The 70,743-nt window shown below is 36.8% G+C and overlaps 7 protein-coding genes across 12 annotated transcripts in view; 2 read left to right on the forward strand and 5 right to left on the reverse strand.

Moving 5' to 3' along the window:
* The first annotated feature begins 8,789 nt into the window (after positions 1-8,789).
* On the forward strand, positions 8,790-20,107 carry LOC133870885 (hexose carrier protein HEX6). Of its 2 annotated transcripts, XM_062308143.1 has the most exons (4): positions 8,790-9,058; positions 17,331-17,653; positions 18,830-19,348; positions 19,461-20,107. In XM_062308143.1, the coding sequence occupies exons 1-4, from the start codon at positions 8,929-8,931 to the stop codon at positions 20,004-20,006; spliced, it is 1,518 nt and encodes a 505-aa protein (XP_062164127.1). In that variant the 5' UTR covers positions 8,790-8,928; the 3' UTR covers positions 20,007-20,107. The 2 variants fall into 2 exon arrangements, with proteins under 2 accessions (XP_062164127.1, XP_062164128.1); XM_062308144.1 differs by lacking the exon at positions 8,790-9,058 and having other exon boundaries at positions 17,439-17,653; positions 18,810-19,348.
* Positions 20,108-23,734: 3,627 nt separating this feature from the next.
* Positions 23,735-32,403, forward strand: LOC133870761 (uncharacterized Rho GTPase-activating protein At5g61530). 2 transcript variants are annotated; one of them, XM_062307966.1, is made up of 10 exons: positions 23,735-23,903; positions 24,038-24,172; positions 24,258-24,523; positions 28,839-28,901; positions 29,015-29,033; positions 29,481-29,579; positions 29,683-29,760; positions 29,848-30,092; positions 31,058-31,217; positions 31,858-32,403. In XM_062307966.1, the coding sequence occupies exons 2-10, from the start codon at positions 24,112-24,114 to the stop codon at positions 32,001-32,003; spliced, it is 1,137 nt and encodes a 378-aa protein (XP_062163950.1). In that variant the 5' UTR covers positions 23,735-23,903; positions 24,038-24,111; the 3' UTR covers positions 32,004-32,403. The 2 variants fall into 2 exon arrangements, with proteins under 2 accessions (XP_062163950.1, XP_062163951.1); XM_062307967.1 differs by having other exon boundaries at positions 23,740-23,903; positions 24,261-24,523.
* A 165-nt stretch (positions 32,404-32,568) lies between these two features.
* LOC133871619 (uncharacterized) lies at positions 32,569-33,072 on the reverse strand. The gene has a single exon (XM_062309044.1). The coding sequence runs from the start codon at positions 33,070-33,072 to the stop codon at positions 32,569-32,571; it is 504 nt and encodes a 167-aa protein (XP_062165028.1).
* Positions 33,073-33,194: 122 nt separating this feature from the next.
* LOC133871620 (transcription factor DUO1-like) lies at positions 33,195-34,203 on the reverse strand. The gene is made up of 2 exons (XM_062309045.1): positions 34,004-34,203; positions 33,195-33,591 (listed from the first exon to the last, which is right to left on the reverse strand). The coding sequence occupies exons 1-2, from the start codon at positions 34,201-34,203 to the stop codon at positions 33,282-33,284; spliced, it is 510 nt and encodes a 169-aa protein (XP_062165029.1). The 3' UTR covers positions 33,195-33,281.
* Positions 34,204-37,190: 2,987 nt separating this feature from the next.
* On the reverse strand, positions 37,191-44,592 carry LOC133870888 (uncharacterized RNA-binding protein C1827.05c-like). Of its 2 annotated transcripts, none has more exons than XM_062308155.1 (10): positions 44,416-44,592; positions 40,436-40,538; positions 40,214-40,328; positions 40,037-40,092; positions 39,262-39,309; positions 39,063-39,160; positions 37,948-38,017; positions 37,724-37,834; positions 37,516-37,566; positions 37,191-37,423 (listed from the first exon to the last, which is right to left on the reverse strand). In XM_062308155.1, the coding sequence occupies exons 2-9, from the start codon at positions 40,532-40,534 to the stop codon at positions 37,516-37,518; spliced, it is 648 nt and encodes a 215-aa protein (XP_062164139.1). In that variant the 5' UTR covers positions 40,535-40,538; positions 44,416-44,592; the 3' UTR covers positions 37,191-37,423. The 2 variants fall into 2 exon arrangements, with proteins under 2 accessions (XP_062164139.1, XP_062164138.1); XM_062308154.1 differs by having other exon boundaries at positions 37,191-37,411; positions 44,416-44,589.
* A 3,057-nt stretch (positions 44,593-47,649) lies between these two features.
* Positions 47,650-47,985, reverse strand: LOC133871621 (uncharacterized mitochondrial protein AtMg00810-like). The gene has a single exon (XM_062309046.1). The coding sequence runs from the start codon at positions 47,983-47,985 to the stop codon at positions 47,650-47,652; it is 336 nt and encodes a 111-aa protein (XP_062165030.1).
* Positions 47,986-68,677: 20,692 nt separating this feature from the next.
* The window catches only part of LOC133871401 (probable isoaspartyl peptidase/L-asparaginase 3), a 5,771-nt gene continuing 3,705 nt past the window's right edge, over positions 68,678-70,743 (reverse strand). For 2 of the 3 annotated variants that reach the window (XM_062308857.1, XM_062308855.1), the window contains exons 6-7: positions 70,284-70,388; positions 68,678-69,123 (exon numbers count right to left, since the gene is read on the reverse strand). In XM_062308857.1, the coding sequence (XP_062164841.1) occupies positions 68,904-69,123; positions 70,284-70,388 (325 nt within the window). In that variant the 3' untranslated portion in view covers positions 68,678-68,903. Of the gene's footprint in view, positions 69,124-69,158; positions 69,666-70,283; positions 70,389-70,743 lie in introns of those variants that run through there. The other variant, XM_062308856.1, reaches the window with a different exon arrangement.

Raw genomic sequence — 70,743 nt, forward strand, 5'->3', positions numbered from 1 at the left:
TATATATTATAAAATAAAATAAACGAATGGTCAAACCAAACCTTAATAGAGGAAGGAAAAAAAAAACTGAAGAATTAAACCAAGGTGTACCAATACGTTTGCACAATAAAGTTAAAGAAAACAGATAAGAGGCAAGCATATACCTCTGCAGAGAACCGAATATAAGACAGGGACGTGCGGCTACAACAATGGAAAAAAAATAAGGCGTATGCTAATTTATTTATATAAGTAGGGTTTGTTCTTTTTGAAAGGGAGAATGACGGCTAGGGTTTGATATTAGGGTTTGTTAAAAAAATATTAGCTGAAAAGATAAAATATAAATTGATATAAAATTTTATTAAATGTAAAGAAATCAGATATGAAAACAAAATAGTAATGGCTATTTAAATAAAGCACAAATTATTATTATTATTATTATTATTATTATTATTATTATTATTATTATTATTATTATTATTATTATTATTATTATTATTATTATTATCACTCTTTATTTTTAAAAAATAAAAATAAAAATTTTCAGTCATCCATTCTCATAAGTAGCAAAAGACTAATTTACCCTCAAGAGTGGGTCGGGATTATTACATAATACCCCGAAAATAAATATATTGAGTTTAAATAATGATAACGATTTATAAATCAAACACCCACATTGAAGACCACGTACATGTAAACAGTTTCTAAAAAAATGACAAAAAATGATTTTATTTTATTTTTTAAATCTTTGACACATTACATTTTCTTATAATAACCGAATGTTTGACATCCCATTGGAACATTCGAAACTTTTCCTAGCCGAATGTCTAACGTTCCACTTGAACATTTGACCCTGTCTAAGAACATTTTTATCTTTTTAGTTATCTCAATCTTTGAGTGTAGAAAGACCCATATAAAGCCATCCTTATCTCCAGCGTGCGAACCCTATTTTCGTCATTTCTTTTCACTTGCAACTCAAGAGAGAGAGAGAGAGAGAGATCCTAGAAAGAAAAAATGTAGTTTTTGAGATGCTTCATCCTCAATAAGAGGTAAACCAAAACCTTAATCCCATTTTAATATGTGTTAGTATGTTTTCCTTGGTTTTAATATACTACTTTTGTTGTTTTAAAGACATCCAAGCATGTTATATTAGGAATTTTTTTATGTGATAGTCACCGAATGTTCCATTGATTATGTTGAACATTCGCTCCTTGTTGACCGAACAATCGACCTCCAGGCCAAACGTTTGACCCTTGCTAGCCGAACAATCGACCTCGACACTGAACATTCTATGAAGGCTATAATATGTATGATTAGGTTTTAACGTGCAAAATTAGGAATCTTAGTGTGTCGGTGTTTAACTTTAGAGTGTGCATTGCAGTAACTTGGAGATTGAGATTCGAGATATCTGAGAGTGGGGAGAATCACCCATTGTAAGTAAATGTTTACGGAATTATTTTACCCTAATGTATATGTACGTATTGCATGATTTCTTATATTAAAATACAAGTAACTTGTTACAGGAATTATGTCATCTCTCTTCAAAATAATCCATACTTTTTAGATGACATAATAATAGAGCTAACACATACCATTTTATGAAAAATCCACATTTAATAATTTAACGTTATGGACTGTTAGAACATTGAAGCATCTCCTAAAAAGACTACTAATTGATACTACATATGGTTCTCTAATAGGATAATTAGATTTTAGATGATTGATTCTAATCAGATTGATGATATGATTTGATTATCATACTCATCTTTAACTTTAGGGTGATTAATTAGGCTTTACCAAATAAGATTACCCTATTTCCTCCTAATTAATTTATGGAAATTAGCTTGGCATATTAATCAAACTTGTTCTGCATGTTGCTCAGTAGTCTACAGTTGTGGCTTCTATTCTATTCCAAAGGGTTGGCAGGTGGTGGTATCTGTTGCCGCCCACCTGCTAACCCCTTTGGACGACCATAAAGTTTAATGACAGATGTCATCTCAAGGAATTGCCATGTGATCCCACTTTTAGCGGCATGAACCAATTGTCCAACTTCTTTTGTCGCACAAATTGATTTGACGGTTCAACAAACTTCCAGGCTGCGAATATGATAATATCCCATACATATATATGCTCCAGATTTTAAATAGTAGGGAGATATTTTTATTTTTATTTTTATTTAAAAAAAAAAAAAAAACTTATATTAACATAGAAAGAGAAAGATAAAAAAAAAAATAAATGAAAAAAGACAAGAAAACTTAAGATCAAAGGAATGTTGGGGTGGTCGGACACAAGATAAATTTAAGTGTTTTTTTTTTTTTTTTTTTTAATATTTAAATATTATTTGACTAAGCTACAAAAAAATTTTCAATTGAATAAGACGCGGCCCTTTTTAGAGTTTTCCATATTCTTTAGCATTTAATTTACTCCATCTTTCAACCGTTATTTGAGAGCATTCAATCGCTTTGTTAGCGACGTATTCAAATATATATGCAAGGGAGACATGCTAATTTAAAAGTTGATTTATAAGATTATTTTTTTTTTAACGAAAGATTTTAATATTTCATTGATAAAAGATCACGAGTATAAAATTATTGTATCACAAAGCAGAAAGTTCTGCAAAATCACAGCCACATGCTATGAGGTTACATAGTTATAGATACAAATAAAATTCTTACAATAAAGTGTTATTTATAACTTTCATCTTTCGATAATCTATGCATAAAATTAATTAAAGAGCAAATCTATTGCGAGCAGACTAGACCTAAGCCAAGAATAGCTAAATATCCTAAAAAATTATTTAAACGGTCCGTGAAAGATAACTCCTCACATCTAATTATTCAAGCCGTGAGAGATAATTTCTTACACCTGATTAACCTTCATCCCATAAATCGTCAATGAGGGTAGATCTAAAGAGAATAAAACTCTTCTTCAAAGCAAAAAGACAACTAGCAAATAGCAGCAGCAACCAAGGAGGAGATGAACGGCATAAAGGTAGATTGACAAATGCATAGCGAATAAGCTAAAATTGCTGATCTGATCGAAGAACACCTATAAACAAAAGAAAAAACCAGAACGGGAGGGAAAGGATATGAGTAGGAGTAGAAACGGAAAGTGAGAAGAGGAGAGAGCAGATCCCCTCCTCCTCTCAGATCTGTTTCCTGAGTAGTGAAGTTATGTCCTTCAATATACACAATGTACACTTAATGTTTTGAGACAGACCCTCTTTAAGACCTACTTTCCATTTCTTTCTCTCCCTTTCAAAGTCTTAATATCTTAAGACTAGCTTGGTAAAAAAATTTATCCATAATTAGAGCCTTAATTAGAATATATTAATTGGGTAAGATTTTATCATAATTAGAGCCTTAATTTTTTTTTTTTTCCTTTTTAATGAAATGAGTATTTAATTATACTATTACTATTAATTTGGGGGCGTTATGCGCAGGACCGACTCTTCCACTAGGCGACTTAGGCGGTCCCCTAAGGCCTCCAGTGGAAGAAGGCCCCATAAGTCAGGCTTCTAAAACATGAAAAAAGGCCCATGAGAAACGTTTGTAAAAGAATAATAATAAGGCCCAAATATATTCTACAACGATTTAAAAAAAAAAAAAAAAAAAAAAAAAAAAAAAAAAAAGAAGTGCATTATATCTTCTTTCCGGGACTCTTTTAGCTCCCACAGAAAAATCAATCATCAAAAGCCCAAGAATACAACAATTTCCAATACAAATAATGCATTAACAATTTCCTAGAAACTCCCACAGAAAAATCAACCGTCAGGTTAGAACACAAAAAATTTGGCACAAAAAAAGAAAAAAGAACTGCATTATCTCACTGTTCGAAAGACTCTAGAACTCTAACAGAAAAAATCAATTTTTGAAGCCCAAGAACACAAATCAAATTCTCTAAAGTCCAACAAATTACAAAAACCATTCCTTGAATGCTCTACAATTTCCTCCGGCAGCTAGGAGGTAGAGGCCCAAGACCACTACTAGGATCGAGCTCATCCGCTTGGCCACTAGCAACCTCTGGCCTCTCTGCCTCTCCCTCCGGAAAACTCCCGCACCCATTGACCCAAGGATCGACTCAAACACTAGTGAGATCCTTCTACTTCTTTTTTTTTTTTTTTTTTTCAACTGTGCTAGCTGCTGAGAGTTTGAAACTATAGGCCATGATTGTTCTTTTTTGATAGATAAGTACTTTCTTTCATCATTTCGAATGTCTTTTTGCTGTTAGACAAAATGTGAAGGCAGCAATATAAGACAAACGTGTAGTTGTGGAACAACCACACATCTTTTCTTTTTTTCTTTTTTTTTTTTCTTTATTTCTTTCTTTCTTTTTAGCCACATTTTCCTTCACCTTTTTTTTTTTTTGGCTATTTCTAATCGTGAATCCGTGATTTTGGGTTTACTTTTTTTTTTTTTTTCTTCATTCTCTCTTATATCACTTTATCATTTTTGTTAACAAAAGTTGAAGCGCCGTTAAAAAAAAAATAAGTAAAACAATTTTATTGTGCTTCCTATAGTCTGAATAATAATTTTTAAATAAAAGTATAATATAAAAATTAAAATAAATATTATTTATTAAATATTTAGATATAAAAAAAGTCGCATTTAAAATTATCGCTTTAAGCTCCAAAATAACTTGAGTCTGCTTGGTTACGCAATCACCTAATTGGCCTAATGGAAGATAACTTTAAAAAAAAAAAAAAAAAAAAAAAAATGGTCTAGTGGAAGAGCCGACCCTTCTCTCACCTTCATGGTCGGTTAACCCCTCCCCCTTTTTATTTTGGATGTCTTGATTTTTGTTTGGGAGGATATATATGTATGCCTGATTGGCCCTGATACCATTAAATGAATTAACCTTGTTGTTTTGTATTAAAATAATTGTTTTTTTTATTAGATTATGCTAAATGCCACATGCGCATGCTAAGCCTAACTTAGTAACTTCCTACGCGCACCTACTAGGCTACTAATTTGTGCGGCGGTAAAAACAAAAAGATGCCAAAAAAGAAAAGAAAAAAAAAGAAAGAAGAAAAATGTTATATGTACTTAAATTTTTATAAAAAGAATTTTAATTGATGTGGAGCTTGTTTATTGGAGATGATCAAAATAATTAATAAAAAGAAATGCTACGAGTACTACTAAATAAGTTTCACATCATCTTAGTAAGACTCTCTTTGTAAAAATTTAAGTAGATGTAACATTTCTTCTGGAATAATCCCCCTAGATGATGGGCTCTTCGCCTAAGGTAAGCCCAATAAGAGCCTACATGAACTTATACCATGGTAAACCAAACCCAGCCCAACAAAAACAAGTATGTATATATATATATATATTTCTCTCTTTTAAAACTACAAACTCGCTTATATAAATTGAACTGAGCATCAGAGTTTAACTAAACTCACAACTTATCTTGAAAATGGAGGCCCACCAAATAAATAGCTTCCCTCTCCCTTCTAAAGAGAGAAGATTGGAACCCTTTCTGGTTTTTCTCTGCCTCCTTGTGAGTGCCTCGTAGAGAGAAGGTATGGTCTCCATCCTCCTCCTCTCTCCTCTTTTCTTTTCTTTTTTTTTTTTTTTCAAATTTTTGCACTTTTTTCATCTTTGTGTCTATTGTTCCTCTCCACACACATTTGCTTGGTGTTCACCTCGCTCTCCGGTGCGTGGATCTCACCCACGTCGCATGAAGCACACGCACCTGTGCCCCACCCTCAACTGCCTCCACGCCGTCCTTTTTTTTTTTTTTGGTGGGTTATTGTCTCTCAAATATGTTTTTTTTACATTACTTCACCTACAACAACCAACTTCATGATGGTTGCAACCTTTTCCATTTGGGGCTTGGTGTTGCCCTTGGTTACCACTTTCTTCATGTAGCCCTTAGAAAGGCCCAACTCATTTTTGGGTCCATTGCTTATGCCTTTTTCGTTTGGGTTTTGTTGTTGGGGAACCCACCTCATTTCGGTTGTTCGATCCCTTGTAACCCTTTTTCTATTATTGATTAAAAAAAGAAGAAGAAAAAACTAAACTAAACTAAACTAAACTAAACTAATTATAAACTAAACGGACAACTTTATATATAATATCAAACTTATTTAGAGATTAAGCCTAACATTGTTGCCTATTACAAAAGTGACACTTGATGGCAACAAACATACTGGTTGATGCTCTTCAAACACCCAATCGACTCCAAAAGATGAAATCCCCTACAAATCTTGTAAAACATGTGTTATTTTATAGTGGGCTTATCTAGTGATGTCGGGTCCGAGGAGGGAAACTTTATTGCCGAAGGGTTTGAAGGATTTGACGAGACTGATATACTTGAAGAGCTAGGCCTAGCTTGGTCTGTCTGATTTCTTGATGACTGAAAGGATGTGAAAGGTGCATGATTTCATAGAGTTCATGTTGTTGGTGTCATTTGCAATGCAATCCTGCCATGTTGGAGTGTCCACCTGTTGATTATGAACTCGACTTTAACGTTATTCAGGATTGTGATATGACTTTTGATGACATTTACTGGCTACCGTATTGGGATAATTAGTTTAGACTCGTGCTAATTTGGAAGCTTTAAGACTTGGCATGCAATATTTTATATTTGACTTGATAACGGGTCTTAGGTCGAAACACTAGATGATTATGCTTTACGTTATGATATTTTTAAGTTATTACTTTGTCCGTTATAATTTATGAAATTGGCAATCTTATTAATTCTTCCGCTGTAAGCTCGTTGATAATTATTCTTAGATCTATCGGTCTTATTTCTCGATAGGTAACACGGGGAGGAGCACAGTATGTTAATTGTCCGTTAATTAATTTCTTCGGAGCATTACAATTATAAAAGTCAAATAGTATTATGTATTTGTTGGCCATATAAAGGGCATTACCCGATTCCTTGCGACGAATATAGGAGCAGTTAGGATGAGGTGACAAAGGGTGCTATGCTTCATTTTGCTTTGGGGATGGAGTGATATATATCATTACTCTAGCACTACTGGAACTACATTTGCCCATGCATTATTGGGAAGTCTTTTAGCTAGGTATGGCAATTCTTCGTTTGCTTGTCATTGAAACTCGTTTTCAGTAGCCAATACCATTGAAATCTTGCAATTTAGCTGCTTTTAAAATAAATAAAAATATGAAGAACCATTTAATTATATGATATATAAGAAGACGTAATTTTAATCATTTAATCAATACGTTAACACTTTTTCGGCTCTCTTTTAATAGGTGAGGCTCAACATGTGTAATATTTAATTAAAATAAGAGATAAATAAAGAAAATAGGATTTGAACTCAGGATATCTGTTATGGTATTATACTAAATCATCATTTATCTCTAAAACTTACGTTAATAAGAAGAGATAAACTTAATTATTTAATCAATACTTTAACCGTTAGTGATCATTTGTACTAACAAATTGCAGTAGTTGACATTTGCCCATGACAAATATTCCCCTATGGAGAAAACTTAATATGAAACTTCTTTTTTTTTTTTTTTTTTTTTTTTAGAACTTCACTTATAACTCTTGATTTTTCATTACTTTTGAAAAAATGTACCAAAACTATGGAAAGTAACAATTTAGGGTATTCATCTTTTAATTTATTTCAATTTCAACCATCCGTTAGAACTTTCCGTTAAATCCTATCAAAATTTTCAAAATACTCCTGTGTTTATCTTTTTTTAAAAATTATAAAAATTTTCAAAAATTCAGGCATTGGTATTTTTAAAATTTTCGTTAAATTCTAACCAATACCTAAATCCTAACAAATTTTTTTCCTTAAAAAAATGTATTTTTGGAATATTGACAGGATTTAATTTAACGGAAAGTTCTAACGGATGATTGAAATTGAAATAATTAAAAGATGAATATTCTAAATTGATACTTTTTAAAGTTTGTGTTCATTTTTCAAAAGTAATAAAAAATCCAAAATTATTAATAAAGTTCTCCCAATCTTTTTTCTTTTAACACACCGAAACCCGGTTTCTTAATTTGTCATCCTTTAATGCCTTAATGGCAATGGAAAGAATATACGAAGCAGCTGATCAAGAAAGCAAATCGTTATAGCTATACTTAGTTTTACCGTAAGCGCGCGCCGCTCACTACCGGGAGCCAGATTTTAGACTTTTTGGGTCAAGTTGAAAAAAAATAAAATTGAGGGGGTTAAAACTAAAAAAAATAAAATAAAAAAAATAGGAGTAAAATTTAATTTTTTTTTTTTTTTGAGGGGTGAAAAGCTTGGGGCTTGGGGGCCATGGACCCGGCCCTCAAGCCTTTACTTAGCTACACCCCTAGTTGCTAGTCAAGCATGTATACGACTTTTTGTTATTTGAATGATTTATCCAATAAATATCGGGATAGATTTTACGTTTTAAGAGAATTCAAATATTTTAGATTCTGTAGGAACTTAAACATTTTCAAACACAAAGTTTGAGATTAATTTCAGCTAATTTTTTATTAATCACTCACGCTTATAAATAAGAGAAAAGAGAATTACAATGACACAGAATAGGAGATGAAGTACTCATATCTCTACTTGAAGATAAATTTCTAATACAAATAAAATATGTGCTTATGAGTCATGCTAACGTAACGTCATCGGGACGCTGTAGAATTCTACTTTCATAACATTTTGTTTTTCCGATTTCTCTTCCTGTCGCTGTTTTCGTATATTTGAATTATTATTATTATAATTTGATAAGTGTATCAGTTTCTCTTATTATAATACAATGAAATCTGTTTTCGTGGAAAAATCAGAGATGGTCCAAAAGCTTATCCACCTCTGTTCGGACACCATGTGTAAGCAAGCCCATATACTCCAAACTTGCGTACTTTTTATATTCAACCCCACATTGTTTTGACAATCCAATTCGATCCATAATCTCTGCCAGTCAAGGAAGACGGTTTCTGATCGATCTCCGGCCATCTCTGGTGCGTGAGTGAGCTCGGAAAAAGGGCGCCATGGCTGTAGGCTTAGCAATAACAAGCGAAGGCGGGCACTACAATGGGAAGATCACCCCGTTTCTCGTCTTATCTTGTATGATGGCTGCCATGGGAGGTGTTATCTTCGGCTATGATATTGGAATTTCAGGTCCGTGACTCTTACCACAAGAGAGACTCTGCTTTCTTTTTCTTTTTCCTGAGCCAACCGATTCATGCTAAATGCTGTACGATTATATTGGATGATTGTTTATTTTCCACTTCACGAATATCCCATATATGTCATGCATTATATCTATCTTATCCTTTAGTAATGTAACCACAGCCTCTCAACCCTAAGTGGGCGTTTTAGTTTTTGTTTGAGCAAATACAGAATTACTAAGAGCGCTAGAAGCAACTTTTCTTTGATTTTCTTTAAGAGAAATGATTTTTGCACATTACTTTTCTAAATCAACTATAAGGAACAAAATTACTTTTTGTTTCCTTATTCAAATACACTTTACAGTAGAAAAAACTGTCGATTCGGACCATCTGTACGTATAACACTACTTTTACAGCCTACAATAAAAATTTAACACATCATTTAAAATACACTAAATCTACTAGACCCTAAAGCACCGGATTGCATGGGCGCATGGTTGGTTGTGGCGTTGGCACGATGGTGGTGTTGTTTGGGGATTTTTTGATTTTGTTTTTTGAACGGAAGCAGTCTTGGGTGTTGGGAAGTTAGTGGGTTTTATGGTTTGCTTTGGCTAGGTGTAGAAGATGATGGCAGTGGCTTTTGGCAGAATTCGGCAGCGGTGTTGGGCTGAGAGGAGGTGGTGTTTTTTTAGGGCTGGTTGGGCTCTTGAAAGGATTTTTTTTTTTTTTTTCTTCATAAGCTTCGATGCTCTCATGTCTATTGTATTTAGTCTTCTTAAATGATGTATGTGTTAACTCCTTATTGGAAGCTATAAATCATCACTTTTACAGCCCATACTTATAGAAGGGGCTCTCTTCACAACAACTTCCCTTATCTTTTCTTATATTATTAAAATTTTATTATTATTATTTTTACAAAATACAAGTTTTGTACCTACCCTCACATTTTTTACAAAATCTCAACACAATCCCTAATAAAAGGCAAAAATATGAGAGATGAGAGATATATTGTTACGGACCTATGTGAGATATAGGAAACGTGGGCCGGAAGCAAAAGAAAACCTAACTAAAGAAGACTTCTCTAGGGTTCAAGGAGAGGATACAAGTGGCGGCTGAGGTGGAGAAGGCTAGGAATGGAAAAGTCGGTGCTCTTCCAGCAAGCCTTTTCGGTAGGAAGGAAATCATCTTGTAAGGACAGTATTTCCTAGTAATAAGGGATACTGGTTTCCACTATAATAGGGTATTACTAAATAAGGGAATTCTTTTATAGAAAGAATTCCTAGGAATAAGGGATTTGATGTAATTCCATAATTTCTATTCTGCTCCGTAACCTCTATTTATAGAGGTCTTGATTCATAATAAAGGTAGACAACATATTTACCACAAAATTCCCAACTCTCGTACTTGAATTAGGAGGCAGAGGTACCTCGAATACCTCGTATCAGTTCATCACCCTTCACCATAGGTAAATCCAGGAAGTCCAATCTTACTGATTTGCCCATCCATAGGCCAATTACCCGATCACAAACCCAGGCACACAACAACTTGGTATCAGAGCCAAGTTTCGAAGAGATGGAACAGCGACTGGAGCGTGTGGAGAAGGAACTAGGAGCAAGGGACGAATGCATTCAGAAGGATATAGAGAAGATAATCGAGGGCCAGAGGCGATTAGAGGAGATGCTGGGTGCTTTACTCTCTAAAAATCCAAACCATTGGGAGGAAGAGCAAAGCAATGCGGCAAGTTCCTCCAAGGTCCGAACTGGAGGACCCAACCGGACCGAATCCAGCAACTCTTTCCCTAAGGTTGCCAAGTTAAACTTCCCCCCCCCCCCCCCCCCCCCCCCCAACAAGTTGGGTGTGTCGGGCGGAATAGTTCTTTGAGTTTCAGGGGACTGCCGAGGAGGAAAAGGTGGGGTTGGCAGCCTATCACCTGGAAGGAGAGGCACAGCTATGGTATCAACTGTTTAAGGAAAGTGAGGAGCAAGTTTCGTGGGAAACTCTGAAGGACGGGCTGAATGTGCGTTACGGTGCCACCCAATTTGATGATTGCTTTGGTGATCTAACCAAGTTACGCCAAACAGGAACGGTGCGGGAATACCAGGGGCAATACAAGCGTTTGCTAAGCAGGGCTGGTCGTCTCTCGGTAACACAGTAGGTTAGCAAGTTCATAAGTTAGCTAAAGGAGAGCATAAGGCCGGAAGTTCAAGCCTCTCGGCCCCCCAATCTTACGGCTGCAGTGGATCTAGCACGGTTGTATGAGGCAAATTTCTACGACTTCAGGAAAATCATGGGCCAGGTGAATACACCGCCCTTACCATCCGCAAGCCTTATGCGGAACCGATCCCCCCGGTGATCAAGAAGTTGAGCCCAACCGAATTGAAGGAACGGAGGGACAAAGGCCTCTATTTTAATTGCGACGACAAGTTCTCCCCGAGGCACAGGTGTAAGAAACTATTTCTGATCAAGGGAATTTATGAGGAAGATAATGAACTCCCGAACGAAAAAGGGGCACGAGAAACTTGGGAGGACGACGAGCTCGAGATTCCGGAAATTTCCCTCCACGCAATTTCAGGTGTGCAAACCCCGCAGACGATGCGCATCGCTAGAACCATCAAAAAGGCCTGGGTAATTCTGTTGGCGGACACGGGGAGCATACAATTTTTTGAACACTGAATTGGGGAGCGATTGGGCCTGGAACCAAACAAACACACGGCCTTTTTAGTTCTGGTGGCTAACGGGGAAAGGCTTGCCAACAAGGGGAAGTGCTCTGCGATACCGGTTTGGTTGGAAGGTACCTTATTTACGCTGGAATTTTTTCTTGTTGATTTACGGGGATATGACTCAGTTTTAGGGGCACAATGGTTGAAGATGCTAGGTCCCATCTTGTGGGATTCTTCCTCGCTCTGCATGAGTTTCCAATGGCAAGGGAAGAAAGTCATGTTGGTTGGCTTAGCGGCACCCAAGAACAAAATACTGGAAGGTCCAAAGATGCAGAAGGAATTGCGACGCAATAGTGAGGGTGTCCTCCTTCAACTTTTTGCAGTACAGTTGGGGGTCGAGCAGTACTGCCCGGGTGTAAATAGTCCGGACCTTCAACGTCTCCTAAAGAGTTCCAAGATATCTTTGACGAGCCTCAAGGTCTGCCCCCTATGCGACCTCATGGCCACAAGATTCTCCTGATTCAAGGCTCTTCCCCAGTAAACGTGAGGCCCTACAGGTACCCCCATTATCAAAAGAATGAGAGAAAAAATAGTGCTGGATTTACTTAACAATGGGATCATCCAAGCCAGTACTAGTCCATACTCCTCTCCGGTCTTATTGGTCGAGAAGCATGATGGTTCGTGGAGGTTATGTTTGGGTTATCGCGCCCTCAATCGGATCACTATCAAGGATAAATATCCGATTTCGATAATTGATGAACTGTTGGATGAATTGCATGGCGCGCAGTACTTTTCAAAGCTGGACCTCCGTTCCGAGTACCATCAAATTCGGATGCAAGAGCAGGATGTGGAAAAGACAGCCTTTTGGACGCATCATAGGCACTTTGAATTTTTGGTTATGCCCTTTGGCCTCACTAATGCTCCGTCCTCTTTTCAGTCCTTAATGAACGACATCTTTCGAGGTTATTTACGTAAGTTCGTTCTCGTTTTTTTTATGACATACTAATTTATAGTAAGTCTTGGGAGGACCATCTATATCACTTGACTTGTGTCTTTGACATTTTGAGAACTAATCACTTGTTTGTTAGAAGGGACAGGTGTAGTTTTGGCCAACAGTGGGTGAACTACCTAGGCCATTTTATTGAGCAGAATGGAGTCGCTGCGGATCTTGCCAAAATCCAAGCAATGCTGGCTTGGCCCAAACCCTCCAACATCAAGGCTTCTTGGACCACAAAGGGTGCAAACCCAAGTGTAGGTTTTCGCAAGTAATAAATCAAAGTAAGTCCGAGGTCGATCCACAAGGAATGATTAGACACGAGAGAATAATTCTTACTATTTTGCAGAAAAGAAAAATAAATAAAAAAATATGAATTTTTGCTTTTGGTTTCCACTCGAAAGTGGAGCAGAGGAATATAATTTAAATTAAAAAGTAAACTATAAAACTAAAATAAATAAATTTGATTTTGAAGATAATATTGGAAAAGACTAGGGTTTCAAGGATCCACCTAGTATCTTATTATATATTCATGAGACATAAAAAAAAATATAAAATAGATTAAACATGGGTTGATTGAGAATTTGATTTCAAAAACATGAAACAATAAATTAAGCATTCCATATATTTTCGAATCATATCAAATCAAACAAAGTAAGCATTTGATATAAACAAAAATCATAAGGAATCAAAATAAACTTGTCCCATTAAATTACTCTCAAATAAAAAATCATCCCCAAAATTTAATCATTCATCTATGAAGAACAAACAACATGGTCTCAAGAACACATAATAAAAATACTAGGCTTCACCTCTAACCCTAGCTAGAGGTTTAGCCACTCATGTTTATGAAAATAAATTCCATAATCAAAGTACTAAACATAAATTAAAAACAAAGAAAATAAAATTCCAACTTGGCGTCTCTATGCTCTTCTGTGCTCCTTCGCTCCTCTCCCCTCTTTCGGAAGAACAAAGCATGGTATTTAAAGAGCTTGCAAGGTCTTTTTGGTACTTTCTTGGTGGTCTAGCTAAGGAAAGAATCACATCTTACATTAATTGCACAGCAGCCCAAAGATGGAAATAAATCAGATCTTGAATCCATGTGTCTTGGTAAAAATTATGAAAAGAAATCATGACATGTCAATCTGATTTGTGCTCCACACGTCCATCACCAGGAGTATATGGAAAGAAAATTAACTTGTGCATGAAAGGCATTTGCTTTGGAAAGAAAATCTGCATGATATGGTCCCCTACTCATACACATCCTTTGAAGTTCCAATCCAAGTAGGAAAAAGACTCCACATCCGCACAGATTTGCACTCTTTTATTGAGGGGCAATTTGGGCATAGTAAAAGTCCAAAATAGGAAAAACATATTTCTGACTTATTTGTTGCATTTTTCATTAGCTTTCCAATGCCACTAAATTCAACGCAATCCAATTCTTGAGCCGAAAGTTATGATGAAAATAAAGTGACGTGCTCAATCTGGATTCTTTCCATAAATAAAGGATTTTGCCACTTCATTAAATTCTTGGAATTTGAAGGATTTTCTTCCAAAACCTTTTTGCCAATAACGTGTAGAGCTGCTGCCCATTATGGAGGGAGATATGTGCTTGATTTGGTCCCCACAAGTCTAGAGAAAAAGTTGATTTGGACCTTCCTTGCATCTTTATGTCAATTCACAAAAATAACAACATTATTTCTCAAAGACCTGCAAAACACTAAAATACCAAAACTAACAAAAAGTATTAGAAAATAACAAAACTAAGGGATTAACAAATATAAATTAAGGGGCCCAATTATACAATATTTTGCACTCACCAAGGCTCTTCGGGGCTTCGTTGGACTTACTGGCTACTATCGAAAGTTTATTTAGAATTATGGTACTATTGCCCGACCTCTCACTCAACTCTTGAAGAAGGATGCTTTCGGGTGGAATGAGGAAGCCAGTGATTCATTTGATCGTCTTAAAGAAGCCATGACAAAGGCACCGGTGTTTGCCCGATTTTTCTAAAACATTTGTCATTGAGTGCAATGCTTCTGGTAACGGCATAGGGGATGTTCTGATGCAAGACCGCCGCCCCATTGCTTACTTCAGCCAGGCCCTCCATGGTCGTAACCTCAGCCTCTCCACCTAAGAGAAGGAGATACTTGAACTCGTCACTGCCATTCAAAGGTGGTGTCCCTACCTCTTGGGCCAGCGGTTCGTGGTACGGACCGACCACCGCAGCCTCAAATATTTGTGGGATCAAACTATCACCACCGAGGCTCAACAAAAGTGGTTCGTTAAGCTCTTGGGGTATGACTTCACGATCGAATACAAACATGGGCACGATAATCGCGTTGCTGATGCTCTCTCTCGCCAAGTGGAAGGAACTCTCATGGCCCTCTCAGCACCTATCCCTCATTGGGTTGAACCTATCCAGCAGGAAGTTCAACACAATCCGGATCTCTAGGCCTTGGTAGCACGCATTCAACAGAATGAAGAGGTGGGACCATGGTACATGCAAGCAGGGCTTATCTACTTCAAAAACCGGGTCTACCTCAAGGTTGAATCCCCCACAGCAGCGGCCATAATCGCAGAATTCCATAACAGCACGCATGAAGGGTATCACAAGGGTTTACAACGTATTCGGTCTATTTTATACTGGCCTAACATGCAGCAGCAGCTCCGCACCTTCATCAGATATTGTGACATTTGTTAGTGTCACAAAGCTGAAGCCACCAAGCCAGTGGGTCTACTGCAACCCCTGCCCATTCCTGAACAGATTTGGACGGCTATCTCCATGGACTTCATTGACGGCCTTCCAAGGTTTTACGGTCGCACTACTATTTTTGTGGTTGTCGATTGTCTTTCCAAGTATGGCCATTTCACCCCCCTCAAGCATCCCTACACGGCACCACAGGTGGATCAAACCTTCTTTGATGTTATTTTTTGTTTACATGGAATTCTCACTTCCATCGTATGTGATCAAGACCCCGTGTTTACTGGACTTTTTTGGCGGGAGCTTTTCCACTTGCATGAAACAAGTTTAACTTTAGTTCCGCTTATCACCCGTAAATGGATGGGTAGACGGAGATTGTGAATCGCACTATTGAGATGTATTTGCGGTGCTTTACTAGCTCTTCCCCCCACCAATGGGCTAAGTGGCTACCATGGGTCGAGTATTGTTACAATATGAGTTTTCACTCTGTTACTAAGTGTACTCCATTTGAAATTGTCTATGGGCGACCTCCTCCTCCGCTCCTACCATTCATTCCTGGGACTACTCGTTCCACTGCTGTGGAAGAGGCACTGCTCAGCCGCGATCAGGTCTTGCTGGAGGTTCGCCAGCAGCTGCTGGATGCCCAGAATCGCATGAAACAGGTGTACGACAAGTCTCATGTTAAGCGTGTTTTTTCAGAAGGGAATAGGTGTACTTACGACTCCAAGGGTATAGGCAACAATCTGTTCACAAGTGGGGTAATCTGAAACTTTCTCCTAAGTTCTATGGTCCTTACCGGGTTGTCAAGCTGATTGGTCCAGTAGCATACCAGCTGGCTCTTCCCCCTCAGGCTAAGATTCATGATGTTTTCCATGTTTCGGTTTTGAAGAAATGGGTTGGGGATGGGGTACCGGTTCAAGACCATTTCCCACTCTCCACGAGGACAGCCAGCTCCTCCCTCAAGCTATCATCGGCCAACGTAGCCACCAGGGTGTTCCTGAAGTAATGGTGCATTGGCAGGGCCTTTCACCTGCAGAGGTCACATGGGTGCCTCTCTCCAACTTTGAGGTTTGTTTTCCTTCCTTTGCCCTTGAGGACAAGGGCATTTTGAAGGACGGGGGAGTGTTACGGACCTATATGAGACGTAGGAAACGTGGGCAGGAAGCAAATGAAAACCTAACTAAAGAAGACTTCACTAGGGTTCAAGGAGAGGATACAAGTGGCGGCTGAGGTGGAGAAGGCTAGGAATGGAAAAGTCGGTAAGGGATACTGGTTTCCACTCCTAGGAATAAGGGATTTGATATAATTCCATAATTTCTATTCTGCTCTGTACCCTCTATTTATAGAGGTCTTGATTCATAATAAAGGCAGACAACATATTTACCACAAAATTCCCAACTTTCATAGTTGAATTAGGAGGCAGAGGTAACTCGAATACCTCGTACCAGTTCATCACCCTTCACCATAGGTAAATCAGGAAGTCCAATCCTGCTGATTTGCCCATCCATAGGCCAATTACGCGATCACAAACCCAAGCACACAACATATATTTTATATTGAGTAACACTGTAGCATTCCTAATGTTTTGAAAAGTTGTTGTTAGTGCTCTAAGGACCAAACATAAACCTAATAGAAACAGGATCCAAGAAAATGTTCTTCTTTCCAACATTACTATATGTGTGGTGGTATTTAATTACAACTATTTTACAATTCTTTTACGACTCATGACACGTGTTAGCGTGTAATTGGCAAGAGACATATCAACTACTAAAGATAAATAGATTTTTAACATCCTCCAATCACATGCATGCCGACATCAATCTAGCATTCTCCTGTGGTTATTGATACTATTATTATTTGTTGTGTTTTAACCGGCCACCAGAAAATATGAAATCATTATATAGTTGAGCAATTAATTTTGAAGGTGGAGTTACCTCTATGGAGTCATTTCTCAAGAAGTTCTTCCCAGAAGTGTTCACTAGAATGAAAGAAGATACCAAAATCAGCAATTATTGCAAGTTTGATAGCCAATTGTTAACTTCCTTCACATCCTCACTCTACGTGGCTGGCCTTTTCGCATCCTTCTTCGCCTCCTCAGTTACCAGAACTTTTGGACGCATGCCGTCGATCCTTGTAGGAGGAGCCGCGTTCCTTGCCGGTGCTGCCCTCGGCGGTGCAGCTTCCAATGTCTACATGCTTATATTTGGTCGCGTCTTGCTTGGAGTTGGTGTTGGTTTCGCCAACCAGGTAGTATATTATATATAATTCAATTTTTCTTTCATTTATTTAATTGTTTTTGGTCAAATTTCTCCGGTTCTTCTATGAATCAGTCTAATAAATTGCCAAGTGTTCCTTAGCATGTGAGAAGTACATATTTTTTTAATGAAAAAAAATCATATTTAACCTCTAAGTTTTCATCTAATTTGAATCTAGTCATTGGGTTTTTAATTTTAAGAATAAGGTCTTTAAGTTTTACTCAAATTTTAAATTAGGTCATCTATCACTTTATCGTCAAAGTTAACAATTTTTCTATTTGTTACATGTGTCTCATTTGACACGACAAGGTCTATCTCAACGTCAAAGTCCATGATTTTTCCTCTAACGCTATAAATCTTGAAGATTAAGATGATAAAGAAGATGGTTGTTGTTTTGGGAGTTAGAGTTAGGGTCTTTTATTTTTTTGTTTTTTATTTTTATTTTTATTTATGAATGATTTGGTACTTAATGATATGACATTGATATTTGGTGTGGATATAAACGCCAACATGTCAATTGAGACACACTTGACATATAACAAATCATTCATTTTGATAAAAAAGTGATAGAGGGGCCTACTTAAAATCTGGGCAAAATCTAAGGACCATATTTTTGAAATTAGAAATTCAATGATTAAATTCAAATCAAATAAAAATATAGGGGCTAAAATGATTTTTCCATTTTTTAATAGCATCTGCTTCACACGTGTCTTTTTAATGACATTAATAAGAAAGCATGCGTTTCTCATATGCTTTAAGAACACATGTCACTTTATTAGACTAGCTTGTAAGAATTATATTAAGAAATAAGTTCTTTTTAATTGTAATTTCCTACCTTTTAGGTCATCAAATTTGATTGTATTCAAATTTGATTTAATATTATCTCCACCGACCATACAAGTATTATATTCCCTTACCCAAATTCTTTTATAAATAGAAGCCTCAAGAAATAAACGCATAATGTAGCTCATTCGGGCTATTCTCTAGTATAGAGTAGATTTGTAACACCAAATTCTCTGTTTTCTTTATTTTTTTTTTTTCATTTCATTATGAGCTTCTTCGCTCTTGACATTATTAGACTGGTATTTTCATACATCCATAGAAAATCTCTGAATTGGATAATTCGTAATGACTATCATTTTCTTCAGCAATATTCTTTTCTTTGCAGTCAGTCCCCCTGTATCTCTCTGAAATGGCACCACCTAAATACAGAGGAGCAATCAACAATGGCTTTCAGTTCAGTATTGGCATTGGTGCTCTATCAGCTAATCTCATCAACTTCGGCACCGAAAAGATCAAAGCTGGCTGGGGCTGGCGAATCTCTCTAGCAATGGCAGCCGTCCCAGCCTCAATTCTAACACTAGGTGCATTTTTCCTCCCGGAAACGCCCAACAGCCTAATCCAGCGCAGCAACGACCACCAAAAGGCCAAACTAATTCTACAACGCGTCCGAGGCACCGACGATGTCCAAGCAGAATTAGACGATCTCATCAAAGCCAGCTCCATATCAAAAACCATTGAAAACCCATTCAAGAAAATTTTACAAACAAGATACAGGCCTCAACTTGTAATGGCAATAGCCATACCTTTCTTCCAACAAGTGACAGGGATCAATGTCATCGCCTTCTATGCCCCGATACTCTTTCGGACGATTGGTTTAGGGGAAAGTGCGTCACTTTTGTCTGCGGTAATATTAAATCACGAAAGAGTTCGAATTCAGAACCTCTATCGTTTATCCCAAAAGTTTAAGCGAACGGGAGAAAATGATAAATTTAATCGTTTAATTTATATTCTACCAGGTAATGACGGGAATTGTTGGTGCTAGCTCAACCTTCGTATCCATGCTGGTAGTGGACAAACTAGGCCGAAGAGCTCTGTTCACAATAGGGGGTATTCAAATGTTCATCTCACAAGTTTTGGTTGGAGGAATAATGGCAGGTCAGCTAGGCGACCATGGCGGGATAGGCAAGGGGTCTGCATACTCTGTTCTGGTTTTGATATGCGTGTATGTTGCTGGGTTTGGGTGGTCATGGGGTCCGTTGGGATGGTTGGTTCCAAGTGAGATTTTTCCGTTGGAGATTCGATCAGCTGGGCAAAGCATTACGGTGGCAGTGAGCTTTGTCTTCACTTTCATAGTTGCTCAGACATTTCTTGCTATGCTCTGTCACTTCAGGGCCGGGATCTTCTTCTTTTTTGGTGGATGGGTGGTGGTGATGACCGTGTTTATGTACTTGCTATTGCCGGAGACTAAGAACGTGCCTATTGAACAGATGGACAGAGTGTGGAGGGAGCATTGGTTTTGGAAGAGATTGGTGGGGGAAGTGAGTGGGGATGAAGATGATTAGAAGGAAGATGAAAAAAAATAAATAAATACACGGGCGGCGCACGTGTGCTATTTTTCGTCAAAGAAGACGAAAATTGTGCTTACATTGAAAATTTCGAAGATTTTGTTAGGGTACATTACCGCTTTTTAAACATCGAAGGCAAAAGTGAAGAAATTGTCAAACTTTAGAGGGATAAAATGTATTTTTTTTTTTCCACTTTTTTTTCGCTTTTTTTTTTTTTTGGAACGATTAGCATACAAAACAATTATTATGCTAAATTAACGTAGCGGAAGGATTCATAATTTCCTCCATCCATACGCCTCCATCCATGCATGTTTACTCAAGCGAATCAAAGAATCTGTACAATAGAAACCTAATAATAATAATTTAATAGAGAAGTTTCTTCTAACCTATGACTACTAATTCCTTATTGATGGAATGCATATGCTTTATTTATAAGTAGGTCAGAGACCCTCGATCATTATTGTTACCTTATTTAGTCATCCCATCAAGGAATAAGAATAAGAATAAAATCAATTCTGGCTTATTTGATTCCACAAGTTATATTCTTTATTTGGAACAAATTACAGAACACATGCAATTGTGTTTAATTTAAATCACAATAAAATACATGTGGCATACGGCCATATGGGCCATACCTTAAAGAGAATTTATTACCGGAACCTTTTTTTTGTTTTAAAAAAAAAAAAAAAAACTACTTATTTGGAGAATCTTGAGTTAGGATTCTCAATCTAAAATCAAGACTATCATAAGTAAAAGGAAATGTTCCAACTGCAGAAGAACATCCCTTAATAGAATAGGATGATGTTAGAGAAAATTTCACTTCTAACTTCTAATATTTCATTATTTTTGTAATCATATTTTTAAATTTTAAAAAATGTCAATTTAGTGTATTCATCTTTCAATTTTCACCATCTGTTAAGGTATTCATTTAAATCCTAAAGAAATGATGTCAAAATTCTCATAATACTCATATTTTTTAAGGAAAAAAATAATAAAAAAATTGCGAAAATTGCGGCATTAGTCCGAATTTAACGACATTTGCAAAAATACCTATGTTTAAATTTTTGAAAAAAAAATTAATATTTTTTTTTTTAAAAAAAAAAACACCGGTATTTTAAATTTTTTTTACAAGATTTAATTGAAAATCCTAACACATGGCATCATTTTCTATGATATTTTTATGTGCATTTTGGAACGCCACACATCTTAGCTAGGTCTAATTTTTACTCACTTCCATCCTTTAATACATGTCATATCTTTTTTGGGACAAGGCTGAGACCAAATTGTGGTTGCAACAATTGGGTATGACCCAGCCCTCTATGCCACGGTCGTGGTTGGGTGTTACGTGCATACGTAATGTAGGATAAAAAATCATCGAAAGAGAAATTTGGTAGGATAATTGACAATTTGAGGAGTCATAGGCCTCCTATGAGTAATTAAATGAATTTTCAACTCTTACAATCATAAGGTTTGATAAATTATTTGACTGATTAATTTTATGGTGTATTTAAATAGACACTTAAATTAAGATAAAGATAGAAAATACCTAACTAATGATAAACATAATTTAAAAATATAACTAATCTTAATCCTAGTTGATTACTACTAATCCTTATTAAATAAATTAAAATTCTACTTTAAAACAAATTCTAAGCTAATATAATTTCTAATCATAATCCTAATTAACCGTAACATTGCAATGTCCCTCATCCACGCACAAATGACAAAAATACCCTAAGATAAAAAAAAAATTGAAAAAATGAAGACAAAAAAAAAAATTAATTTAAATAAGAAGGCAAAAAACATAGAGGAAAAAAAAAAGGCAGAATTTTTTTTTTCGCCTTTTTTTTTTCCACTTTCTGGATTTTTTTATTTTAGGATGTTTTATCATTTACCATTTTGGACGCGGAACATCCCAATAGTAGATTTGGGAGACATGGCAAAAATAAAAACATTGAGAAGACATTGTAAAATGATTGTAGTTAGAGTGGAGTAAATGATTGTGGTTAAATTTTAGATTTCAGCCAAATTAGGCTGGCCAGTTTTTGGCACCGGCCGGATTCCAATGACAATTCGGCTAGTGCTACCGGATTCTGACAATCGGATACCAAAATTTGAGGATTTTCGACGGTAGAGTCGGGCTACCAATAAACTCCAATGCGGTAGCGGATTCCCACAAACGTGCGTGCAAGAATTAATAGTTTAAATCTAGACAATGATTTACAATTTTAAAAACCGAAAATCGTTTTTCAAAAATTAAGGAGGCTTTTACGGTCAAACTGAAAACAATTTCCGTTGACCATTATTTTTGCCCACACCAAACATCGAAAAATGCCAAAAACATTTTTTAAAAAATATTTTACGTCGAAAGAAATAGAGCATAATTGAAAATTCCAAGTGATTCTGAACGATTTGCAATCGTGGTAAGTAAATCATATCAAGAGGAGAGAAGCAAACGAAGTGGCTCACGGACTATTGAAGGGGAGCTAGATCCTCTCCAGTTAAAAGGAACTGGAAATGAGCCAGTTAGTTATACAAGAGGGTATTTTTATAATTTTACACAATGTAAAATTATAAAAATACCCTCTTGTATAACTAACTGGCTTCTCTCTAATTGAAAGTTTCAACGGGAGAGGATCATGTTGCTATTGAAGGAGGCTATGTTGTCATGTTGATGAACAAGTTTGTATTGAAGATTATTTCAGTTGTATTTTAGGATATTATATCTTCTGATAAATTTGTTTCTTCTAATGGATAATAACGAAAGAAAGCCTTTTGATTGACAATCAAATCATATGCAGTCTTCCGGCAAATATATATATATATATATATATATATATATATATATATATAAACCTTCACTTATAACTCATAGTTTTTTCTTTCATTATTTTTATAATTAAGTATTAAAATTTTTTTAAAAAAATGTCAATATGAGGTATGCATCTTTCAATTTTTTCTTTTTAATTTCAATCATTTATTAGAATTTTTTCGTTAAATCCTGTCAAAATTATCAAAATACTCTTGTGTTTTTTTTAAAAAAGAAAATTAAAAAAAAAAAATCAAGCATTCAGGTATTGGTATTTTTACAAATTCCGTTAAATTCTAACCAACATCTAAATCTTTCCACTTTTTTTTCTTTTCTTTTTTTCCTAAAAAAAATGGGTATTTTGAAAAAAATTGCATGATTTAGCAGAAAATTCTAACAAATAGTTGAAATTGATAAAAAATAAAAAATGCATATCCTAAATTGATACTTTTTTAAATTTGAGTATTTAATTGTAAAAATAATAAAAAGTTCTCATAATTCAGTGAAGTTTTTCTTTTTAATTATTAAAAAGAAACTTTGTTTGGACAGATAATCACAAAATTATATTGTACTAATCCATGAATAAATAAATATTTGACCTGTCCCACACCCAGGATTAAAGTCAATTCAAACCATGTAGCTAATTATTATAATTGCACGTTCTGAGTCTCTTTTTTCTTTAATCATTATTTAGCAATACATAAAAAGCTGGACATAACTTTTTTTGTTTTTTTTTTTTTTTTTTCACTTATAAATTTTTTTTTTTTTTAAAAAAAAAAATGAAAAAGAAAGAAGAAGAAGCTGGACGCAGCTGAAACAACCCAGGTAAAGTTAGCGCACAGCCGTTTAGAACCCTCCTGGCAAGCGTTGGGCCCCGCACTCTCCGACGTGGCTTTAATTGGCCCACCTCAACGACTAAATCCCTGACGTGTCGAACAGAATCCCACATTCCCACGGTGGCGGACTTTCTCTCTCTACCCGCTAACGACTCTCTCTCTCTCTCTCTCTAACCTCGCCTGACTTTCGAAAGTTGAACTCTCTCATCCAAATTGATTTGCTTCTGCTTTTGCTTCGACAATCCTTGGGTTTCTCTCTTCTCTCTCTTCTGTCTGTTTCCATTTTTTTTTTCTTGGTGATCAAACAGAGCCTGAAGGATCTTTAAGGATTTGAAAAAGAAATAATTGAATCTCTGTTCATAATTCACATGTCTTATATGTAGGTCAACTCAGCCTTCAGAACAAGCTTCACTGGTATTGTTGTTCGGATTCGATTCTGGTCACTGCGACTGCTTCCATGCCTTCCGCCATCTCGCCTCCGTGGCATGAGAAGGCTACTGGTTTCTTCTCCTCCTCGGGTATCGTATTTGCGTGTTCAATTTTTGTCGCTTGGTCTCTTTGATTTGCTTGCTTGGTGATGTATTTGAAACTAAGGGTTTAAAGCAGGGGTGAAGCTTAAGGAAGCGGGGCAATCGGCCGGAACATTGGTCGAAGAGGTTGCCAAGGACGCGAAAGGTAACTTAGCCGATGTGGCGGAACGCTTTGGCTCCCTCGTGAAGAGCCGGTGGGCGCTTCTGCAGCAGCCTTCGACACGGCATGCCGTTCAGGAACGGCTTGTATCCGCTGCTGCCACCACTGGTACGTTGCTTCGGAAGGGAGTCTCGGAGACGAAGGACAAGGTTGCCGTTGGGAAGACTAAAGTTGAAGAGGTAAATTTGTCTGAAGAACTACTTCTTGAATCTTGTCTGTGTCAGGATACTAAATAAACGATTAAATTCACTTTTGCATGTCAGTGTAACTATTTGGGAGAAGCGATTATTTGCAGGCATCTTGATTTCGAATACTAACTCTAAAGTTATCTCCTATTTTAATTAAAGGTACTCTAAAAGTGTCTAATCCCACAAATAAGGAGGGCAATATTAGAATTTAGTTTTAAATGATTAAATTCAGCATGTCCCATTCGCTTAAGCTTTTGAGATAATTGTTTGATTTAACAATTGAGTACTTAGATTACCTTTTTCTTGTTTTCACAATTTTTGAATTAATTTTCTTGTTCAAGTAATATGAAACACTAGTTATTCCGAAATTATTTTTTCAATGTGAGATGTCTTTAATTAAGTGATATTCATAATACAATGTTCCCCAAGTTTCCGTTACTTATTTCAGCAATATGTAAGATTATCCTATCAGTAATTGACATTACTTATCAAAAAAAGTAAGATTATCGTACAGTAAATCTGAAAGACTAATCTAGTCTGTTCTAATAGGGATTTGGATTAAAGTAAATGAAGAAGCCTGGTCTGCACTATTAGGAATTTCCATTGGTTTTGATATGTGCTTGGTTTGAATAACAGAAGTAGGATTTTAAGGTTATGCCTAACAACTAACAAAAGCACAGACTGAACACTTCAACTCAATTTTGGAGGTGAAATATGACCCTAGATTGATTGTCAGTCGATCCCTTTTCATTTATTTTATAGCTTTGTGAAATCTTTTGATGGTCTACCTGAATCAATGGTCTCCAACACCTAGTGATTCTTGCTGTCGGAATTTGGACTATGACTGAATTGGTAGATTATAACTATTTAAGAGACCATGGATCAACTAATGAAGCTTCCCTTATGTAAAGGGACATGCAAAAGCAGTGTCCTATTCAATTAGTCTCCAATCACTGGATTGAACATAAATTTAAATAATTATATTATTCATACACAAAGTCCTTTTAGCTTAGGTCAACTCTTCTTCTTATAAATCACCTGGGATGGTTCTACTTTTCTTCTTCATTTTAAATTTTCAATATTTTTTTTTTAGCAGTTTATCCTGACCTCTGTTTAGGTATTTCTCTGTCTCTCCCCTCCATATTCAACAAATTTTTGTTTCCAATGAAAATGAAAAAATAAAAATAAGACTAACAGAAGTATTAGGTGATGTAAAGGTCCCATTTTGTTCAAATGGAAGTGATCACTTGATCTGTAAATTCATTCTCTGCTTATAAACGTTTTACCTTTATAGCACCATGATTGATATAAACTCGTATCAAATGTTATGATACAAAAATGAGGTGACAAATATGTTAGCTGAACAAAGACATGACAGGAATGTCGCTCACTTGAGCTGGAAAATCGCAAATCTTAAGGAACGTTTATTATCACTAGAATAAGAATAATTCTATTTAGTAGACTTCTGTACAACTGCTATACAAGTGGATGACGTGGCAGTAAAAATCAGCCCTTGGATCAACACTTAGTTTTTTTTTTTTTTTTTTACAAGTGCTGATCCAAAGGCTTTTTTTTACTGCCACGTCATCTAGTTATGTGTCAGTTGTACATAAGTCTAATAAAAAGCTTTACTTCTAAAATATTTTTTGCTTATAAAAATGTTTAGCAAGTCCGTCATGACTATTAAAGTGTTGGCCATAACTTAATCTTGATTCTGTATGCGGGACATACATCAAGTTTGGGAGATTTGGTGTGTGCTTTCCAATGAGTGCGTCTAGGATTCACTAGTTCATAGAACAGGTTTTCCTTCTACTTTTCCTATTAATGATAAAGTGTTCCTTTTACCATCTTCTCGACACTAGATGCATATATGAGAAAATTGGTCTGCAATCTAATTTTTTATAATCCCCATAGAAAATTGATGCCAAGACCAATTAGGCATTTCAGTTAATGTTAGGTTTACTAAGCCTTAATGCTGAACCTTATAGACCAGAAATGGTTCCAAATTCATCGATGCAGAGTTGAAATGAAGGTCTGTTGGGGATTATGGGTGCTTCAATTCAGCGTCCGTTGGGGTTTATCAATCCAGCAATGCGGGTTGGTGGAAAAATTTCTCCACGAAACCAACTGACCTGACCCATGCACACCATTATCCACACATTGGACCAGCTAAGCTCTGTTATATGCTGGTAGGATGCAGCTTATCAGGTCAGTTTTGTGAGGGCTATTTTTGGAATAGTACTCACATTTAATTGTTTCCACTAAGTACTGCTGCGTCGGTTGGAGATTTGACCTTTTTATTCTGTGTAAGGTGTAGGGGTATGCGCAGGTTGGGTTGGGGGGAAAATCTCACACCAAACCAAACTAGTTGGGTTGAGAAATCTTCCAATTGAAATCGACCGACGACTGATGTCCCGTTAAAATGAAAGTAATGGGTTGCATTCAGTTTGAAGAAATGTTGGATTGGATTGTTGTTTGAAAGTTCAAAACTATCGTGTATGACTTGATCTTTCAAGTCTTACCATGGGGCCATTGTTGTTTTTCATAGCCACACTTTTTTGCCTATTCTTGTTTTACTTCTTGGTGAAGTTTGCTTCTTAGTTAAGTTTTGAGATTTTACTTCACCGTGAGGCACTTGACCGACTACCTTTTGTATTTAAAGGAAGCAGCTCATTCAGTCATGCAAAGAGTAGAAGAGCAATACAGTGACTTAGTTAGAAAGAAAAAAAGAAAAGGCAGCAACTTCATTCTATTCTCTTTTTTATGTGTGAATTGAGATTTGGGTGTATTGGGGCTTTTGGGTTTGAGTGGTTTTCCTTGTACCCCACATTTTGATAGTGAATTTCCTCCGGGTCGTCTCCACTAGCGGATGTAGGCTTATTAAGCCAAACCACTTATATCTTGTTGTCTTGTATGATAGTGTTATTTTATATTCTACTAATTTCTGCTTCATTGGGAATCCCTAAAATTATTATTGTCACAACAAAAACTTCACATTTTTATTTCATTTTCCTCAAATTTTCTCAGCAACCAAACAGAAACCTAACTACCAAGAATTGAGAGAAATTGAGAGATGGAGAGAGCACGCATTGCCCACAACATGGACTTGTCTTATGCAACTTGGTGATGGCAGCAAAGACTTGCTCACTCTAATAAGGTGTTAGACCGTCATTAGTGAAACTGATTACACTGCAGATGCTGAATAACCCTTCGGGTTGGTTCGAGTGATTTAGGTGGGGTGGTCAGCTTAAATCTGTAGCCTGAGTAAGGTTTTAGACCACCATTAGCCACGTTACTGAATCAACCTATTCGAGGTGTTGAATCCTTTTTTCTACTACATTTGTGGACATCACACTAATATGACCGATATTTTTCTTTTCTAATAGTACTTCATCAAAAACAAATTCTTTTCTAATAGTAATAATTTATTTAAGGAAAAAAATAGATGGATGTATAGAATGTGTTCCTCAATGCTACAATCTAACGTTTAAACTAATAAGAAAATCCAAAAAAGAAAAATGGATTTTGCCTAAAGTGATTATACATTCATACAATGGTCTCAAAAAAAAAAAAAAAAAAAAAAAAAAAAAAAAAAAAAAAAAGAAAGAAAGAAAGAAAGAAAGAAAGAAAGAAAGAAAAAAGAAGAGAATTCATATTCTGAGTGAGCTCAACCCCATTGAACACTATTATGGAACCCAAAGCATAGGCATCCTTTTAAGGTTTGAGATCTTGTCTTGATGATGTCCATAAAACAATACCTTCTACGAAGGTTCTATACGATTAAGGAAGACTAGTTATCAATGATTTTTCAAAATATATTGGCTTGGGGAAATTCACCACTTTTAAGATATCAATAATTTGGAATGTGTAAGTCAGGAAGCAAAACCTAAAAGCTATAGGAGTATATCAGACATCTTTATTCATTTTTATGGATTACAAGTGCATGGTCCAACTTGCAGAACTTATGTTTGCTTTTATAATACTGTAAATTGTTACATTTATAATGGGTCATACCCTCACTTTAACCTGTGTTGAATGTTTAGGAATTAGTTTGAGACTACTTTTTAGCTGCCTAATTTTCCAAGTGTTGGATTTCTTAACATTTCTATCTATATCTTTCTGCATATATGAAAATTTTGGTGTATTTATGTGGTACAATACATGTTAGAGAAAGTACAGAATTCAATGTTAAGTATGATAAGGAGTTTTGACAACTAAGATCATCGCTGTTTACGACAGCCTCTGATAGGCTTCTCTTCTAGAAAAGATGGTAACAAGCACATCTGAGGTACTGAGTTTGTTTCAGGTCGCAAAGAAGACTGCACAAAAGAGTAAGGTTATCCTGACTGACATTGAACGATGGCAGAAGGTGTGGACAACTACTAGTTCTTCTTGCTCTTCTTGTTCTCCTTCCATTTTTTTATTTATTTTTTTTCTTTTTCTCATCATCAAGTTTCAAAATTCTTATGTTGTTTTCTGCAGGGAGTTGCTAGCACTGATGGTAAGTTACTTAAACATGGATAAATTTTAGCTTTGCAGATAGTATTTCATACTTGGTAGGCCTTTTCATTCTATGTTTTATTGGTTGAACAATTGACTGTCTCTACAAAGACTTTCTGGCTAGTAGATGTTCATTATGTTTGGTTTAGTCAAGCCGAGATAGTCGATAAGAGTTTCTCTGTTTTTATTTGGTAATAGTAATAAAGATAATAACAAATAGGATTATAAAGAAATACAATTGCTTGAATCATGTATCAATGGCTAATATCCATTAGAGGTAGAAAAGAAGGTTCCATCAGAACAATTATTTATTTCTGTATTGACTGATCTGTGATGACTTTGGGTTGCTTTTAATTAAGCATTATTGGCTTAAGCTGTCAACAGAACTTTCTTGCTGTTCTGTGAAGTGATATTTCCTCTATAGTTGTTAACTTTTGTTCTTTCCTAGTATTTGGTGTTCCAATTCAGGTCACAGTGCAACGGCAACAATCCACCAGACCCATTCCCCTTATTCTAGTCAAATGTGCAGATTATCTCATATTATCAGGTATTGAATATAGACGAACTAATACTTTCGTGAAATATATATAAACTTCGCTTTAATTTTCATTTCAAATCTGAGAGTAACTTGTTTTTGTTTTGATTTTAAGGACTTAACTCGCCAGACCTTTTTAAGTCTGAAGGAGATAACAAAGTCATTCAACAATTGGTTTCAATATACAACCAAGGTATCTCCATAGATGTCTTCATTTATTCAATTTGGATGATATTATCTTCTAATTCTGTAATCTAATGCTATAGGATATTTATCACAGATTCAAATGCGTCATTACCAGAGGGAGTAAATCCAGTTGAAGTAGCAGCTCTAGCTAAATGCTACCTAGCTAGCCTTCCTGAGCCACTAACTACGTTTGAGCTTTATAACGAGATCACAGGTGCTCGATCTAGCATACATGCAATGAGAAACATACTTAAGAGGCTTCCTATTGTAAACTACATGACCCTGGAATTTATCACTGCTTTGTTACTCCGCATTAGCCAGAAGTCACTTCTTAACAAGGCATGAATCCTCTCTCTCTCTCTCTCTCTCTCTCTCTCTCTCTCTCTCTCTCATCTTATTGTGAATTGGGCTTCTTGATCTTTGGTGTCACCTGTGGGTTGGTGTGCAGGTGGGCTCAGGCATTTTCTTATTAAACATGTACTCCTCACTTCATAGAGGATTATATATCCTGTGTGTTTGTTTTCAGGCACTAATAGGATAATCAGTTGGTTAAATTATCACCCTTTCTATGCATTACAGTTTTGTGTATAAGATAAACTCTTCTTTTCTTTCTTTCTTTCTTTTTTTTTTTCCCTGAAGGGAATATTTAAAGCGTCATTAGATTAGCATATTAATTTTACTTCAACTGCTGTTGAAAGAAAATATGCGTTGATCTATTTACAAAGTGAAGGTTACTTTTGTGATGCTTACCATTTTAGCATCTAAACTTATAAAGGCATGTTTCCAATGAATAAGGCTCCCCATATTTTTATATGCATTATACTTTTCACTTTGTTTTTACAGCCACTGGGTGATACAAACCTAAGAAGTCCATATGGGAACAAAAATTGCTTGTTACTTGCCTGGGATTTCTGATGGGATGAAAACAATTTGATGTTCAAGAAAAACTATTTTTCTTTATTATTTGACTCTATTTCAGGTTGAGGATCCTTCGTTAAATCAAGAGTTAGTTCATGGTTTACTCGGCTCCCTGTTGACCATAAAGGAAATGTTGTAGTTTTTATCTGTTGTTTGTCACTATCTGCAGCTTTGATTTTCATGTAACAACTACGAGATTACTTATAAAAAAAAATGTGACAACTTCGAGAGTTTCTTTATCTAATTTATTATGGCATCTGATCAATTTCTTTTTCTATTTTATTCATTCTTCTTACTGAATGAGCAACTGCAGAACAGTACATAAAATTGTTATCCTGTAGGTACGTATTTCATAAGCTTTTCTGTTGTTGTTAACTTACTTACAGATGGATGCCCGAAGCCTTGCCATGGAAATGGCCCCTGTTATTATTTGGCAGAAGGGGCAGAAACCAGAGTCTTATAGGAAATATTGGAATCAACCATCGAAAGGTCCTTCCAAGAACTTGGATCCCCCGCCTAGTTATAGTGCATGGGACATGCTTGCTGGTGAGTAGTCCTATTTCATACAGTTTCTGCATATATATCGACTATGTCCCTACGCTTAGTAGGCTAGTGTGCTCTTGTAGAGTGAATAAAAACTGTGGGGCATCTAGGCTCCTATTTCACATTGCAATACTTGGGATGACAACATTGTGCTGATGTTATTAGATCAAAAAAAATATATATAGAAATCAACCAATTCCTAAATATGAACTCTTTACACATCTAGAGTGACTTATCAAGATTTATTCGTCTGGAATTTGCAAAGTGGGTTACAAACCTCCACCTCAAAATAAGGTCTGAGCAAAAACTGAGACTCTTTGGATGAAAGAAGAAAATCTAGACTACAATATTGTCGAAGGTTTTTCTTTGTCATTTATTGGGTGTTATTGGTAATATCTCATTGAAGTTGGAAAAATGATGGATATCACATTGTTTGAATGATGTATCAGTCATCAAAAACTTATCTTAAGAATAAATGTTTAACCAAATTTGTTTTGTTGGGATTCACTGATAATAGCTGTTCCTGTAAAGTTTTTGTTTTCTTTTTCAGTTGAATTTCCTGGGTTATAGTGGACGTTATCCATTTTTTTTGTTTGAATTAGTAAGTCCTTATTCTTTTCTTTCCTTAATCATGTGGTTACAGAGGAGGGTGAAACTATCGATGCATCCTCTCCCATTCCCTTGGATGACGGCATGCCAATCGACTTTGGTGCTATTGAGGTTGTTCAGTGTCTTACAGAACATCACAATGCAATTTTCACGGATGCTAATGAAACAATTTGGAGATGACCTGGAATGACTTGGTTCCCTCATACAGCATGGGACAGCATGGGATTTGTTGAGTTGAATAGTATAGCCAATTATATTTCTCTAAGGTAGAATTCCTAATCTGGTCTCGATGATCATTGCTCGGTAGTAGATGTGATGTTCTTCGCTAAAGCTGGGAGGGTTACCAGATATGGGTTTGTGTGTTTTAATGAACTGGGAGTGCTAAAAAGTTGGGTTTAAATTGAGTATAGATTTTGCCATTATTTGCTGCTTGAGGAATTGAAGTCATATCTTCAGAAGATTAATCAGTTCAATACCTTGTCCATAGTTTGAAGCTGTGAAATTCTTGTCATGTGATTGCAGTTGGATTAATGATTTTACTAGTGTTAAATGTGATTTATAAGATTGATCTTATGGCGAACTGGCTTGTCTATATTCCCTTACTGTATAATAAGATGGACTTCAATTCTTTTCATGAGATTTCATGAGGCAAACAAGTACAAACACAAAAGGATGTACTTGGCAGTAATTGAGATGAACTTGAAACAGATGGAATTTAACACACCCAGCTCCAAGCATCAAGGATTCACAACTCTGATGAGCTTGGAAGGGGTTCGAGGTAATCAAACATCTCATCGAAGAAGATGTCAGGGCTCGGAGGGTTTTCATTTCCTTCCTGCTGAGACACATTCTGGGCATTGCCCTCTAACCCAGAAGGCGGCATTGTAGCCGGGAATTTCAGGCCGCTTTCGGTTCCTGAAGTTTTTGATTGCCTGAACATCCCTGAAGTTTCTAGGGTGAGGTCCTGGCATTCTGGGAAGAGTGAGAGGTCTACTTGGGGCAAAGATAGCTGCTGAGAGAAAGGGTCCTCTGAAGAGGAGGCAAGGGACCCTACCATGTGTATGGGAAGGTTTGCTCCAAAAATTTGTGGGTTAGGCCTCACCAAATCTGGCATTTCCAATATCTTGCACTCTTGAGAGTTTTCTGGATAATGATATTGGCACTGATTCTTGTATGACAATGACCCTTCCTCTGTCGGAGTAGAACCGCATGCTGGCACCTGAAATTGCACTAGGATCGGAGTAATCATGCTTCCAGACACTTCATCCACCTTCTCTTCTTTTTCTTTTCCTTTTTTCCTTTTTTCTCTTTTTTTTTTCTGCTTTTTGGGTGGAGTATCGAATATTGACAAAACTTATAATCTTAGCACGACCATCACAGGCTCTCAGAAATTAGTAATTCAAAAAAGCTTTTATCTTTCAAGAAGATTAGACTTAACAACGTTAAAAGATGGCTCCTTCAATAGAAGATGATGAAACTTTGAAGGCAACAACAGCCTAGAAACCAACCAAGGCTGAAAGTTTTCAAATTTTTTACCTCTGGAATTCGCAGTTCATGGAAAACAAGATCTTTCCCTTTGTTTTTCTGTGAGTTTGGTGATGGAGTTTGCAAAATCCTCTCCAGCCTTTTCCGCCTTGTACTCCAGAAATTCTTCACATCATTATCTGTTCTTCCCCGCAAATATGTTGCAATTTTCGCCCACTTGTTCCCAAATTGTGCCTGCAATTCTATCACCGCCCTCTCTTCCTCTGCTGAAAACTTGCAACCACTATACATTTTTTTTTTCCAAAAAAAAAAAACAAAATTCACCTTCTTCCTCAGCTATCATGTACAACAGTACAAGCACATAAAGAACATATGAACCTTGAAAAGCTCCACCGTTACCATTAGAGAGCCATTGTTCTTTTTACGTTTCTGACAGAAAAAAAAAAAAAAAAAAAAAAAAAAAAAAAAAAAGAACAATGGCATACTAAAGGTAACAGATATCACAATAACATTCACCAAAGAAGAAACGTCAGAAACAATAAAAACAAATTCCTCTTTTAACAACGAAACCGCATCAAGAAATTCAGTCAAATTTCAATGGAAGTGTGGAGGGGGCGCTTTGCACGGTTTCTCGAATATCTGGTCGGGACGTAGCCCCGGATACCCGGGTTATCAAAAAAAAAAAAAAAACTTACGTCTTCAAGTTGGGTCTGAGTTTGTTGACCCATCTAAGACGACAAGATTTCCCAGTTCTTGGCAACAGTCCTTTGGATCGAAGGGAGCTCCAATCTCTTGGACCATACTTGTTCACATAATTCATCACTACTTCATCTTCATCAGCAGTCCATGGCCCTTTCTTTAAGTACGTTGTTTTATCAGTACTTTCTCTTTCCATTCCTGGAGAATTTCCTTTCTATTTTCTTCACTTCATCACAGTTGACACAAATCTCTGCTTTTCTTAATATTTACTTTTCTTCCAATTCATTGTCTTTTTACATTTTTGTGTCCTTTCGATTTGTTGCACACGTGGGTCTCACTCCTCTGTGCTAAGCTTCATGGAAGTATGGTGCACTAGCCGTGCCATCTTATTAGTGATCAGAGTTGCTACCTCTGATCGGAACCAACGGATTTGATCGTGATTATAGAATTGTAAAGTGGGACCATTTTTCTGGCTCATCTTTGCTGACATGGCAGATAATTGTTGGTCCTTGTAATTAACAGATGCACTGGATATCATTTTCTCCCTAATCGGTAACTTGACGGTTTTGACGGTTAGTAGCACCACCCATAACCCCGCCTTTCTCTTCTTATTTGAATTATGAGACCCAAATTACAGATATATACTCCTCCTCTTGTTAGAATTGCAACAACACCACTAACTTTGAGTTACGAAAAATTTGGGGAAAAAATAGAAATAAAGGAAAATTGCAGTCTCAAATCAGAATTCGAAATTGACTGCAATGACTAAAAAAAAAAAAAAAGTTAGTTTGGGATTATGATTTCGTAGATAAAAAGTGCGATTTTCAACCAAATCGTAGAAAATGAATCGTTTGAGAATTGCATTTTAAAAAATTGCGATTTGAAAATGCAGAAAACTGTTTTTTTTTAAATCGCAGACAAGGGGGTGCTTTTTTGAACTCGTAGAATTTTAAAGGTTAACCTGCAATTTTACGAAAAGGTTAACTACTTTTTAAAAATTATTTTTTTAAATCGCACTTTTTGAAATTGCAAATCCAAATAGACCTTTAATGACTTTATGAGAGGCAAGTTAAGGAACAATCCATTAGTAGCAACATAATAGAAATTTCTTAAAAATATTTTTTTAATAGAATAGAGAAAGAATCTAAATAAGCCAACGTATGATCTTTTTGAAAAGTTACTAGCTAAAAAAATAAAAATAAAAAATAAAAAATTAGATAAGCTCTTGCTTTTGAGACTACAACTCATTCCAATAATAGTAAGTAGTACTTGTACACTCACCATAGAGGAGGACATACAACGTTTGATGGCCCAACTTGCTGCCTGTTGGCACATTTTGTCGAGTGCCTTCAATGAGTGAATGTCACCCTTGTGTTCAATCCTTAGACCATCTATTGTGGAACAACTAATTAATTATATGACAAAAATACTTGTAAAATCTTTTTGAGTCTTATATGTCCTCCATGTTCCAAACTTTTCTATCAATTTACTCTCTGTCATTGCATCACTGAATCTTGGAATTGCTCTTTTCCTCTTATTTATGTTTCTCAAGATCTAGAACACAAGAGGAGAATGATGATTGGAAGTGGCAAGGCATATGGTGATTTGTATCTCCTAGAGACTACACTTTCATCATACATGGGAAATTTGTGTACGGTTGATACAATGACCATGCATGTTGGATGTCCTGTGTAGGAGACCTACCCCAAAAAATAAAAATAAAAATACCAAGGATTAGTAATTCTTCAATAAGCAAGTTAGTAAATAGGTGGATATCATTCCTTAAAGAACTATTACCGTTTGGGGCGCATGCGAAGGGGAGGATGTCATGTACCACGCGCATATGCTACTTGGTGAGTCCAGGCCTTAAACCTTGGTTGAGGCTGCCTTTGGGTTGACGAACCCTCAACTAGGCCCCTTGAGCCTTTCAAAATTTGGATTCTCTAGTTGCCCCTCAATTCCCCTAAATGACTTAATTAAGTAGGTTTGTGGGAATTATGATGAGGGTGTCCACGACAAATCATCTCTTATGGGTTTATGTGCTCTTCAAGAATTGGAACGACAAGTTTGTTTGTCCTGGACAGCGGCTAGGAATTCTTTGATTAAGAAATAGAAGATCCAACGGGTTATTTTATGTTAAACCGTAAGTAGAGACAACCCCACAGGGAGGTACACCTTTAGTTGAGCCCCATTCCCTTAAAAAAAAAAACAAAAAAAAAAAAAACACCACCGATTTTTTGGCAGCCACTCGAGAACCAACTCTTAACGTCGTGTCGGAAGCACGCATGGGTCGAGCAATATTGTGGGCCTTATGATGAGGTGACGCAAGAAAAGCTTTGAGATTATACTGATTGGTTCATCCGAGGTGAATATCTTGAGGAGTCACTCAAATACCGAGGGATCAGTAGACTCTATGCTAAGGAACAGGTAGAGGACAAGTCTTCATGGGCAGCAAGCCAAAAGCACTGCTGAAATCGCATATTGTTAAGGCATCGAGGCCAAAAAGGTCACCACTGAGGGGCACGATTGCCCCAACCTCCAAGAGGATGAAAGTTATTGCCAAGGAAGCAACCCGCCAAGATGGTGCATTACAGCATCCCAATGGTGGCCAAAAAGGTAGTGGGAGAGAAGAAAAAGAAGAGCAACCCCTAGCGAAGTGTCAAAGGGTACTCTAGAGAGGCCACAGTGCGCCCCCCCCAGTGTTGAGGCGGGCGACTCTTCCAACGTGCCTTGCTCGGGGGTTTTGACCTTGCCCATGCAAGATGATCGACTTTCCCCTCGAGGCCCTGGGTCGTCAAACATGCAAGGCAATGATCTGGGAGGGATGGGTCGACCAAAAAGAGGGTAAAGATACATTTTGGACTCGCATGGCTCTTCGGCTCTGAGAGACAGATTCCATCGGGCTCAATGTCAAGAGGTCCCGCCCATTTGGGTGCAACCTACACCAGGCCAATGAGGGTCAAGCGCAGAAGTGTTGTCGACAATTCGACTGATGAGATGAAGATCAGTACCGAGGGCCAATTGCGGGGCACCTTCCAGGGATGCCCAAGCTAACAAAGGAGCAGGAGAAGATCAGGCCCAAGAAGATCAAGCACAAGAAAACTCATCAACATGAGGCACAAGTTAGTGCTGAAGGTGTTGTTTTGGAGCCTTGAACACTTTAAGAAACAAAAGATGTGGGAGTAAATCAACATAATAGAAATTTCTTTAAGAAAACACATTCTACATCCAGTCTACTTTAAAGTATTAGATTAGTCAACGGCCAAAACAGGATTATATGAATAAAGGACACAAGAATGAGATTCAAATGATTTATCCAGGACCCAAGACTGAGGAAGATGCTGTGCAAGCCTCATCAACTCTTCCGATCTTCATGATACTCGAATTGTGAACTTCTCCTTGTCCTAATCAAATCACTTATCAATATAAAATTAATAATTAACATACTCAAATTTCATCATGTGCAGTCTAGTAAATAAAAACATGACACTTTACCAAGATATTATACCTATTCATCATCAAACTTTATCTTCTTTGGAGCAGGCTGGATGCTACCCAACTGTAAAACAACCCAACACACAATGAGTAGAAACAAAATCAACCACAAATCAGCATAGGCTGGATAATACTTATTCTCCCGTTCTATTTATTTTAAATTCTGAAGCATAGAAACAGATGCAACAGGAATCGATAAACAAACAAGGTATGATTCTTACAATTTCTGGGCATTCATATTCAATACCAGCGGCCTCTATTTTCTTTTGCCTATTCAGATCTCGCTTTAAGATCTTTTCCACCAACTTCTTGTGCTCTTTTAATGTTCTTTCCTGAATAATCATCATGGAACAGTGAGAAGTTCAATAGCTTTTCTTTTCTTATTTTTAAATAAATAAAAACAATAAGCTTCCAGAAGTTCTCTCTTTGTAATCATTTTAGATACCTTGTTTTGCCGCTTACATTCAATTCGAACCCGGTCAACTGGCTTGTATCGGTAATTGAAACCTCTCCATCTATAAAAGCAAAGGAAAGGAAAGAAAATTAAAAGATCAGTGATGTATTGGCAAAAGAGCAAATGTGTTGACCAGCAAAGGAACGTATTGTTCTCAAAATGTCCATATATGTATCAAGGTAAGCAATCCTAACACTTCTCATGCTTCAGTTTTACGTACCCTAACTCATCAGTACACTTGAACAAGAGCCCCACAATGTAGAAATATACTTCATCCTGATGATATCACAAACTTCAAGACATATTCCATTCCTACACTGTTTTTTCCACCTCCCCACTGGTTTTTAAGCATTTAGACACCCTAAATCCAGATTGGTAGGCATAATGAAGGAAACTAATTTCACCACATCCAAACACAGTGGAAACACAGTTCTCATTGTATCCAAGTATACGTCTTGCTATTTTTCTCTGGCCATTCCAAACAAATCAAAATGCATAACAATTAATAAAGACCTCAATTTCATTTCAATTCATGTTTTTGTTGGCTTCTTTTCATACTCAAATTGTTAGGAGGATGAGAAAGTAAAGCACAAAATCCACCTCAAGTTTACTAGTTTGGTACATGGGTATAAAGAATGTTATGACAAGACCCTAACAAATTCCTTTTCCCAAAAAGAAATAAGCTTTGAAGAATAAATATATTAGGACAAGTCAAGAACAACACTTCTGCGCAAGGTACAAACACCTTAGAAGAGAGTAAAATTTGCGGAATAAGAAGAAAGTTGAGGAAGTTTCTCATCCCTTCCGTTACTTCCCTCATACTTTTTTTTGATAAGTCCGTTACTTCCCTCATACTTAACCTTCCTTTCCTCTTTCAAGTAAATGGACACCATTCAAACACCGAACATTTCAGTGGGTCGCCTTCTTTGTGAAGGCTCAACTTTCTATAACAAAAATTTGAAAATATAGATGCAAAAGAACCTAACTACAAAGGAAAACATTGTACATACTATAAACAAGATTTTTTTTTCTTTATGTTATCCTCGGTCTACATCATGTGGATTTGAAAAGAATAATACTGTAGTATATACTAATTAACAGCTTACAATTTGGGATGAACATGCTCTGGAGGAATAAGATGAACTTGCAAAAGATGCTCAAATAATAGTTGATTATGCATACAATCAGCTACAATATTTGCCACCTGCATAGCAGAAGGAAATCTTAATACTGACAAATTAAACAGAACTCTAGTGCAATAATAATGTTAATGATAGTGGTGGCCAAAAAGTAATGATTATTAACCTCAGGAGACTCGAATTCGATGAAGCCAAAATGCTTTGATTTTCCTGTCTATGAAAAAAAAATCAAGGCAAAAAAGAAAAGTTAATAACAACTAACTGAAAGTTAATACCAACAATTAATAAAGAATTTAACTGAGCACCTAGAATATGAACCGCTACTTTATTCTGCAAATGTTCGACGTGTTAATGTTCAAGGGATTGCAATCGAGCTATAGTTATAGCCCAACAAATTACCATCTCAAATTTGAAGTAAAGGGATTACTTCCATAACTTCATTTGAAAGACACAAAATGAATGCATCATACTACAGAGGAATGTGAGTCCATCATTTCTCATCTGATGTATTGTATTGTTGTATTGAACATAATTTTAATACCAACAGAATAATGGAGCTACATAATTAACAGGTTCAACCAAACCTGTAGTTTATTCTAGAATAAGCCCAATACACCAATTACAAGACAACATCAAAAAGGGGCCTTTTGAAGGTTGCCTGCAGCCCTGGAAATAACTTCTAGTCGAAATATTAATATACTTCAAGCACATAGTAACCTCAAAACCTTTATGGCTGCCACAAAAACTGTAAACCATGCTGCAATCAACTAAGTAAACAGGAAACTCACAAAATCAATCAGCAAGACACCAATCCGACAAACAAATTAACTCAAAAGCCCTCGTAGTAATCATTCCCTCTTTGCAAATGAAAAAACCATATACACACATACATAAGTTTATAATTACAATGAAACCATCAAACATAAGACCAGGTGCCTAACCTTTTTATTCCGTGCAATTCTTAATCTTTTGACTTTACCAAATTGTGTAAAGAAACCTGAAAGAAATCACCTAATTACCAGTCAGAAGATAGACAAACCCATAGACTTTGTTTCTGATATATAAATGCCTGCTGCACTTTTTCATAGTCTAAAAATTAGACAACAAACTAATCACACCTTCCATTTCCTTTTCATAGAACCCATGTGGTATCCGACCAATGTATAGAACTGTAGCTTTATCCTCACTTGGCTTTTGCTCGGGAAGTTTGCGCCCAGGACCACCTTCCAGTGGCTTTTGATATGTCAATAAAACAATGATAAGGTAATTAACAAACAAGTAAATCAATACATAAACAGAAATCTAGACTGTTGAAAAAAAAAAAAAAAAAACTAGCATACCAAGAAATCAGGAGCTTCGGTTTTACGTGCAGAAGCCACCAACTGAGAAGAAGCCTTCTTCAAATTTTTCTTCATGGCTTTCTTTGCCTTAGCCCCCATCTCACTAGCAAAACAAGAAAATAATAGATTACACCCTGCTTCTTCTTTTTTTCATTTTAAGCACCACAAGATATATCTCTAAAAAATTAATAAAAATTTTCCTATTGAAACAAATAGGGCCCAGTAATCCATTTGGATGCTGAGAGGAGATAAGGAAGGAAAGAGAAATTCAAGCTATGAATATAAGAATTTCCATTACTTGGTTTAATTTTTTAAAAAAAAAAATTTAAAAAAAAAAAAAAAAAAAAAAAAAAAAAAAAAAAAAATGAGCAAAGGAAATTTATCAAGTCCCAAAAGACAACCACCACGAAAAAATCCAAAAATAAACAAAATAAGAAAACCCATATCTCAGCAGAGAAGTTTAATCAAAAGCAATCACTCCAAGAAGATAACTTCAGCAACAATGTCTACAAAGCAGAAGAATTCAAGCATGAAATGTTGGAAATGAACTCAAAAACCCAAACTTCCCAACTGCCACCAACCACAGAGAGAGAATCAACTTCCATTCCTCACTTTTTCTCAGCAACCGAACAAAGGCGAAATAAAAACTAGTTTAAAGAAGAAAAAATTTTACTTGCTTCAAAACTTTGTGCAACCATTTAAACAACCCAGTTAAGCATAACTGAAATATTTCACACAAAAGAAGAAATATAAGACCTTGAGGCGTTTGGAAACAGACAAATGATTTTAACACAAACCCAGAATGTAAATCAACAAACAATGTGTGGGTGTGCATGCACGTGGGTAAACAAGCATATGGGAGCTTTTCTCAAGCTGTTTGGATGCCAAGAAAGCCAAGGAAAAGAAAAGAAAAGAAGATAAAATTGAATTTTTTATGAATTTTGGTTTAGAGAGCATTCCTGAAGAAGAAGAAGAAGACACATTTGAGCTGTGCTATAAGAAGAACAGAAAACAGCAGAGGCATCAAAATCCATAGATCAATACCACGTGTTAGCATAAACAACCCTTAATTTAAGGGAAGAATATGGATGACATTGATCATATAAATGGCACTTATTTCCCATCTACAACAGGATCTAGATCAAGCCTAAATCCCCAAAAGAAAATTTGATAATCTATTGATTTCACAATAACCATCAGTTCAAAGTACCCAGTCCAGCAGCACCCAAACAAGTATACAAGTCAATTATGCAACAAAAGAATCTAAATTTCAGATTTTCCACTCGTAGACTCTCCAAAGCAGTTGTGAGAAGAGCTTCCTCATTGCTATTTAGGATTCATTCTGTGTTGGGAGAAGCCTTGTTCAGCTTTCTCTGGTGTGGCAGTGGTATGGAGCTTCAAAAACAATAAGAACCATAATGACCACACAAGAAAGATGATGAACTCTTCTACAAAGCCAAACCTCATTAATATGTTTGGAAGGGAAGATTGATATTTAGCAAAACAACTCTTTCTTAGAATTCTCTCTTTTTTCAATCGCAATTTTTACATTTTAAATCCCTTTACTCTAAGCATCCAGCTCAAATGCCGCACATGCACCCAAAAATGTACGAAGAGCAGTGCTGTAGGAAAAATAAAAGTTTTTTTTTTCTTTCCAACAAATAAAACCCCAACCCAATTACATCCAAATGCTCCATGGGTTTTTGAAGGTGTCCTAGTGCTTTCATCGCTTTTCCTTTTACTCCCTCCATCCATATTCTGTCAAAAAAAGTTAACGGATTTCGTGCCACAAGTTCAGGGCACCACGTATGAACCATTAAACACCGGCACATGTCCCCATAGCACATCCTACTTCCAGATCACCACCGTGTTTACACATCAGTGCCATATGTATAAAGAAATTACCAAGTCAGGCTGCCACGCTCGCACAACAAACCCATGCATGAAGACCTGACCGTCGTCTCTCAAAATGAGAAGTGAAAGCTCTGCTTTTTCCCCCAAAAAGCCAAACCCTAAAAATCAAAGTTGCAGCCTTTCCAAATCGATTCCCTCACCATATTAGAGTTGAACATTATCAAACAAAAATGCAAAAGTTCTCTAATGGCAAAGAGCTTGGCGCCACACCCAGAAAGCAATCACAAATCTTATCTTGAATCATTTTTTTTTCTTTCATAGGTCGCATGAATATTTTATTAATAAAGAGAGAAATCCCAGGTATACAGGACGCAAACAGAGAATTTTCATAAATTTTGACTTAAATCTTATCAAAATATAGAGCATTAAAACATATATAGTTTGATCTTTTTGAAGACAATGTCTAGCAACAGAGGACATACAATGCAACTTGAATCAAGAAATATATATTATACTAAACATTTTTTATCAAATTAAAGCCACAGATGGGGTATTACTTGACAACTATGGCCCTCAGATCATATATGATGCAGGGAGCCCTTAAAATGCAAAGGTAGCCACCGTGATATGGGATAAGAATTGGTATTGGCAGGTGGCAAGGTCTGATAACCTTGTGAAGATCCAAATGAAGCTTCCCTTGGTGAGTATTGAGGAGGAGGATCAGCCTATATGGAGAATTTCTAAAACAGGGGTGTACACCTGTGGTGATACCTGGAATGCTATTCAAACAAAGTAACCTCCAGTCATGTGATGGAAGCTAGTCTGGTTTCCAGAAGTAATACCCAAGCACGCTTTCATAGCTAGGTTGGCTGCTCATGATAATCTAACCACAGGAGATAGATTGCTCAAATGGGGATTTATGGGGGATGTACTTTGTGTTTTCTGTAGGGGCTGCATTGAAGGGAGGAATCTTCTGTTTTTTGAGTATAGCTTTTGCAGAAGGGTTTTGGTGGAGAACCCTCCTCTTGGATGGGATGATATTGTGGAAAGAGAAATAAAAGAATGGAAGTGTAGGGAGCTGAAGGCTGTTCTTTGTAAACGGGTCTTGGGTGCTTCTATTTACAACATATGGAGAGCAAGAAATAATATAAAACATGGAAACAGTTGCTCTCTGAGTAAAAAATAGTCCAGAAAATTCATTGGGAAGTTAGAACGAGAGTTAAGTCTAAGAGAAAGTTTAAGAGAAGCAAAGAAAATAAAGAGTTATGTAACAAATGGGGTTTGCTAGAAAGTATTTTTGATTATTGAATGTAAATGTATGCTGGACTTGCTGGTGTACAGAGGTATTGGAGTTTTGGAGCAGATTCTGCAGATTGTGTGTGCTACTGATGTATGTGGTTAGACTGCATCCTGAAATGCTGCTGGTGAAGGAGAAGAGAAGCTGGATTTTATCTCTGGTATACTGAGATGTTGAATTCTGAAGTAGGATCTTATGCAGATTGGAGTGTTGGCACTGCAATTTTGAAGTCCCTGCAGAATACTTGTTTCTGGTTTGGTTTGGATGGTGTGGGAATGGAGGATCTGTATGGTGATAAAGTAGATAGACTTTAAACTAGTCTGGAGAGATGTATAGAAGAAGATATTATAGCTGGAAGAGGAATAATAGTGAGCTTGTTTTTGGTCTTTGAGGGTTTGGAAAAGTATATCGTTTCAATTGTATTTTGTTTTAGTGTTACTTTAGCTAGCTCACACTATTAGTTTGGCGTCTAGGAACTGGATGTTTCCTTGGGTCTTCTAGCTTAAATTGCAAGAGTGCTTGTAATTCACTGTTGATATATGAAAGATTTACTCATTCATCAATAAATAAATAAAAATTAAAGCCACAGAACAATCATGAATAGCCACAGGTATATAAGCAGATATACAAGTATAGAAATAAAGCCTAAGCCGACGAAGCATAAAAGAAAGGAGAATTGAAAATTACACCTCTGCATCTACAATTAAAAACCTTTTCTGGGTTTGTCTCCGACCACAGAAAATAAGAGCAGAAACGTATTACAGTGAAGAAAGATCGAGATTCCGGGGAATAGTATCAAATGAGAACAAGACTAAGAGTGAATGAGTACCTGAAATTAATTTCCCAGAAAATGAAAGGTCAGGGAAAATCTTGTTCTTGGCGTCTCGTCAAGAAGTTGGAACGGCTACGAGGGAATCGATTTGGAACGGCTGCAACTTCGATTTTTAGGGTTCGGTTTTTTGCTCTCACTTCATTTTGAGAAACGGCGGTGAGGGCTTCCTACGTGGTGTTTTCTTTATACGCGTGGCCGCTGATGTGTAATTTGTAAAAACAATTAAGACAATTTTGAAATTCAAAATATTCATAAACTACTTTTATCTTTATGTTATATCAAAACTAAAAAGCAAATAACATCTATTAAATTTTTTATCAAACAAAGTGTCTTAGATTTTTACATTGCTACTCTCTTTGTTGTTAGCTATATTGTGATGATTGTTAATGTTTATGCATACGACACCTTTGATTTTTCTAAGCAAATTGAAAAAAGGTTAGAAGGAAATAAAAAATTATAGGAGAAGGTGGGCTCCCCCGACAACAAACTCAAATGGAATTACAATGCAGAAAATATAAAAAGTTAATAGAAAATGGGCTAAAAAATATCCCGATCCTTTGTATCTTGGTCTACAGAGCAAGAAATATGTCTCAGAATGTGGTTTCTGTAGCAAGCCAAGAAGCTGACCAGCTTGAAATCTACAACAACCACTAGAAAGAAGCTATTCAAGGAGAAGCATTGTTGACTATCATATTCCAAACAGGAGCCGTCGAATAGGAGGAACTAACTCCAGTTGCAAAAGTTTTCATAACTAGATTAAACGAAACAAGGAGACTATAACCCACATAGCACAACAGCAAAAATAGAAAACAAAACAAATAAAACAATATAAACACAACAAAAAACAACATAATCAGGGAGTGTGTGAGATCCACGTGTCCATGCATGGGCGCATGAGAGCCAAGTGGAGGCATGGAGGGAGGCGTTGGGGAGCAGAGAGGCCGAAGAAAACAGTAGTGAGGATTGAAAGTGTTTTGGTTGCTTGACCAAAACAGCATGCATTTCATTAAAATTTATAGGTAATTACAAGTGGTTGTTCATCAGTGTAAAGTGGTGCTTGACCAGTGTACAGAAAGAGAGAACCATAGGCTAATTACAATGCTTAAGAATGTTAACTAAGTAATCCTAAACTTGTACACTAAGCAGGCTGTTATTGCAGTGAGACTATAGCACCCCAACTTTTTAAACAAGTTGTAAGTGTAATTATCTAAAATTACACGTAACACTACTACATAAAATAGCAGTATACCTTCTTTTCTTTTCTTTTCTTTTTTTTTTTTTTTAAAAAAAAAAAAAATAGATTAGAGTCTTTCCTCATAAGTATACTTGTACAAGAACATCTAAGAACTTCACATATTATATATATCAACAACTAAGAACTTAGTTTACCAAAACTGCCGCAAGCAACAGGCTACATCCTTTACAAAGTTATTAACAACACACTGTAGATCAAAAGTTACCATAAGTGGCATACTAAAATACACCCATCTAAAACTACAAGTATTTCCACTATTGACATTAAGTACACTAGTCCTTCCAAAAACTGAGGCCTCCAGTCAGGTCTACGTCTTCTTCTTCCTTCTCCTCAACCGCATTTATAAAATTATAAGTGAAAGAGTGAGTCCACGGCTCAGCAAGTTCAAGCAAACTGACCATTTATAATCTGAGCCCTCAGTTGTTTATAAAATATATCATCACTAGTGTTTACCAAACAGCCACATATGCAGGGTTTTTACAAAGTTGTTTTCAATAAAAGTATGGCTAAATAGTAAACCAGGTGATAGACAATTTAATACATAATAATAAAACATGAATACATTTATTTGCATTTTCTTGCTACATAATTAATTCCACATTTTATAATATGAAGCAACAAAACAGTTCATAGCATGAGAAGTAAAATATCAGTTAAAATCATCATACTTTAAGCACGCAACATTGCATAACATAATATAGCATAACATAATATCTCATCATAACAATAAGTGAATTTATACTCCAAATTATCCTCAGGAGTTTGTTAAGTGCTACCCCACTTAACCGCAAGATTGCTAATCATTTATTCTTCTCATAACTTCGAGGTGTCAAGTGCTAACCCACTTAACAGCAAGGTGGCTAATAATTCATCTCTCTTATAGCTTCGAGGTGTTAGACGCATAATCTCTACCTAACCGCTGGGCCTTTGTTTGCATTCATACATAATTTCCATATAATATTATCATTTTTGCAAATCACATTTTCATTTAACACATTTGTAAAACATCTCAAAATATATTCATACGTGTAATCAAAATAACAAGGCTCAAGAAAACATATATAACATGCTTTTGTAAAATAATGCAGGGTCAGTAAGTTTGAACTTACAGTTAAGGCTTATACTCTTAAGATGACTTTCTGGACCTTCGCAAATTTTCTGCATTAACATTGTACCTCCATATTAGCCTATATTCTTTTCAAAACCCTAAAAATTCAGGCAGCATAACAACATATTTACAATGTCATAATGCAACTTGGGCATCATAACGACATATCTATAGTTGTTTATATATTTAATATGTGAAGTTCTTAGATGCTCTGGTACAGTTATACTTCTGGGGAAAAACTCTAATTTTTTTTTTTTTAAAAAAAAAAAAAAGGTTTGTTGCTATTTTATATAGTAGTGTTACGTGTAATTTTAGATAATTACACTTACGGCTTGTTTAAAAAGCTGGGGCGCTACAGAGACAGAGGCATGGTTTAAGTGATTTGAGACATGGTTAGAGAGCTAATTGCTTGCTGGAACACGGTCTGCAGGTTGGACAGTTTGCATACTTTTTTGTGTATGGTGATTCTGCAGTGTTGATATGCTACAGAGTGATTTGGTAGCAGATTACTTGTGGCAACCGAAGTCTTGGGAATGTGATGCTGAGTATGCTAAGCATGCTGATCCTTAACACCTCGTTGCAAACTGATGGGTAGACAAACCCTCAGTTTGGCGCGCAACAAACAGAACCAATTGGCTGTAAGCCCTTTAGTAAAAATGTCAATTATCTGATCCAAGGCGGGCAAGTATCTAAGAGTGATATCCTTGTTGGTGACCCTCTCCCGAATGAAGTGGAAGTCCACTTCAATATATTTAGTCCGAGCATGGAACACCAGATTGGAAGCTAAGGCAAGAGCTCCAAAATTATCACACCATGGAGTGGGAGAAGATAAGAGGGGAAGATGCAACTCTCTAAGGAGCATACAGATTCAGTACATTTTAGCAGTGGTGAGGCACATGGAATGATATTTAGCTTCTGTACTGGAGCGGGAAACCACACTTTGCTTCTTCGCTGACCAGGAGAGGAGATTAAAGACAAGGAATATGCCATATCCAGAGGTGGAGCACCTATCATTAGGGTTGCCTGCCCAATCAGCATCATAAAAGACATTGAGGATAAGAGGACTTTTGCAATAATAGAGGCCATAATCCACTAAACCCTTGAGATATCTGAGTACTCTCTTTGCTGTTGTGAAGTAGACAAAAGTGGGGTTGTGCATGTGTTGGCAGAGTTGATTAACTGAGTAGGCAATGTCAGGCCTCATGAGTGTCACATATTGAAGAGCTCCAACAATATGTCAAAATTCGGTTGGATCAGGGAGTAGCTCACCTTCAAACTTAGACATTTTGGTTCCTGATATACATGGAGCGCGGTATGGCTTGGATTCAGCCATATGAACTTGATTGAGGAGGTCTTTCATGTACTTGGACTATCTGAGGTGGATGCCATTGTGATCTCTGAGGACTTGAATGCCAAGGAAATAACTTAGAGCACCCCCATCAGTCTATGTATATTGGTTCCCTTCCCTATGTTTAAGGAAAATATCATAAAAAACACCAAAAATGAACCCATAACAGATACCCTAAATTTGCATTTTCTGGTTAGGAAGCATTGTTGCTTTCCAACCCATTATTTTAATAAAATAAAAAAACGGCTCTCTCCTCTCTCCTTCCCCCTTCCCGCGTCTGGAAGTTGGGTCTGCCAGAAACAATTTTCCAACACCATCGCCAGATGACTGAGAAACTTGTTGCTGATTTTCCTTTACTTTCTCACCAAACAAACAAATAACCACCTTAATCACACACACAAAATCCACAAAGTCCAACTGCAAGAACAATAAAAAATAAATAAAAAATAAAAAATAAAAGGAAGAAAACCCAAATCCATGTCTCCCAAACAAAGCAATCATAGTACAGATTCATTGGAGGAGAACTACCAGATCTTGTAGTCTTGTGGCCAGATTTTGTAGTCTTGTGGAACCACACAATGTAGTCTGGCAATCCTTGTCGAAAAATCAGCTCTGCTCAACTGAAAATCCAGTCCCTGTTTCGCCGACGACAACCCAACGGAGATTCGGCGCCTCTACTCTCCTTTTCGGCTTATCGGGTCTTCATGGATCGACCCCTCTGCATCTCTGATTCTCTCTCTCAAGCTCCAGCTTTTCCTCTCTATTTCACTCTCTCCCTCGATCTCTCTCTCTCAGTATATCTCTCTCTTGGTTTCTAATGAGATTAAAGAAAGGTAACAGGAAGAACAAAGAAGGTCAGTTTTGAGAGAGAGGGGACGGAGAAGACGAGAGGAAAAAAGAAAAAAAAATGAATAAAAAAAATAAAAGTGTTAGTATTTTTGCCTCATTCTGTGTTTGGACAAAATCACTTGTGTGTGTAAAGATGCTTCACAGGGATTCTACTATTCAGAAGTGCTTCAGAGTCAGAAGATTTTCAGTTCCCTGTCAGCTGTCCAAACGTTCAAGCCATCTCGTCCGGACGCCCATCTGTCACTGTTCCATCCGTCTGGACGACGTGCCATACCGTTCAGACTCCAGACAGACCAAACATCATCCATCCGGACGACGTGTTTCTCCGTCCGGACCCTCCACTGTGTAGAGAAGGTTCTGTCCAGCTTGCATCCGTCCGAACGCCTATCAGTACTCTAACAGTCTCAAATTCTTTCCAAGTTCCAATAAAGGGTAGATCGATCATTCGTCCGGACGATGTGGTATCCCATCCGGACGCGCGTTTCCTTAAGGCAAGAATCGCAATTCAAATATCACCGTTCGGACGTCTGACAGCTGTGGTCCGGACACACGTTCATCAAAGAAGGAAATTGCCGATTCGACTTCAACCATCCGAACGACTGCCTATCATGGTCCGGACGTGCGCACATCAGATATGGAAATTGCGTGTTGAAGTTCAACCGTCCGGACGCTCATCCCTCATGGTCCGAACGCGCGAAGCTGTATAAGGAAATTACTTGCAACGGACGTGCGGCCGTTCGAACGATGTGCCATCCCGTCCGGACAATACTCTTAAATAGGAAAGATTTCCCCGCGAAATTCTCAGAAAATCTTGTCACACAGTTGTCCGTCTGGACGGCCCATGTCCACCGTCCGGACGGCGCCCAGGTATATTTTGTCTGACGCTCATTTGAGCCCCCAGCCTATAAATAGAGGCCCCTAGGCATTGAGAACTACAAGAATTCGGTATTGAATTCCACAACTGCTTAGAGACGTGGTATTTCCTCTGAAGTCATTTCAAGTGTGCTGTTGTTGTGCTACATCTGAAGTCTATCTTAGGGGTTGGCCTTAAGGTAAAGGATTCCATTGAAGACCCCTTCAGGTAGGAGACCTGGTTAGGAAGCATTCATGTTGGGCTACACGTCAGAGAGCAAGGTACGACCACTGCATCGAGTATATGTGAGTGTTACTATCTTGTATCTAGCTTTGTCTTTTGAATAGTGGAATTCCTGGGTTTGGCTGCCCCGGAGTGGTTTTTCTCTTAATTGAGTTTCCACTTCGTCAACAAAAATCTCTGTGTCTTTTACTTTCCGCTGTGCTTAATTTTTGTTAACACTTTGCGCACACACTTGTCTTTCATTTAGAAGTCAAATTTCAATTTTCAAAAAGTAGGAAAGAGAAAGAATGATCAAATAAGAGTAAATTTTTAATTGATATAGGGAAAATTAAGGGAATCTATTGTGAGCTGTTTTTTATAGGGAAGCAAAAAGTAGTTTTGTTTCCTAAATATAGAGAAAATGGTTGGGAGTCTATTGGGAGTGCTCTTAAGGCACCAAGATCTTTCATAGAAAAATCAAGCTGCAAATTAGTTATGAGGTGATTGATTGTTGCATGATGATTCCCTGTAATTATATTGTTAGCCACAAATACTAAGATAAAAATATGAGTGTTGCCCTGGTGATATGTGAATAGAGAGTAGTCCACTTGAGAGGCAAGAAAACCAAGGTTCAGAAGAGCTTGTGCAAGTCTAGTAAACCAAGTTCTTGGAGCTTGTTTGAGTCCATAGATGAACTTATGCAAGCGGCATACAAAATTAGGACATGATGGATTAATAAACCCAAGGGGTTATTCCATATATACCTCTTCATCGAGAACAACATGGAAGAATGTATTAGATACATCAAGTTGTCTAAGTTCCCAATTAAATTGGACAACCAAGATTAAGAGAAGCTTAATGGTTGCTAGCTTTATAACTAGACTAAAGGTCTCATGATAATCAATCCCACATTTTTTGTCAAATCCCTTGGCAACAAGACGAGCTTTGAATCTGTCAACACTTCCATCAAGTTTTTACTTGATTTTGAACACCCATTTGTTCCTTACTACATTGTGATTGAGGGGTCTAGGACATAGGGTCCAAGTGTGATTGAATATCAAGGCTTGGTATTCACCAGTCTAGCTGCAATCCATTCGGGGTGCTCCACAGCTTGTATGTAGGTAGAGGGTGTAGGAAGCAGATGTATGGTGTGAAGGCATAGAAGGGGATGTCGTGTAAAGTGAAACATTTTGAACCCTGGAAACTGTTTGGGTTTCAGATGGCCAGTTTGTAATCTAGTGACCATGCGAGTAGATGCTGGAGGTGGAGAGCTGGTAGCAACAAAAGAGGAGACAATAGGTAGTGGAATAAATGAGGTGTTGAGTGAGGATTGGTCCATATGGATAGGAGAAGGAGGTTGAGAAGGATTGTGAGTGGGAGACAAAGGTAGAGGAATGGGATCAGTTTGGTCAGTGTTAGTGGGGGACAAATTAGTAGAAGAAGCCAAGTGCATGCACTTGTGGCTGGTAGAGCTGAGGTGGTGAGAAGGTGATGCTGACTCAGGTGAAGTAATTGGACTCGTGGCAGTGTTTGGAGAAGGTAGGTGGATGACAGAAGTTGTGATGGGAACTTATGATGCAGTGTTCATTGGCGGAAGAGTGAGAGAGTTACCTGGAATTGCCGTGACAGTGCAGGACCCTCTAGAGAGGTTTGTACCTTTAGCTGGAAAATGGAGCTCATCAAAGACAACATGCCTTGAAATGTAGACTTTCTGAGTTTTTGGATCCAAACATCGATATCCACAGTGGCTGGCTGCATATCCGATGAAAATGTAAGGTCTGTTGCGGAAGGAAAGTTTATTGTTGGCATAAGGTCGCAGGAAGGGGTAACATAGACGACCAAATGATCTAAGGAAGGTGTAATCAGGTGGTTTGGAAAACAATTTAGAGAAGGGTGATGCATTATGCAGAATTGGGGTAGGTAACCGGTTTCTCAAAAATGTAGCCGCTAGAAAGGATTCTACCCAAAACTTTGAAGATAACCCGGATTGAGCCAAGAGAGTGAGACCAAGTTCTACAATATGTCTATGTTTTCTCTCAGCCATTCCATTTTGCTAAGATGTGTGAGGGCAGGTGAGTCTATGTAAGATACCATGTTGGGAGAGAAAGTCTTTGAATTGGTTAGAAGCATATTCTCCTCCATTGTCACTCTGAAATTGTTTAATGGGAGTTGAGAATTGCTTTTCTGCCAGTAACTTGAATTTGACAAAACAATTGAAAACATCACTTTTATTGATAATAGGATACAACCAGGAATACCTGTTGTTATCGTCTACAAAAACCACATAGAACCAACATCCACTCAATGAGGAAACAATATATGGATGTCTAAACATCTGAGTGGATGAGTTTTAAGGGTGATTTGGTACATCTAGAGGAAGGAGAAAATGGTAGTTGCTTGGATTTCCCAAGCTGACAGGACTTACAGACACTAAGACTCTTAGAGCACAAACGCAGACACCCAACCATTTTTCCTAAATTTAGGGAACAAAACTACTTTTTGATTCCTTATAAAAAAAACACTAAACAATATATTCCTTTATCTTTCCCTATATCAATTAAATACCTTTTTTTTTACTTTTATTTTATTCTTTTTCGCTCTTTCCTACTTTTTGTCATTTTACTCTATCAACCAACTCCTTTCCAACCGTTCATACCTTTTTTTCATATTTACAAAATTATTCAATGATCATTTAATAGCTAGCTTAAATTTTGGATGAAAGGTAGTGGACCCAATTAATTTTTGGCTGGCAACTGTTATTCCTTAAATTTTGTCAAATTTTGCATTAAAGTTTTAGAAAGCAATGACTATGAAGTAAATGTTGTCAAAATTTGCATTAAATAGTTGGAAAGCAACGGCTATGAAGAAGACATTAAATTAGTTGCCAGATGAAGTAAACATTAAATTAATTGCTGAAATGGCTATGAAATAATTTCTTTCAAGATTTGCATTAAATAATGGTTCAAGCAATTAAATTGCTTGCAATGTTGCTATGAATTACTTTACATTACGTTTGTTGACAACATTTATAGCCTTTGCCTGCTATGAAGTAAATGTTGTCAATTGCTACGAATTAAATTGCTTGCAACGACTGTGAATTAAATTGATGGCAACTTCTTGTCGGCAAGGGTTGTGAATTAAATTTGTATTTATGGTTTCTAGTTGCATCAGATATGAATCACGAATCACAACCAAATATGAGTGTTCTTTCAATTTAAATAGATTCATTGCCTCATTGATTTTCAGCCATTTCATAACCGAACATTTCTTGTTCTTTCAATTTAAATAGACCCACTGCCTCATTGATTTTCATCCATTTTACAACCAAACATTTCGTGTTCTTTCAATTTTAATACTCATTGCCTCACTGATTTTAATCCATTTCAATACCCTTTCCCTCTATGGATCATATTGTTGAACTCGATAGCCTTCTACATGATTCTTCTTCTGATGATGAGTTGGAAATAAATTCAACTTTTGCTATGGTAAAATAACGATTGGATAGCGAATGAGGATCAAAATCATGGCGTGATTCTGGTCGATGCCGCAATACCATTTGGCGTAATTCTTTGCAAGGCGAAGAAAACCTATTATACGATTATTTTGCGGAATCGCCAGTATATCATCCCAAAAAGATTCAGAAGAGGTTTCGTACGCATCGTGACCTTTATACGCATTCACGACACAATAATATCTCATGATGGATATTTTGTCCAACGAAGAAATACTACTAGAAAGCTTGGACATTCTTTCCTAAAGAAGATGACTACCGCAATTAGGGTGCTCGCTTATAGAGTAATAGCAGATTTTATGGATGAATACTTATGAATTGGAGAAAGTTCCGCAATGGATAGCTTTATACGGTTTGTTAAAGCGATAGTTTCAATTTTTTCTGCCGAGTACTTGAGGTCGCCAAACCAAAAAGACATTGCTAGAATGCTAGCTATTGGCGAAAGCCATTGATTTCCAAGGATGTTGGTAAGCATCGATTGCATGCATTGGAAGTGGAAGAATTGTCCAAATGCTTGGAGAAGTATGTATTCTGGTCATATCCGTGAACCTACAACTATTTTGGAAGCGGTGGAGTCCAATGATCTTTGGATTTGGCATGCATTTTTTGGGTTACTAGGGTCTTATAATGATATCAATGTGTTAGAACGGTTTGATGTATTTGCCAATTTAGCTGAAGGGAGTTCTCCTTCGGTCAACTACTCAGTCAATGGTCACGATTATACAATGGGATACTATCTCACTGATGGTATATATCATTTGTGGGAAACTTTCGTAAAAACAATTCATGATCTACAAGGAAATAAGAGAAAAAATTTTGCTGCAGCTTAAGAGTCGGCAAGAAAGGACGTAGAGCGAGCATTTGGAGTGCTTCAAGCACGATTTGCAATTGTGCGTGGACCTGTACGATAATACCAACCTAAACTTCTTAAAGATACCATGACGGCGTGCATAACATTGCATAACATGATCGTTGAGGATGAGTGAGATTTATATCTTGGAGCAGATAAATTCAATTATGAGCAAATCAATGCTATTCCACTCGAACCACCATCACACGAACGTACAGAAAATTGTGGACTTCATGCAAAATCGTCATCGTATTAAAGACCAAGAAACAAATTCTCAACTCCAGTCAAACCTCATCGAGCATTTATGGCAAATACATAGACAATCGTAAGAAATTGTTATCTCTAAATTTGGTAACATGTTATTTAGCTTGGAAAATCATATATTCCCAAGCATTTATGTCAACTTAACTTCTTTTGTAATTGCCATTCTCCTTGGCATATGAATATAATTCATTTTTTATGGCATCTTGAGTTAATGCGTAATGTGTAATTTGCCCTTTTATTTAAGGGCTTTTATCTTTTATTCACGTTATTTAATATCGTGAGTTAATCAATCATCCCGTGTATTTAGGTTGGCACAATTCTTAAATACTCACTGTCAGCTTCCAAAAATTAAATGACAATTAAAAGCATGAAACCATAAATGATGAAGCAGCTATTCTAAAAAGAAAACAAAGCCTTTTTTTACTTCAGGTTCCGGTTAGCTGGTAGTAGATTGGGTTAGATAACAGTAAGCTATGGGTTAGGGGTTCAAACCAAGGAACAGATAACAATACCAAAACAAACAAAGAACTGGAGGAACAACTAATGCATCTCAAGTCATTAAAACAATGAGTCATACTTCTCGGTCTAGGTTTAATTGGCATCTCACCATGTTACTGAGGTACTTTACCTCACATAAAGCAAATTGGCTGCAACACATTCCTTCAAATTCATTCCTCAGACAAAAACCCTATAAATTGGCTTTAATGCATTCATGAGACTATAGAGAAGACATTATATAATGAAGAACAAATCTCATCAAGATGGTTTATTAACTTGCAAGCATGCAACAAATACAGTAGGCAGCAGAAACAAGGACAAGTGATTTGGTTAAAATTGAAGGCAGTACAAGAACAAGAGAAATGACACCAAAATTTAGGTTGAGTTTGAGAAAATAGAAAGGCCTGCAATTAATTCATTTATAAAAATGAAATGGAGTTACACGGAGTTAAATACACAGAATAGTTTAACTATACAACTTTGTGTAGTAAGGGTAAGGCTTCATTGACCATAAAACATTGGATCACTTTCATCTTTTCATCTTAAACACATTAACACAACCAATACAAAGCTAAAAACATATACAGAAAAGAACTTCACAAACAGATCCAAATCAAATTTCCAATAATGAGAGTCACAATTCTAATCAAATTTCCAAACAGGATGGTCACAATTACACAAAGTTTCATAAAAACCAATAGACCCAATGGCAGGACAAAAAGCAACCCAAGGATTCACAAAAGCCAAGGTCACAACCATCAAAGAGATTTCCCTTTCGTCTTTTCTAGTCTACAAAAAGTCAAGGGCATAAATAAAAAGTCAATGGCATAAACAAAAGCCAATACAAAATATATACGGCATAAACAAAAGCCAATGACATGATTAGTTCATTTAAAACATTTACCTAGGCAATTACAAATGACTAGTTAGTCCTACGCTTCTACATGATTTCCATTTGGAGAGATTGGATATATTCAAGCTGAATTGATGACAAGTAGCTTGTATCCATCATCATAATTTCTGTTTCGTCTTTCTTTTGTTCCCTTGCCTCTTTCCTAAGTTCAACCTCAAGCTTTTGTTTCTCAATTTCTTCTTTTTTAAATTCAACATCAAGCTTTTGTTTTTCAATATGAATAATCTCTTCCTTTGTTGAATCAATATTTTTCTTTCTCCCCTCATACGATCTTTTCTTCACTTCTGTTAATTCAGTCAAAACCTCCATTATAATCTCTTTCTCTCCACAATCTTTGCTCTTTCTTCTCTCTCTCTCTCTCTCTCTCTCTCTCTCTCGCGACCTTCTTGCCTATAGGTCTCTCCAAGTCTACAATAACATTTTCATCATCATTGTCTTCCCCTAGATGTATCACAAGTTGAGGAGAAGAAGGACTTATACTAATGGATTTCCTTCTCCACACTGGCTTCAACTGCTTCCATTTTGGCAACGTGTTCAACAAGTTCCAACAATGTTCAAATTGAAATTCGATAGAGTATTCGTCTCGGTACACATCCTTTGCCAAATTAATCTGAAAAAAAAAAATGAAAAATAATTAGAATCTTCAAACTAAATAAGGTTAATTTACTCTACTAGTAACAATTCATTTTTACCTTATCTTGCTTAGTAACACCACTTGGATTCTTTGTTTCAACTTGCGCCAAATATCCATAGAATTTGTTGGTAAACTTTTGGATTGATGACCATCGATTTGATCAAGAATGAACTGTACATTCCACCGTGTTTTCTTTCTTGTTCTCATGATAGTTCATGCAAATTTTATTCCAAAATTTGTTGCCTTTTTTTTATCAGTCTCTTGAATTGGATTAATGCTAGTTCTGGTCCAAGCTTTTACGAGTAGAATGTCTTCTTCAATAGAGAAGTTTTATTTTTTAGTAGATTTCATTTTAAGTTGGGATAGAGTTTCCTTGTAGTTTTGCAACCCCGATTGTAAGAGCGTAATGAAGCTTTGGTTCTCGTCTTGTGCTACACACCTGTAAACGCTCAAGGATAAGATGGTAAATTGTAATGGAAAGATAGAGTGGATTCAATAGATAATGCGGAATTTGTATTAAGAATGGAATGAAAGATACAAGAACTGATATGTTTCAAGGTAGATCGGGCCTTCTTCTATGAACTACTAAAAGACTAACAATTCTCTTTGATACCTTCTTACAACTGAAACGAGCCTTTTATAACAAGACTAAGCCCAAACTAACTAACTGATATTACAACAATCAGCCCACTATTCTAATAGCTTACATCAGGTGAATCTCACTAGATTACTAACAGCTTGACACGTCAGCACCTTATCCTTATCCATACAGCTACTTTGCACTTTTCAATTTCAGCCACACGTGGCTTTTCAATCTTCTCCAACCTTCTTCTAGGGTTTTGAACTTCTTCTTCTTTCTTCCCTTTAATCGCCACCTCGACTGGTGACAATACTCCCCCCCCCCCCCTCGATTTAAAACACCTTGGCCACAAGGTGTGGAAAATCGTCTTTCAAACGATGGAAAGGCTCCCAAGAGGCTTCAACAGCTGTTTGACCGTGCCAATGGACCAAAAGGTCAACCACCGCTCGGTTATGTTGCTTCCAAGAACGCCGATCCAGAATCTCCTCAGGCTCAGGCTGAAAAACTCCAAACCGATCAACAGGAGGAAGAGTTGGAATCGAAACAACTATCACACCCAACTTCTTCTTTAGTTAGGAAACATGGAAGACCGGATGAACCAAGGAACCTGGTGGAAGATCTAGACGGTAGGCTACTTTGCCAACTTTTTGAGTAATCAGAAAAGGATCGTACAAACGTGGTGAAATCTTCAAAGAACAACGAAATGCAACCGACATCTAACGATAAGGTTGCAAACGAAGGTAAACCCATGTACCAACTTCAAAATTTCTATCCGTTCTTTTCAAATCAGCATATTTTTTCATACGATTTTGGCTTAACTGTAAATTCTGTTTCAAGACTATCAGGAGCTCATCACGGGTTTTGAGCTGATCTTCAACCACAGCTAACTTAGTGGTACCCGGCAAATAAAAGAGCAAGCGAGGAGGTAAGTAACCATACGTCGCCTGAAATGGTGTTACTTTGCTTGAATGATGAAATTAAGTCTTGTAGCAATACTCAACTAGGGGTAACCACTAAGTCCATTCATTTGGCTTGTCATGCACCATACACAGAAGATAATTCTCCACACAGTTATTCACAGCCTCTAATTGTCCATCTGACTGCGGATGGTAAGCAGTACTGAAGACTAAAAAAACCCTTGTAATCTGAACAATCCTGTCCAAAATTTACTAGTAAAGGCAGTGTCTCTATTAGAAATAATAGAGTTAGGGAGTCCATGTAGCTTAAAATCTTGTTGAACAAATAACTGAGCCAAAGAGGAAGCTGTATAGGGATGAGCTTGAGATAAAAAAAATAATAATAAATAAATAAATAAATAAAAAAGCATATTTAGTGAGTCTATCAACAATAACCCAGATCACTGAATGACCTTTCGAAAGAGGAAGATCCTCAATAAAGTCCATAGAGAGGCTGAACCATGGCCTCTTAGGTACTGGTAAGGGCTGTAACAGCCCAGCAGGAGAACCATTCTCTGCTTTAACCCTCTGACAAACATCACATTCCCGCACATAAGCCCTTAAATCAACCTTCATACTCGACCAAAAGAAATCCCTTCTAGCTCTATGAATTGTCTTATCATACCCAGTATGACCCGCAAGAGGACTAGCATGTACATACTTTATAATAGATGTTCTAAATGGTTGGCTGACATATAATCTCTTTTTATACAACAGTAAATCATTCTTGATAGAATATCTATTGTCTGTTGAAGTACCGTCCTGAACTTGTTTAAGTATAGACAACAACTGAGGATCTAGAGTATAACTATTTTTCAATTCAGATAGCCAATCTAGAGTAGGATAAGAAATGACAGAGAGAGATACCTCCAAAACTTCATCCTCACTAACATATAATCTCTTTTTATACAACAGTAAATCATTCTTGATAGAATATCTATTGTCTGTTGAAGTACCATCCTGAACTTGTTTAAGTAAGGACAACAGCTGAGGATCTAGAGTATAACCATTTTTCAATTCAGATAGCCAATCTAGAGTACGATAAGAAATGACAAAGAGAGATACCTCCAAAACTTCATCCTTATCTCTGTGAGAAAGTGCATCAGCCACTTTGTTGTCCTGCCCTTTCTTGTATCCCACAATAAAATCATAACCCAGAAGTTTGGATACCCATCTCTGCTACATGGGAGTTCCAATTTTCTACTCTAAAATGAACTTAAGACTTTGATGATCCGTCTTTATCTTAAATGGATGACCCAAAAGATAAGGTCGCCATTTCTTCACAGCCGACACTAATGCCACCAATTCTTTCTCATAAGTAGACATAGAAAGAAATCGACCCTTTAGCCCGTGACTGAAAAAAGCAATAGGCCTCTAACATTGCATAAGTACGGCACCAAATTCCTTTACCTGAAGCATCACACTCAATCTCAAAAGGCAAATTAAAATCTGGTAAGGCTAATACAGGCGAATGAGTGACTGCTTGTTTCAATTCCTCAAAAGCCCTTGTGTGCTCCTCAGTCCACTTAAAAGTATTTTTCTTGAGTAAACGTGTCAATACCTCAGCAATGGCTCCATATCCTTTGATAAATTTGCGATAGTATCCTGTTAAACCCAAAAAACCCCTTAGAGCTTTCAAAGTTTTAGGAATAGGCCACTCCACCATAGCCCAAAGTTTAGCATAGTCAGCCTTCACCCCTTCAGTTGAAATGATATGCCCCAAATAATCAATTTCAGGATAGCCAAACCTGCATTTGCTTCTTTTAGCATACAATTGGTGTTTCCGTAGGATATCCAAGGTAAGCTCCAAATGCCAAAGATGCTCCTGTTTATTCTTGCTATACACCAAAATATTGTCAAAGAAAACCAAGATAAACTTTCGCAAATAAGGTCGAAAAATATCGTTCATCAAACTTTGAAAAGTTGATGGAGCATTAGTCAGCCCAAATGGCATGACTAAGAACTCATAGTGACCCTCATAAGTTTTAAATGTTGTATTGGGCACATCTTCAAGTCTAACTCTGATTTGATGATAACCAGAGCAAAATTCTAGTTTAGAAAAAATTATAGAGCCATGTAGTTCGTCCAAAAGCTCATCTATCACTGGAATTGAAAACTTATCATTCACCATTGCATTATTAAATGCTCTGTAGTCCATACATATCCGCCAAGACCCATCAGCCTTCTGGACTAGTAATACGAGAGAAGAAAGGGGGCTTTGATTTGGGATAATGAAAATAAGGATAACGGTATGGACGAACATAAACTGGTTTAGCATCATTTCTAAGAATGATAGCATGGTCATGAGACCGACTGGGTGGCAATCCCTTAGGCTCAGCAAACACATCCTCAAAAGGCTTAAGTAACTTTACGTATCCTCCACAGGAATCCTAGAATTCTCCACATTCTCCAATAATTGCAGCAAAAGCCCCTTATTATTCACAATTTGTGAATTAACAAAGTCTGATTCTTCCCATAACCTAGCTGCTGCCAATCCCTGCAACTTACAATGCTGCTGTCCCAGAGTAAACTCCATGGTGAGATCCTTAAAATTCTACAGAATAGGACCTAAAGTCACCAGCCATTGTATTCCAAGGACTATATCACAACCAGCCAATACAATAACATAAGAATCAAAGTGAAAAATCTATTCCTTCACAGCCACTTTAACTCCATCACATTTCCCTTCACTAACAACCACCTCTCCATTAGCTACTTGAACCTTGATCACGTTTGCTCTATTGTTCAACAACTGCAATCTACTAACCAAAGCAGCATCCATGAAATTATGAGTACTCCCACTGTCAATGAGAATCACCACCTTTTGACTACCAATATGCCCACTGATTCTCATAGTCTTAAGATGAATAGATCCTGTAATGACGTGTAAAGAAATTTCTGGAACAGCTTCACTATCTGAAAATTCTATTAAATCCGACACCGGTTCCACTATCACTGTTACCGAATTTTCTGCAAAAAATTCATTTTCAATAATCTCCACATGTTCAAGCAAAAACAATTTAGGAGCCACACAATGGTGCCCCGGATTCCATTTAGAATCACAATTGTAACACAAGCCTTTCTTTCGCCTTTCCTCCATTTGAAGTGGTGAAATCTTCTGAATAGGCACAACAACCTTTGGAATATTTCCACTATTTTGCCTATAAGAAAAATTATTCGAAACCACATTATTGCTATTGAACCTCTGAGAATTTGAAACACTGTAATTAGGATTAGAATTCCTAAAATTCCTTCCGCTTGTCAAAACATTTTCTTCATGCATCTTAGCCAAACTAAATGCTTCTAACAAAGTACCCGGATTGAACTTCTTCACAGGAATTCGGATTTCATCCTTGAGGCCACTAAGAAAGCAGCTCAATCGATTAAAATTGGAAATACCCTTCAACCGATTACTAATAGATTCAAATTTCCCTTTATAGTCTTCCACTATAGAATACTGTCAAAGCCTCATCAATGTTTCCATTGGATCATCATATGATGAAGGCCCAAAACGAGCCAATAAATCCCTAGCAAAACCCTCCCAAGAATAAAATTGAGATGAATCACAAATATCTTGATACCAAATCAATGCTTTCCTTTCCATATGAATAGCAACCAAACGCCTGTACGAAGTATTATAAAACTCAACATATTGTTCAACTTTATACAACCAATCAGTTGGGTCAGTCCCATCAAACTTAGGAAATTCAATTCTAACTAACCTGGGTGATACACCGCTGGAATCCTCCATATTCTGCTCTATTCTTGCATGCAAATTATCAAAATTGTGCAGCTTAGTCCGATATTCACTAGCAAAGTGCCTTCTCAGTAACACTTCTCCCTGTTGATGCCAAGCACCAGTGTTGGACGACTGATGTTGAATACTCGGGTTTCTGACGTCTTGATATGGTCTAAAAGAAAAATCAACATTTCGATCTTCTTGAAAACTAGACCCGCCAATATGGTCCTCCTGGTAAGGCAATCTTGTGCCCCTGCCTTCTTGAACTTGATAATCCAATTTTCCCTGTGGCATAACTGGGCTAATATTTTGAATTGATTGCTTATCTTTTGCAGTTCCAACGCTGATGACTACTGGACTCTCCTTCTCTTGACCTGCATTTACCACCAAAGCCGGAAGCAACTCTTTCAACTAATTCTTGATTATCTTCAACTCATTAGTAAAATCAGAGGTAATGCTCTCCTATTTTTTGTTATTTTCGACTTCACTCTGCTTTCTGGATTCTTCATTTCTGTCAACTGTCTTCTTCAATGCAGCAAAATTTTCAGTCAACTGAGTCAATCTAGTTCCGTCCGTCATAGCAACTAGCACTTCCAGGAAAGTGCTCTGATACCAAATTTGTTACACACCTGTAAACTTTCAAAGATAAGATGGTAAATTGTAATGGAAAGATAGAGTGGATTCAATGGATAATGCGGAATTTGTATTGAGAATGGAATGAAAGATACAAGAACTTATCTATTTCGAGGTAGATCGGGCCTCCTTCTATGAACTACTAAAAGACTAACAATTCTCTTCGATACCTTCTTACAACTGAAACAGGCCTTTTATAACAAGACTAAGCCCAAACTAACTAACTGATATTACAACAAGCAACCTACTATTCTAACAGTTTACATCAAGTCAATCTCACTAGATTACTAACAGCTTGACACATCAGCACCTTATCCTTATCCATACAGCTAGCTCGCACTCTTCAATTTCAGCCACACGTGGCTTTTCAATCTTCCCCAACGTTTTTCTAGGGTTTTGAACTTCTTCTTTCTACCCTTTAATCACCACCTCGACTGGTGACATCTTGTGAATCCATGAGAGTAAACTACTAAACAATAGGAAGCTAAAAAAGCAAGAACATGAAGGTTATTTCAAGCAAGTGGGGTGAATAAGGATGCTCATGAATGCAGCTTGATTTACATCTAAATGTATGCAACAATTCATTCAATTGTATCAATAAACTTTGTCTTAATGGTTAATGACTAAAGAAAGGACTAGCATTAACATAGATAAAAAGAAAAATAGTAAAGATTTTCATTTCCCAGCCAATCAATTGTTGTTACATATCCAAGTAACTACTTCCATTTCTTATTATCAAGAAATTGTGCAAGACCTTAATACTCATTAGCACAAAATTCAAATTACAACAAATTTAAGACAAGAACAACACCCCACAAGTCCATGACCACAACTTCAAGCCAATCTGCAATCAACTCATCTCTGCATATATACCACATCCCATTCCAATAATGTAACAAAAAACAAACATCATGTGCTACACTTATTAGCTCAATAACTTTCTTCTTCACTCCTCTTACTTATAATGGGAATTTCATCCACATCTAGGCATATTGCATTTTTTATTTGATCCTAAATATATACTTAAGGAGTAAACAAGAACACCCACAAAACGAAAAATAGAAAATCCACTTAAAAATCCAATCTTTAAAACAAAATAAAAGAATACCCAAAAAGAAGAGGCACAACTAAATAAAATAATAAAATAAAACCTATGCTCACAAAGAACATTGCAGAAATTAGGGGAATTTGAAGCTTTTACCTTGAATTACATTAGGTATGGCTACATTTAGCTTCAGTTTTAGATTCCGTTTTTCTTTTCCTTCTTTTTTTTTTTTTTTGTTTTCTTGAGTAGAAGTTAAGACAACAAAAAAAGGGGTCTTGGCGTTAACTATATGGTGGTGCTATATTGAGTTATTAACCACAAATAAAGAGTGGTGGGTTAGGTGAAGAAAGGAATTGGGAAATAGTAGGAAAACAAGGTTGAGTGAGAGACGAATTTCATTGGATGCGCTACTTAAATATTGTTGTGGGAAGAAATCCGGTGAAATCCCATTCCTCCAAATTATTTCTTGTTAATCCATTTTGTATAAGAAATAATCAATAGGTATACCAAAAGGGAGACAAAATTTCATAAACAGACCACTCCAAGTCTCCAACAGCAAGACGAAGCCATTTTCGAAAACAAAGCACTCCCATTTTCAGATACAGAGATGCATAAATTTCATGGAGAGAGAAAGAGAGAGAGAGAGAGAGAGAGAATACCTATGCTTGGCTGTTCTCCGCTGCTCCACCCACACATCAAGTACCGCAAGACGACGATGGCACTTGAGAAATCTACTACGCCTCTCTCTAGCTCCCGCTATGCAGAAAGTGAAGAATGAGGATAAATGAAACTGGTTTTCTGTCTGGAGCGAGACTAATTTTCATATGGAGGGAAAATGAAAGTGGAAATGGGGATGCGTGAAGGTGAGAGAAGACAGACAAATTTTTTTATCATTATATAAGTTATTGGGTAGCATTGTAGCTACCCAAGGATGGAGATGCAAAATAGGGCAACTACTGTGGCTTTTTTTTGTAACTTTTTTTGAATATTTCCTAATTTAGGAAAAAATTTAGGAAAGTGAACCACTTATAGGGCATCTACTACTAGTGCTCTTAACAGAATTAGACATGGGAAGCTGTTGAATAAGCATGACTTGATGGAAGACGTTGTTGGAGGAATGGCAGAGTCTTTGGTGCCATACCATGTCAATGGTCTTGACTCCAACATACGTAGCAAAACCCTTCAACTTATTGGATTGTAGACGGTGTAAAGGAATAAGGTACAAACCATTCTCACTGAGTCTCTGGAGTAGCACAGTCCCTGTCAAGTTGTCCTTCACAATATAATGAGATTCGGTTAGTTCAAAGGAATAATGGTTGTCAAGACAAAATTTATTAATGGAGAGTAAATTTGCAGAGGCATAGGGACAATATAAAATGTCTTTGAGAAGAAATTTAGAAGGCTTAGAGTGAGTTAGATTGAACCACAGATGAACCAAAGCTTTTGATATCCAAACTTGCCCCATTCCCAACCCCTACTGTTTCTGCTCCTTCAAAAGGCTGTGGATTGTTGATGGTTGTGGGATAAACTGCAACATGTATGTTGGCACCAAAATCTGCTAGCCATTCATGATTGTCAAAGTCAGTGTGGTTATGAGAATCATGGCTGAGTTGTGATGGGATGTGCCTGCCTTGATAGGTGTAATCCATCCTATGATAACAGTCTAAGGCTATGTGATTATATTTCCCGCAGATTTGACAAGCAGCTAAGCGACCTTGGTTGGTATTGGGAGGAATTCTTGTGGTGAAGGGAGGTGGAGTGTTTCTGCCAAGAGCATTGTGGGGTGTGGGAGGTCTCATTTAAGAAGCTGAGAACCGAGGAGTTGTAGGTGAGTATCTTGGGGAAGGAGTTGAGAAATGAGGTGGATTTTTTTATGGAAATTTTGGTTTTCTGTTTGAAGGATGAAAGGTTGAAGGATTGGTTTTGTTGGAGTAGAAGGCAAAGGTGGCATTCTCAGGTGGTGGAAGTAGTTGTTTCTAGTTTTCTAGTAGCATTTCATAGCTTAACAGTTCGGTTTGAAAATCTCAAAGGTCGTTTCAGTATTGCAGATAGCAAAGGAAAAGGCAGTGACAAAGGAGTTGAAAATAGGATTCAAACCACTTATGAGGTAAGAGATCAGTTCATCTTCTTCAATTGGTTTTCCAGCTGCAGCCAATTGGTCAGCCCATTACTTGGCTTGACGGATGTATTCTGTGCAAGAATTGCTCTCTTGTTGCAACGTTTGGAGCTGTCTTTTGAGATAAGAGATGTGTGATCTTGATTGACTTGCAAATCTTTTAGCCAAGGCACTCCACACTTAATGTTAAGTGTTCAATCCATACAGGGATGAAATCAATGCTGGTTCGAGTGAGCACATAATCCAGCATAGTAAGTGTTGGTCACTCTTCTGCCATAAAATATATGCAGAGTTGAGGACTTGTTCATTGGTTTCAGGAGTTGTGAGGGACTTAGGAGGACAAGGTTCAGATCTGTCTACCAATCCCATGAGTTCATAGCAACGCAAGATTGGTAGAAATTGTGAGACCCAAGCAAGAAAGTTCGGACCATCAAGTTTGACAAGAGTGAATTGACTGGTATTGGTCAAGTTTGACATGGCTGAGGAGATATAATTTGAGGAGTGGACTTGAGTGGAGGAGGAAGAGGAGGCAGGATGTGAAGATGCAGCATTTGATTCGGCCATGAAGAAAGCGTGAGCTTGATAAGGCTCTGATACCATGAAAGAGTAAAATGAAAAAAGTGTTTTGGTTGCTTGACCGAAACAGCCCACATTTCATTAGAATTTATAGGCAATTACAAGTGGTTGATCATCAGTGTACAGTGGTCATCGACCAGTGTATAGAAGAGAGAATCATAGGCTAATTACAATGCTTAAGAATGTTAACCAAGTAATCCTAAACTTGTACACTAAGCAGACTGTTATTGCAGTGAGGCAGAGGCATGGTTTGAGTGATTTGAGGTATGGTTAGAGAGATGATTGCTTGCTCGAACACGGTCTGCAGGTTGGACAGTTTGCATGCTTTTCTGTGTATGGTGATTCTGCAGTGTTGATATGCTGCAGAGGTGATTTGGCAGCAGATTACTTGTGGCAACCGTAGTCTTGGGAATGTGATGCTGAGTATGCTGAGCTATTTTATCCTTAACAAGGATGACATATGTAGTGTGAAAAAACCAAGATTACGACTCCAAGTATGTTTTGAGAGCAAACCACTGAGAGGAGCCGGAGAGGAGGCCGAAGGTATGTGGAGAAGCTGAAGCTGCATTTTTTAGAGGAGGAACCAAAACTTATATGACACCTATGACTTCAGCATGTCATCTTCTCATTCCGATGTCGTGAGGACCTCAAGGTTTGGTTGCACCGTCAGATCATTGTGTGTCTTCAACCTGATTTTAAGATTATCAGTCTATGAACGACGTTTCATATTCGAACTCCTCAATTAGGGAGGGGGTAAAGTGCCCTAACCCTATGTGAGGACTGGACCGACTGAGCAAGTGAGATTCCACCTTGAGTTGGTCAATTTCTTTAGAAGCTTGAGGCAGAGCGCCCTGTTACCAGCTGACGATTGAGAGCATGGCCAAAGGTGCAGGACATTTACTGAAGGGTTGACATGGCTAGTTCAGATGAGGCTTTAGATGTGAATTCAAATGAGTCCATTGGTGATATCCCATCTAACAAGCAGAGCACATATTAGATGTGAGCAGGTGAGATTTTGTTATGAGTCGTTGAGTGGTAGTTGTTTGAGTCTTAGCTAATTTTGGGGACGGAGTTTTTATAAGAAGAGGAGAATTGTAACATCCCGACCTTAGTTAGACTAACCTAATTAAATGGATCAGATGGTGCTAGTATGACTAATTTATTTTATTCATAGCATTGGCATTAAAAATAATTAAGTTAATTACCTTCCTCTCATGAACTACCACTAATTTATAAGTTGTCCCATGACCTAACACCTGTCACATTAAACTACCATTTTGTTATAAAAAAAAAAATAATAATAATAATAATAATAATAATAATTAAAAATTAAAAATTAAAAATTAAAAATTAAAAAATTAAATCAACACCATTAAGAAATCTCGTTAAATTAGGTGAAATATGCCTTCTTTTGACATTAAATCTCATGAAATGACGAAAATTTCCTCAAATAAAAAAAAATTGAACTAAAAAATTTAAAAACCAAATAAAAATAATTCAAATTAAGAACTAAAAAATATTACATGAAATAAGTTTTTTCTTTTTTTTTTTCTTTTTTTTTTTAAAAAAATAAACTTATAAAAGGAAGTCAGGGGTGACCGAACCACCCCCGAAACTCATAGGAGGTGGCCGAGCCAACCCCAAGGGTTTGGCCACCCACTGCTTGTATGGATGGTTCGGCCGCTCCCTTGCCCCCCACCCACCTTTTTTGCTTAATTTTAAGGGTATTTATATAATTTTTTTTTTCTTTCTAAAATTAAGGTATTTTCTTCATTTACGTTTTAATTAACAACCTAGAGCCATTTTAAGGGTTGAGCTAACACTGGATCATGACGCACACTCTCATTCGAACAAGATCTTTTAACCGCTCAATTCCAACAATGAATTTCCACCAACTCAATCCTAGACTTAAACCTTTCAATTCAACTTGTTTTAACACTAAATTAGTCAACACAGAAACCTAATACATATGGAGTAAAACGATGTGCATATACAACTTGTCCTGCATATTGTTATTGCTGCTGTTGTTTTTATTGCATTTCTCGTTCTTCTTTCGCCATCACCATGCACCCTTTCTCACATGCAAAAAGACACATGTTATTTTTATAGACCAGGAAATCTTTGTCCTTTGAGAATCGGGCTGATTCCTGCAAAAAGAGACTTTTTACATAAAGTTTAGGCATGACAAATTAAGTTCGACTCAACAGGAAAACCACGAAGTCATCATTCAAGCAATGATGCTTGACAGTAGCCATCAGATTCACAAGTCTTACCAACAGCCCATGTCAAGATTGTCTCAAGTTAGCAAATTCCAACATAAAAGGTGAAACACTTATATTGAATGATCTCCATGAAAGAAACATCACGAGAAAGTCTGGCCGTTTATTAATATCACTGGAGTACAACAATGAAACGTCACTCAAATTCTAGGATAAATAGAAAAATCATCTACAACAAGGGTACACATGAAAAAACCATCTACACCAATAAAACCCATGAAGCATCAAGCTAAGAGTCAATATAAGAGTTGCTAATCTAGGGTAGCACAGTGAAAACCTCCACATCATCCATTTCCGGGCTTCTCACTGAGTATTGAAACGTCCATCCATGGCAAGCACCAGCATGCACCCCATTCTTATTAATGGCAAAAACAGCGCCCACGAAATCAGGAAATTTTCTCGCTATTCGTGATATTGCATCCTTAGCAGCAAGCTTAGGTTCCATTCCTAATCTCATACTCTCCACAACTTGATAACTGAAATCAGATAGAAGGATGTCTTAAGATTCAAAAAACAGACCATAAAACAAGATTTTTGGTTAAAGGTATATCAGGTGTTGCTAAAATAGGGACTGTTTCAAGTGTGAGAACAAACCAGAAGTGGATATACTAAATGCAGTAGGCAGTCAAGCATGCCTGACACATCCACAACATATTCATAAATTATGTGCATAAACCTTCCACGGGATCAGCAGTTTTGAGGTGCAGCAAACAAAGAGGCAAACATGATTGGGCTGATGTCGGTGGCAGGCTTAGTATTTACCCCATCCAACAAGGTTACTGTGCTTAGTGAAACAAAGCAAGCCAATCCAAATTAAGCCCAAAAATGAGCCTATATTCTTACTCTGTAAAGAGATGAAGATGATACTAAGCTTAGTAAAGCTTAGGGGTACTTACCTTTTCCCCCCATCAACTACCAGTCATTGTCAACATGCCCCCATCCGTCAGAAGATTCCGTTAACTTGGATGGAATATTCCATTTTTGGGCGTTAATTTTTGTTTAAAGACCAAAATGCCCCCTACAGTAATTAATAAAAAAATATTAAAATTAATATATTTTTTTGTTTTAAAAAAAAAAAACAAAAACAAAAATTAATCTAAGGGTGGCGCCCTTTTTCAGTTTTTTTTTTTTTTAAAATATTAATTTTAATATTTTTTTATTAATTACTGTAGGGGGCATTTTGGTCTTTGTGTGAATTAGACTGACGGATGGGGGCAAAGTGGGTAACGATGGTAGTTGGATGCTCTCTTTTGGTCGAGGTGTCAGTTCATGGGGGCATGTTGACAATGGCTGGTAGTTAATGGGGGGAAAAGGTAATTACCCCTAAAGCTTAAGTCAGCTTGACATATTTATCACCATACCTAAATCTTGATTATTATCATCAACATTATAGACATATCTTGGAGTAAGGCCACTTTGAAATACAGAATTCTCAAATTCTTCACTAATATTAAGTTTGCCACAGATAAAAAAAAAAAAAAAAATCGCAGATATTAACATTGATATTTGGCAGTATATATTCTAGTGCTTCCCAGATTTCAGAGAACTTGTAGAATTTTTCTTCCAAATGATTAAAAACAGGTCCCAAAAATGAGCCCAGAACTGAAAGTTAAAATCTTGGAATCATTTACAGTACCATGGAAGGAAGCGCATCATAATGTCACCATCTCCAGTTGCACCACATGCACCAATTTCATCGTCGGCATATGCTGAAGATCCTGTAATGGGTCCATCACCTACCCTGCAGTCAAGGAATAAATTTCATTCAATGATTTCTTAAAAGAGCATTACAGCATATCCTCACTTCTTGCAGGCATCTCCTTCGTATGTGCAACTTGACATCTGTATTATTGAACTTCATAAGCTGAAATTACCATTGATTTCAAAAGTTACAGAAGAAAAAAGGACCAGAAAACTAATTCATAAATTACATCATTAAATTACCTGCATTCTTTATAGGCAAAACTTAATATAAAAATATAACCAAAAACCTGAAATACTCGGTCATTCAAGGTGCTTACTAAATACTAACTGTAAGTTTGATAGTGAACTCCTTTTTTGGGTTAACAAAAGGACCATTTAAAAATTCTCTGAAA

The sequence above is a fragment of the Alnus glutinosa genome, chromosome 6 (assembly GCF_958979055.1).
Source record: "Alnus glutinosa chromosome 6, dhAlnGlut1.1, whole genome shotgun sequence".
Lineage (NCBI taxonomy): Eukaryota > Viridiplantae > Streptophyta > Magnoliopsida > Fagales > Betulaceae > Alnus > Alnus glutinosa.

What these genes read in the sequence shown, in the direction of transcription:
- LOC133871619 (XM_062309044.1), bottom strand. Translation starts at nt 33,072, where the DNA reads ATGATTACTCCGATCCTAGTGCAATTTCAGGTGCCAGCATGCGGTTCT.
- LOC133870761 (XM_062307966.1), top strand. Translation starts at nt 24,112, where the DNA reads ATGCCTTCCGCCATCTCGCCTCCGTGGCATGAGAAGGCTACTGGTTTC. An exon ending in TGGTTTCTTCTCCTCCTCGG is followed by an intron (nt 24,173 to 24,257) that starts GTATCGTATTTG and finishes AAGGGTTTAAAG; the next exon opens with CAGGGGTGAAGCTTAAGGAA. An exon ending in GGAAGACTAAAGTTGAAGAG is followed by an intron (nt 24,524 to 28,838) that starts GTAAATTTGTCT and finishes AGTTTGTTTCAG; the next exon opens with GTCGCAAAGAAGACTGCACA.
- LOC133870888 (XM_062308155.1), bottom strand. Translation starts at nt 40,534, where the DNA reads ATGGGGGCTAAGGCAAAGAAAGCCATGAAGAAAAATTTGAAGAAGGCT. An exon ending in TCGAATTCGAGTCTCCTGAG is followed by an intron (nt 39,161 to 39,261) that starts GTTAATAATCAT and finishes TCTGCTATGCAG; the next exon opens with GTGGCAAATATTGTAGCTGA. An exon ending in GAGCATGTTCATCCCAAATT is followed by an intron (nt 38,018 to 39,062) that starts GTAAGCTGTTAA and finishes TTGCTTTTATAG; the next exon opens with ATGGAGAGGTTTCAATTACC.
- LOC133870885 (XM_062308143.1), top strand. Translation starts at nt 8,929, where the DNA reads ATGGCTGTAGGCTTAGCAATAACAAGCGAAGGCGGGCACTACAATGGG. An exon ending in CTATGATATTGGAATTTCAG is followed by an intron (nt 9,059 to 17,330) that starts GTCCGTGACTCT and finishes TTAATTTTGAAG; the next exon opens with GTGGAGTTACCTCTATGGAG. An exon ending in GTGTTGGTTTCGCCAACCAG is followed by an intron (nt 17,654 to 18,829) that starts GTAGTATATTAT and finishes TTTTCTTTGCAG; the next exon opens with TCAGTCCCCCTGTATCTCTC.
- LOC133871620 (XM_062309045.1), bottom strand. Translation starts at nt 34,203, where the DNA reads ATGGAAAGAGAAAGTACTGATAAAACAACGTACTTAAAGAAAGGGCCA. An exon ending in CTCAGACCCAACTTGAAGAC is followed by an intron (nt 33,592 to 34,003) that starts GTAAGTTTTTTT and finishes AAAAATGTATAG; the next exon opens with TGGTTGCAAGTTTTCAGCAG.
- LOC133871621 (XM_062309046.1), bottom strand. Translation starts at nt 47,985, where the DNA reads ATGAGGCCTGACATTGCCTACTCAGTTAATCAACTCTGCCAACACATG.